Consider the following 72,089-nt stretch of genomic DNA (forward strand, 5'->3'; position numbering starts at 1 on the left):
CATAGACTTGAACTGGATAAGTTGACACCCACTGAAATCTCTCTGCAAATGGCCGACAAATCAACTGCTTTCCCTATCGGCATTTGCGAGGATGTGCCTGTTGTGGTTGCTAACACCACTATCTTAACAGACTTTGTTATCTTGGATATTCCCAAGGACGATGTCATGGCTGTCATCCTCGGAAGACCCTTTTTAAATACTGCAGGGGCTGTTATAGATTGCAACAAAGGCAATGTCACTTTCCATGTCAATGGTAATGAGCATACGGTGCACTTTCCGAAGAAACAATATCGAGTACATTGCATCAATGCTATCGAAAAAACTTCATCGATTCTTATTGGGAGCTTTGAATGCCCTATTCCTCGTGTCAAGATGAAGTATGATTTGCTTTTTGGGGAGATACACATCCCCATTGAGGTGACCTAGTGACTATTCGAAAATTCTCCGTTCTCTTTTGTGATTCAAGAAAGTTTTGTCGAGGGGATTTGATCAACCCCATTGACGGATTTCTTTCGATGACCATGAGATGGATGAATCGAGGAGTCACAAACCTCCGTTCCAAGCTTTCACTTTAGGTTGCTTAGAAGAAAATGATAGATTTAGTTTAGTTTTCCCTGTTTCTGTTTTAGCGTCCGGTAGAAAAGTACCCCGAAAATAAAAGTTCTCCGAACGCTGTGAAAATCTAGTATGATTTTTTCTGGAATATTTGAAAAATACTGGGACAAAGAGTTTGTTTGGGGGCCACAACAGTGGGCCACAAGCCCTAGGGGCGTGGGCACTCCCCCCGGCCGCGCCACCCAGGCTTGTGGGGCCCACAGGCACCCCCTCCACTCATTCTTGCTCCCATCCAGTTCTCCTACCTCCAGAAAAAATTGTTTCGCAGCTCAAACCCGTGTTCTTGCTCCTCTTGCTGGGATTTTCGATCTCTTTGCTCAAATCACCGTTCTCCGAACTGTTTTGGGGAAATTACTCCTTGGTAAGTGACTCCTCCATTGATCCAATTAGTTTTTGCTCTAGTGCCTTATACTCCGCGTATTTTTGTTGCCTTGGTGACCATGTTCTTGAGCTTTGTATGCTGATTCTAGCTGGTCCCAAGTAGTTTTGATGTGTAATATGGTCTCTAGGCACTAGTGGGAGTAGTTGCTACAAGTTTAGTTGAACCTTGTTCACCTTTCCTTTGGGTCACTGAAAATTTCAGAAAAAGGAAGATGTTCAAGAGAAACTATCATGGTGGTTCCTCAAGCAAGAGAGGTCCCCGTCTTGCGATTCGGGAGCGTGATCCTTACCAACCTAGAGATGCGCAGGTACAACCATGTGAATGGCCTTCTGATGAATTTATGATTGAGGCGGGTTTCAAAGATGAGTTTGATGCATTTGTTCACAACGTCGGACTCGAAGAATTCATCTCCGATAAATGTGAACAGTATGTTGCTCTCACTGCCGCTTTTGTTCGTAGATTCAAATTTTCAGCTGGTCGTGAGCCATCGGTGTTGTTCGATCTCTATGATAAATCGTATACCATGAACTTAGAGGATTTCAGTAGAATTTGCAAAATACCTACTTGGGGTAGCCTCACTGATCCTCCTAAATCTTCGGTTAGAGATTTTTGCGCTGGTATTACGGTTGGAGAAACTAGAGAAATTACGCAAGCTACCATGGGGAGTATTCATTTTTCCTGCCTTGCATTACTTTGCCCTCTTCATAGGCAGATGCATTAGTGGCAAGATTGAGCATTGTCACCTCTACGCACCAGACCTTACTATCCTTAAGAGCGCAGTGACGGGTGACAAAAGCTTCAACATGGGAGCTATTATAGCAAGGAGGCTGAATAAGAATGCTATTGATGGGGATTTCTTTGGTGGGATCTATGCCACTCGCATAGCAAATTTTCTCGGAGTACACATCCGCGAAGGAGATCCCCCGCTCCATACAACTTTCCTTGATCGCGTCGCTATGACACTCTACCAGTTCCTTGAGAGGGATGATGAATCCCTCCTATACCGATTGATATTTAACCGGCAGCGTGTTTTCCATATTACCCTTCCTGCTCCTGCTTTCTTTGACTTTCAGGTAAAACGGAGATATTACATAACTAGAGGAGAGGTAGAGTATTATGAGAGGGAGTCAAAGGCTGCTCGTCTCCGTGAGGCAGCTATTCAGGCAGTGGCTGCAGCGCTCCCGTATAACCCCGATTATGATTTTGGGTTTCGCCAGGACCGTCCTTGGGAGTAGACCAAGCTAGGCCAAAAGCCTAAGCTTGGGGGAGTACGTGTTTTCACCGACTTTACATTCTTGCTTATGCTTTCACTTTGTTAGCCGGTGTTCACACTTTGCCACGGTATCATCCATGCTAGTTTATTTTATTTTTCTCGTTTTCTTTTCGTGTGTCTGTCTAGTTTGAAAAAAAACAAAAATATTTTATTTTTCTTCTTTTGCTTGTTGGGAGCTTTCCCGTGTAGATAGTTTTCTTTTTCTTTGGGTCAAGGTAGAAGATATTGGTTACAATGTTTAGTGGCTCTTGCATGCATACATGTTTAGCTTTCATAGAGCCATATTACTTTGTCTTCTCCTTTGTGTTTGCCTGCAGATTCCAGCTTTAGTCCAATGCACGAGCACTCTTATTATTGTTCACATCATTCGGTCATGCAAGTGAAAGGCAATAATGATGATATATGATGAAGTGACTGAGCCTGGAAAAGCTGGTATGAACTCGGTCTATTTTTTTTGTAAATATGACTAGCTCATCATGCCTGATTCAACTTTGTTATGAGATAAACATGTTTGCAACGACAACTTAGATATTATAGTTTCTTATGCCATGCTTACTTAGCTAGGAGCTTATAATGGTTTGTCGTGGTTGCCAACATGAATGTTGAGATGACTATGATGTAGTATGATAGGATGGTATCCTCCTTTGAATGTTTCGAGTGGCTTGACTTGGTGCATGTTCACGCATGTAGTTGAAACAAAATCAACATAGCCTCTATGATGTTCATGTTCATGGTGATTTATGTCCTACTCATGCTTGCACTCAATGTTAGTTACTCTCAATGCATTTTGATGACTGTTATCGCTCTCTAGTTGGTCGCTTCCCAGTCTTTTGCTAGCCTTCACTTGTACTATGCGGGAATACTGCTTGTGCATCCACCTCCATAAACCCAAAGTTGTGCCATATGAGTCCACCATACCTACCTATGTGCGGTATCTTCCTGTCGTTCCAAGTAAATTTGCATTGCCACTCTCTAAACCTTCAAGAAATAATCTGTTTTGCATGCCCGAACCGCTCATGTGGCGACAGAGGGCTATTGGTATCTTCCATGCTAGGCGTGTTATCCTCGATATGTGTTTATTCACTATCATTCACGAGAAAGGGGCCGGTAATTGGAATTCCCAGTTCCATACTCAAATCGAAAAGATAATTGCAAACAAAACTCCCCCAAGATTGATGTTGGTTTGGACGGTACCCGAGGATTCGGCTAGCCGTGGAGTGTGATTGATTGGTGGTGGGGGAGTCAAAAATTTACTTTTCTGTTTGGGAACCGCCTATAGCATGTGTAGCGTGGAAGATGTTGAGAACTCTTAGTCATTGCATTGACAATGAAAGCATGCCACCCAAAATTATTATCTCTTTTTCAAAGCTTGAGCTTTGGCACCTATGCAAATCAATGCTTCCATCTCCGAAGGGCCTGTCTATTTATGTTCCTGTTGAGTCATCCTCCTCTTACAAAAGCACCAATTAGAGAGCACCTCTGTCATTTTTATGCTTTGCTTTTAACTGTGTTGAGTATGACTATGACTGGATCTTCTTTGCCATGAATTACAATGTTTAGTCAACCCTTGGTCTTTTAAGGTGCTCTGCATTTATGTTTTGCGGTCTCAGAAAGAGCTAGCGAGATACCATCTATTCGTACTGCTTCATGTTGTTTTGATTGAAGTGTTGACATTTGAGGCTTATTATTATTTGCTCGCTAGTTGATTATGCCATTGATAGGAGTTTACCGTGAGACCTAGATGTCATTTGCTTATGTGGTTTCCTTGTGATGTTGCTGAAATTCTGGTTATGAGTTAGACATAGTTGCAACAGCAAGATCAAACAGAGTTCATCAAAGTTTTTCTTTTGTCGCTCTCACTTTGTCAACTGAGTTGCTTGAGGACAAGCAAGGCTTTAAGCTTGGGGGAGTTGATACGTCTCCGTCGTATCTACTTTTCCAAACTCTTTTGCCCTTGTTTTGGACTCTAATTTGCATGATTTGAATGGAACTAACCCGGACTGACGCTGTTTTCAGCAGAATTGCCATGGTGTTGTTTTTGTGCTGAAATGAAAGTTCTCGGAACGTCCTGAAAATTTACGGAGATTTTTTCTGGAATAAAAGAAAAATACCTGCGCAAAGTTCCACGTGAGGGGCATGCCAGTGGGCCACAAGCCCCTGGGCCGCGGCCACCCCCAATGGCCCCGCCATGAGGGCTTGTGGGGCCCACATGGCACGACCGCCCCCGATCTCAGTCTTATATCTTCCGTTTCGCCTGGAAAAAAATCAGAGAGAAGGTTTCATCGCGTTTTGCGATACGTAGGCGCTGCCACATCCTGTTCTTCATCTGGAGGGCAGGTCTGGAGTCCGTTTCGGGCTCCGGAGAGGGGAAATCGTCGCCATCGTCATCATCAACCTTTCTCCATCGACAATTCCATAATGCTCTTCATCGTTCATGAGTAATCTCATCGTAGGCTTGCTGGACGGTGAAGAGTTGGATGAGATCTATCATGTAATCGAGTTAGTTTTTGACGGGGATTGATCCCTAGTATCCACTATGTTCTAGATTGATGTTGCTACTACTTGGATATGCTTAATGCTTGTCACTAGGGCCCGAGTGCCATGATTTCAGATCCGAACCTATTATGTTGTCGCCAATATATGTGTGTTTTAGATCCTATCTTGCAAGTTGTAGTCACCTACTATGTGTTATGACCCAGCAACCCCGGAGTGACAATAGCCGAAACCACTCCCGGAGATGACCATAGTATGAGGAGTTCATGTATTCACCGCGTGTTAATGCGTTGGTCCGATTCTTTATTAAAAGGAGAACCTTAATATCCCGTAGTTTCCATTAGGACCCCGCTGCCACGGGAGGGATGGACAATAGATGTCATGCAAGTTCTTTTCCCTAAGCACGTATGACTACATACGGAATACATGCCTACATTAGATTGATGAACGGGAGCTAGCCACATATCTCTCCGTGTTATAGCTGTTACATGATGAATCACATCTGTAATACTCATCCATCACCGATCCACTGCCTACGAGTCTTTTACTACTGGTTCTCGCTATGTTACTTTGCCTAGGCTTGTCCCTTGCTACAAGAGGGATTGGGCCACTTTGCTGCTGCTCTCACTTTGTTGTTGTTGCTACTGCTGTTACTTGTTACTTTGCTGCTGCTACTACTACTGCTCCTTGCTACTCCGCTGTTTCTTGTTGCAAGATTTTTTCGGCGCTAACATCCCGTCAACAAGGCCTTTTCTGGCGCCATTGCTGGGAATTGTCAAAGCTTTTTCTGGTGTCGTTGCTATCATACTACCTTGCTACTGATACTTTGCTTGCAGACACTAATCTTTCAGGTGTGGTTGAATTGACAACTCAACTGCTAATACTTGAGAATATCCTTTAGCTTCCCCTTGTGAGCGAATCAATAAATTTGGGTTGAATACTCTACCCTCGAAAACTGTTGCGATCCCATACGCTTGTGGGAGATCAAGTCTTATATTTGTTCATCGGAAGCGTGTGGGGCTTGTGAGGATGATGGCTCCACTTGAGTAGAGCATTGTCCTTCTCTTTCGGCCACAAGGGGTTCCTCAATGGGGAGTATTTGACCAATCCCCATTCTACTTATGGCTTGGGGAGGAATTTCATCACCTACATCGCAGAGACCACTTTGCTCCACTTGGGAGCCATTATTTTCATCAAACTCCACGTTACACGTCTCCTCAATGAGCCTGGTGGACTTGTTGAGGACACGGTAAGCATGAGAGTTTGTAACATAACCAACAAAGATGCCCTCTTGTGCTCTAGAATCAAATTTAGCTAAATGTGCACCTTTCTTGAGAATGAAACACTTACAACCGAATACCCGGAAGTACTTGAGATTGGGTTTGTTTCCGGTGAGAATCTCATATGGGGTCTTGTTCAAGCTTTGCGGATATAGAGCCGATTGGACGCATGACATGCTGTGTTGATGGCTTCAGCCCAAAAGTTATATGGAGATTTGAATTCTGCCATCATTGTTCTTGCAACATCCATCAATGTCCGGTTCTTCCTTTCCACCACACCATTTTGTTGAGGGGTATATGGTGTTGAATATTGATGTTTTATTCCCTCATCACCTAGAAACTCATCCAAGGTGTAGTTCTTGAACTCGGTGTCGTTGTCACTTCTAATCATCAAAATCTTTGCTTCATGTTGACGTTGAGCTTCATTACCAAAGTTGATGATAGTTTGTTGAGTCTCACTCTTCCTCTTGAAGAAATATACCTAGGTGTATCTTGAGTAGTCATCAACAATCACCAAGCAGTACTTTCTGCCCCCAAGACTATCAAATGATGGAGGACCAAAGAGATCCATATGAAGGAGCTCCAATGGCCTCTTAGTGTAAATGAGAGTCGTTAGACGATGAGCAGTTTCATGAATCTTTCCTTCAATGCACGCACTGCAAGCACGATCTCTGGCAAAACTCACACTCGTTAGTCCACGAATATGGTCCCCTTTGAGGAGACTTTGCAAAGATCTCATATTGACATGAGCTAGTCGACGATGCCAAAGCCAGCCCACATCAACTTTAGCCATTAGACAAGTCGCAGTCTTAGTGGGTCGCTTTGAAAAGTTCACCACATAGAGACCATTTTCGACATATCCAACATAGGCTACTTTAAGAGTCTTGCTCCATAAAAGACCACAATATCAAGATTAAATAATGTGGAAAACCCATAATTGCAAGTTGACGAACCGAAAGTAAATTGTAAGCAAGGGACTCAACAAGCATGACCTTCTCAATAGATAACTCTTGAGAGATGACCACCTTACCAAATCCCAATACCTTTGACGATGATGCATCGGCGAATTGGACATGAGTGGGCATAGATGGAGAAGGATGCACATCCACCACTAAGTCCTTGCTTCTGGTCATATGATTTGTTGCTCCAGTATCGAGCAACCATGACACCCCACCGGAAGCAAACTCCTGCAATAGATCAAGGCTTGGTTTTAGGTACCCATTTTTGAATGGGTCCTTTAATGTTAGAGACAAGGGTCTTAGGAACCCAAATAGCCCATTCAATGGACTCATAGTAAGAACCAACAAATCTGGCATAAACATGCCCATCACCAGCACGACATAAAACATAGGAAGGATTGAGTTTGTCGGCTAGTTGGTATGAATGGTTTTTGCCCTTCCTGACGCTACCATCGTCCACCTTGTTCCTGTTCACCTCCTGAGTCCCTTCGCCCTCTTTGACAAAGATGTCCATGAGGGTAGGGGATCGTTTGTTCCTGTTATTCCTTTTTCTTTTTGACTTGGATGTAAGTCCAAGTCCCTCCTTTCCTACCACACCCTTTTGATTGCTCAAGAGGTTGTTCAGGTTCTTCTCGCCTTGGATGCATGACACAAGGCCCTTCTCAAGTTTCTCCTTCAACTTGGCATTTTCCTCCACAAGATGTACATGCTCACAACAAGGGTTAGTTGTACAAGCATTATCAATTAAAACGAAAGGAGGACAAGTAGAGATTTCCTTGGTAAGCTTTGCTTGGAGTTGATCATGAGACTCTTTCAGGGAGAAATGAGCACCTTTCAAGCTCTTGTGAGCCTTGTCAAGTGTGTCAAACTCCACTTTGAGTCTGTCATGGCCAACCCCAAGAGCATCCTTTTCAGACTTAAGCATACGAGTAAGAACAGTAGCATGATCTAGTTTCTTTTGCACTTTAGCACAGTCATCGTTGTATGACTCCTCAAGAGCCAAACGAAGAGTGCACTCCTTTTCTAGTGCAATAGATAGTTCAGCAATCTCATCGGCATAGTCACGATTATGTCCTTGAAGCTCGGAGATGGTCTCCTCATGAGACTCGATGAGATCATTAGCCTCACCCAGTTGTTCCAAGAGAGCAACAAAGTGCTTCTTGGGTTCTCCCTTGTTCGTGCACAGAAATTTGTCAAGATCATGCTCATTAAGTTCCACAACATCACTATCATCAACACAATTCAACAATGAAGGAGCAGTAGTGATGTTGGTCTTAATGATGGGGGTTACCTGATCGATACCTTTGGCCATGAGGCACTTGGCGATGTGGTTCTCGTTGGTGGCGTTGAAGAGAGACACATTCTTGGGAGAAGGGGTGGCAATGGCGACAGTTGCAGTTGCCACCATATCGTCATCGTCATCATCATCAGAGGGGTACTCTTCAAGTGCCACCATACCCTTTGGATGGGGTTTCTTCACAAAGTTGTTCTTATTTGGGAATGACTTGGTTTTGTCTTTGCGAATGAGCTTGCCCCCGTTGTCTTCTCTCTTCTCATAGGGACATTCTGCCACGAAGTGACTCACATTACCACAGTTATAGCATATCCTCACTCGTTGCTTGGATTTTAACCCACTTGAGTTGTTCTTGGTGAAGTTGGGTCTTGAGTGTTGGGGAACGTCGCATGGGAAACAAAAATTTTCCTACGCGCACGAAGACCTATCATGGTGATGTCCATCTACGAGAGGGGATGAGTGATCTACGTACCCTTGTAGATCGTACAGCAGAAGCGTTAGAGAACGCGGTTGATGTAGTGGAACGTCCTCACGTCCCTCGATCCGCCCCGCGAACAATCCCGCGATCAGTCCCACGATCTAGTACCGAACGGACGGCACCTCCGCGTTCAGCACACGTGCAGCTCGACGATGATCTCGGCCTTCTTGATCCAGCAAGAGAGACGGAGAGGTAGAAGAGTTCTCCGGCAGCGTGACGGCGCTCCGGAGGTTGGTGATGATCTCGTCTCAGCAGGGCTCCGCCCGAGCTCCGCAGAAACGCGATCTAGAGGAAAAACTATGGAGGTATGTGGTCGGGCTGCCATGGCAAAAGTTGTCTCAAATCAGCCCTAATACCTTAGTATATATAGGAGGGAGGGGGAGGGAAGAGGCAGCCTCAAACCCTCAAGGTTTGGCCGAAATTGGAGGTGGAGGAGTCCTACTCCAATCCTACTTGGAGTAGGATTCCACCTTCCCACTTGGAAACTCTTTCCACCTTGTGTTTTTTCCTTCTCAAACCTTATGGGCCTTAGTGGGAACTTATTCCAGCCCACTAGGGGCTGGTTTATCTCTTCCCATAGCCCATGAGACCCCTTGGGGCGTGACACCCCTCCCGATGGTCCCCGGCACCCCTCCCGGCACTCCCGGTACACTACCGATGAGCCCGAAACTTCTCCGGTAATGCACGAAAACCTTCCGGTAACCAAATGGGGTCATCCTATATATCAATCTTCGTTTCCGGACCATTCCGGAAACCCTCGTGACGTCCGTGATCTCATCCGGGACTCCGAACAACATTCGGTAACCAACCATATAACTCAAATACGCATAAAACAACGTCGAACCTTAAGTGTGCAGACCCTGCGGGTTCGAGAACTATGTAGACATGACCCGAGAGACTCCTCGGTCAATATCCAATAGCGGGACCTGGATGCCCATATTGGATCCTACATATTCTACGAAGATCTTATCGTCTGAACCTCAGTGCCAAGGATTCGCATAATCCCGTATGTCATTCCCTTTGTCCTTCGGTATGTTACTTGCCCGAGATTCGATCGTCAGTATCCGCATACCTATTTCAATCTTGTTTACCGGCAAGTCTCTTTACTCGTTCCGTAATACAAGATCCCGCAACTTACACTAAGTTACATTGCTTGCAAGGCTTGTGTGTGATGTTGTATTACCGAGTGGGCCCCGAGATACCTCTCCGTCACACGGAGTGACAAATCCCAGTCTTGATCCATACTAACTCAACTAACACCTTCGGAGATACCTGTAGAGCATCTTTATAGTCACCCAGTTACGTTGCGACGTTTGATACACACAAAGCATTCCTCCGGTGTCAGTGAGTTATATGATCTCATGGTCATAGGAATAAATACTTGACACGCAGAAAACAGTAGCAACAAAATGACACGATCAACATGCTACGTCTATTAGTTTGGGTCTAGTCCATCACGTGATTCTCCCAATGACGTGATCCAGTTATCAAGCAACAACACCTTGTTCATAATCAGAAGACACTGACTATCATCGATCAACTGGCTAGCCAACTAGAGGCATATTAGGGATGGTGTTTTGTCTATGTATCCACACATGTAAATGAGTCTTCATTCAATACAATTATAGCATGGATAATAAACTATTATCTTGATACAGGAATTATAATAATAACTATACATTTATTATTGCCTCTAGGGCATAATTCCAACAGTCTCCCACTTGCACTAGAGTCAATAATCTAGCCCTCACATCACCATGTGAATTACATTGTAATAAATCTAACACCCATACAGTTCTGGTGTCGATCATGTTTTGGCCGTGGAAGAGGTTTAGTCAGCGGGTCTGCTACATTCAGATCCGTGTGCACCTTGCATATATTTACGTCCTCCTCCTCGACGTAGTCGCGGATGAGGTTGAAGCGTCGTTTGATGTGTCTGGTCTTCTTGTGAAACCTTGGTTCCTTTGCTAAGGCAATGGCACCAGTGTCGTCACAGAACAAGGTTATTGGATCCAGTGCACTTGGCACCACTCCAAGATCCGTCATGAACTGCTTCATCCAGACACCTTCCTTAGCCGCCTCCGAGGCAGCCATGTACTCTGCTTCACATGTAGAATCTGCTACGACGCTTTGCTTGGAACTGCACCAGCTTACTACACCCCCATTAAGAATAAATACGTATCCGGTTTGTGACTTAGAGTCGTCCGGATCTGTGTCAAAGCTTGCATCGACGTAACCTTTTACGGCGAGCTCTTCGTCACCTCCATACACGAGAAACATCTCCTTAGTCCTTTTCAGGTACTTCAGGATATTCTTGACCGCCGTCCAGTGATCCACTCCTGGATTACTCTGGAACCTGCCTGCCATACTTATGGCCAGGCTAACATCCGGTCTAGTGCACAGCATCGCATACATGATAGAACCTATGGCTGAAGCATAGGGGACGGAGCGCATATGCTCTCTATCTTCATCAGTTGCTGGGCACTGAGTCTTACTCAATCTCGTACCTTGTAACACCGGCAAGAACCCTTTCTTGGACTGTTCCATTTTGAACCTCTTCAAAACTTTATCAAGGTATGTGCTTTGTGAAAGTCCTATCAGGCGTTTTGATCTATCCCTATAGATCTTAATGCCTAGAATGTAAGCAGCTTCTCCTAGGTCCTTCATAGAGAAACTTTTATTCAAGTAACCTTTTATGCTCTCCAAAAGCTCTACGTTGTTTCCAATCAGTAATATGTCATCCACATATAATATTAGAAACGCCACAGAGCTCCCACTCACTTTCTTGTAAATACAAGATTCTCCAACCACTTATATAAACCCAAATGCTTTGATCACCTCATCAAAGCGTTTGTTCCAACTCCGAGATGCTTGCACCAGTCCATAAATGGATCGCTGGAGTTTGCACACTTTGTCAGCATTTTTAGGATCGACAAAACCTTCGGGTTGCATCATATACAACTCTTCCTTAAGGAAACCGTTAAGGAACGCCGTTTTGACATCCATCTGCCAGATTTCATAATCGAAAAATGCAGCTATTGCTAACATGATTCTGACGGACTTAAGCATCGCTACAGGAGAGAAAGTCTCATCATAGTCAATTCCTGGAACTTGTGAAAAACCCTTTGCCACAAGTCGAGCTTTATAAACGGTCACATTACCGTCAGCGTCCGTCTTCTTCTTAAAGATCCATTTGTTCTGAATAGCCTTGCGGCCCTCAGGCAGTATCTCCAAAGTCCATACTTTGTTCTCATACATGGATCCTATCTCGGATTTCATGGCTTCTAGCCATTTGTTGGAATCTGGGCCCACCATCGCTTCTTCATAATTTGCAGGTTCATTGTTGTCTAACAACATTATTGATAAGACGGGATTACCGTACCACTCTGGAGCAGCGCGTGATCTCGTCGACCTGCGTGGTTCAACAGAAACTTGAACTGGAGTTTCATGATCATCATCATTAACTTCCTCCTCAACCGGCGTCGCAACGACAGAGGTTTCCCCTTGCCCTGCGCCACCATCCAGAGGGATGAGAGGTTCGACAACCTCGTCAAGTTCTATCTTCCTCCCACTCAATTCTCTCGAGAGAAACTCCTTCTCGAGAAAAGTTCCGTTCTTAGCAACAAACACTTTGCCCTCGGATTTGAGATAGAAGGTGTACCCAACTGTCTCTTTTGGGTAACCTATGAAGACGCACTTTTCCGCTTTGGGTTCCAGCTTTTCAGGCTGAAGCTTTTTGACATAAGCATCACATCCCCAAACTTTAAGAAACGACAACTTTGGCCTTTTGCCATACCACAGTTCGTATGGTGTCGTCTCAACGGATTTCGATGGTGCCCTATTTAAAGTGAATGCAGCTGTTTCTAATGCATAACCCCAAAATGATAACGGCAAATCAGTAAGAGACATCATAGATCGCACCATTTCTAATAAAGTACGATTACGACGTTCGGACACACCATTACGCTGTGGTGTTCCGGGCGGTGTTAACTGCGAAACAATTCCACATTGTCTTAAGTGAGTACCAAACTCGAAACTCAGATATTCACCCCCACGATCAAACCGTAGGAACTTGATCTTCTTGTTACGATGATTTTCCACTTCACTCTGAAATTGCTTGAACTTTTCAAATGTTTCAGACTTGTGCTTCATCAAGTAGACATAACCATATCTACTTAGATCGTCAGTGAAGGTGAGAAAATAACGATATCCGCCGCGTGCCTCCACGCTCATTGGACCACACACATCGGTATGTATGATTTCCAACAAGTCACTTGCACGCTCCATTGTTCCGGAGAACGGAGTCTTAGTCATCTTGCCCATGAGGCATGGTTCGCACGTGTCAAGTGAATCAAAGTCAAGTGACTCCAAAAGTCCATCAGCATGGAGTTTCTTCATGCGCTTTACACCAATATGACCCAAGCGGCAGTGCCACAAAAATATGGTGCTATCATTGTTTACTCTAACTCTTTTGGTCTCAATGTTATGTATATGCGTATCTCTATCAAGATTCAATATGAACAATCCTCTCACATTCGGTGCATGACCATAAAAGATGTTACTCATAGTAATAGAACAACCATTATTCTCAGACTTAAAAGAGTAACCGTCTCGCAATAAACAAGATCCAGATATAATGTTCATGCTCAACGCAGGCACTAAATAACAATGATTTAAGTTCATCACTAATCCCGATGGTAGTTGAAGTGACACTGTGCCGACGGCGATTGCATCAACCTTGGAACCGTTTCCTACGCGCATCGTCACTTCGTCTTTCGCCAGCCTTCGTCTATTCCGCAGTTCCTGCTTTGAGTTGCAAATGTGAGCAACAGAACCGGTATCGAATACCCAGGCACTACTACGAGAGCTGGTTAAGTACACATCAATAACATGTATATCAAATATACCTGATTTTTCTTTGCCCGCCTTCTTATCTGCCAGATACTTGGGGCAATTGCGCTTCCAGTGACCCATACCCTTGCAATAGAAGCACTCTGTTTCAGGCTTAGGTCCAGCCTTGGGTTTCTTCGGCGGATTGGCAACAGGCTTGCCGCTCTTCTTCGAATTGCCCTTCTTGCCTTTGCCGTTTCTCTTGAAACTAGTGGTCTTGCTCACCATCAACACTTGATGTTCTTTACGGAGTTCAGACTCTGCGACTTTCAGCATCGCAAACAACTCGCCGGGAGACTTGTTCATCCCTTGCATGTTGTAGTTCAACACAAAGCCTTTATAGCTTGGCGGCAGTGATTGAAGGATTCTGTCAGTGATAGCTTCTTGCGGGAGTTCAATCCCCAGTTCAGCTAGACGGTTTGAGTACCCAGACATTTTGAGCACATGTTCACTGACAGACGAGTTTTCCTCCATCTTGCAAGCATAGAATTTATCGGAGGTCTCATACCTCTCGATCCGGGCGTTCTTCTGAAAGATGAACTTCAACTCCTGGAACATCTCAAATGCTCCATGACGCTCAAAGCGACGTTGAAGTCCCGGTTCTAAGCCATACAAGACTGCACATTGAACTATTGAGTAGTCCTCCTTACGCGCTAACCAAGCGTTCTTAACATCCTGATCAGCCGTAGTGGGTGGTTCATCTCCTAGCGCAGCATTAAGGACATAATCCTTCTTTCCAGCTTGTAAGATTAGCTTAAGATTACGAGCCCAGTCTACAAAGTTGCTTCCATCATCTTTCAACTTAGCTTTCTCTAGGAACGTATTAAAATTGAGGATGACACTTGCGTGAGCCATGATCTACAACACAAATATATTCAAAGTGGACTTAGACTATGTTCAAGATAATTAGAGTTCAACTTAATCAAATTAGATGCTAAACTCCCACTCAAAAAGTACATCTCTCTAGTCATTTGAGTGGTTCATGATCCACCTACACTATCCCAAGTCCGATCATCACGTGAGTCGGGAGTAGTTTCAGTGGTAAGCATCCCTATGCTAATCATATCATCTATATGATTCATGATCGACCTTTCGGTCTCATGTGTTCCGAGGCCATGTCTGCACATGCTAGGCTCGTCAAGCTTAACCCGAGTGTTCCGCGTGCGCAACTGTTTTGCACCCGTTGTATGTGAACGTTGAGTCTATCACACCCGATCATCACGTGGTGTCTCGAAACGACGAACTGTAGCAACGGTGCACAGTCGGGGAGAACACAATTTCGTCTTGAAATTTTAGTGAGAGATCACCTCATAATGCTACCGTCGTTCTAAGCAAAATAAGGTGCATAAAAGGATTAACATCACATGCAATTCATAAGTGACATGATATGGCCATCATCACGTGCTTCTTGATCTCCATCACCAAAGCACCGGCACGATCTTCTTGTCACCGGCGCCACACCATGATCATCCATCAACGTGTCGCCATCGGGGTTGTCGTGCTACTTATGCTATCACTACTAAAGCTACATCCTAGCAAAATAGTAAACGCATCTGCAAGCACATATGTTAGTATAAAGACAACCCTATGGCTCCTGCCGGTTGCCGTACCATCGACGTGCAAGTCGATATTTCTATTACAACATGATCATCTCATACATCCAATATATCACATCACATCATTGGCCATATCACATCACTATCATACCCTGCAAAAACAAGTTAGACGTCCTCTAATTTTGTTGTTGCAAGTTTTACGTGGTGACCAAGGGTATCTAGTAGGATCGCATCTTACTTACGCAAACACCACAACGGAGATGTATGAGTTGCTATTTAACCTCATCCAAGGACCTCCTCGGTCAAATCCGATTCAACTAAAGTTGGAGAAACCGTCACTTGCCAGTCATCTTTGAGCAAAGGGGGTTACTCGTAACGATGAAACCAGTCTCTCGTAAGCGTACGAGTAATGTCGGTCCAAGCCGCTTCAATCCAACAATGCCGCGGAATCAAGAAAAGACTAAGGAGGGCAGCAAAACGCACATCACCGCCCACAAAACCTTTTGTGTTCTACTCGAGAAGACATCTACGCATGAACCTAGCTCATGATGCCACTGTTGGGGAACGTCGCATGGGAAACAAAAATTTTCCTACGTGCACGAAGACCTATCATGGTGATGTCCATCTACGAGAGGGGATGAGTGATCTACGTACCCTTGTAGATCGTACAGCAGAAGCGTTAGAGAACGCGGTTGATGTAGTGGAACGTCCTCACGTCCCTCGATCCGCCCCGCGAACAATCCCGCGATCAGTCCCACGATCTAGTACCGAACGGACGGCACCTCCGCGTTCAGCACACGTGCAGCTCGACGATGATCTCGGCCTTCTTGATCCAGCAAGAGAGACGGAGAGGTAGAAGAGTTCTCCGGCAGCGTGACGGCGCTCCGGAGGTTGGTGATGATCTCGTCTCAGCAGGGCTCCGCCCGAGCTCCGCAGAAACGCGATCTAGAGGAAAAACTATGGAGGTATGTGGTCGGGCTGCCGTGGCAAAAGTTGTCTCAAATCAGCCCTAATACCTTAGTATATATAGGAGGGAGGGGGAGGGAAGAGGCAGCCTCAAACCCTCAAGGTTTGGCCGAAATTGGAGGTGGAGGAGTCCTACTCCAATCCTACTTGGAGTAGGATTCCACCTTCCCACTTGGAAACTCTTTCCACCTTGTGTTTTTTCCTTCTCAAACCTTATGGGCCTTAGTGGGAACTTATTCCAGCCCACTAGGGGCTGGTTTATCTCTTCCCATAGCCCATGAGACCCCTTGGGGCGTGACACCCCTCCCGATGGTCCCCGGCACCCCTCCCGGCACTCCCGGTACACTACCGATGAGCCCGAAACTTTTCCGGTAATGCACGAAAGCCTTCCGGTAACCAAATGGGGTCATCCTATATATCAATCTTCGTTTCCGGATCATTCCGGAAACCCTCGTGACGTCCGTGATCTCATCCGGGACTCCGAACAACATTCGGTAACCAACCATATAACTCAAATACGCATAAAACAACGTCGAACCTTAAGTGTGCAGACCCTGCGGGTTCGAGAACTATGTAGACATGACCCGAGAGACTCCTCGGTCAATATCCAATAGCGGGACCTGGATGCCCATATTGGATCCTACATATTCTACGAAGATCTTATCGTTTGAACCTAAGTGCCAAGGATTCGTATAATCCCGTATGTCATTCCCTTTGTCCTTCGGTATGTTACTTGCCCGAGATTCGATCGTCAGTATCCGCATACCTATTTCAATCTCGTTTACCGGCAAGTCTCTTTACTCGTTCCGTAATACAAGATCCCGCAACTTACACTAAGTTACATTGCTTGCAAGGCTTGTGTGTGATGTTGTATTACCGAGTGGGCCCCGAGATACCTCTCCGTCACACGGAGTGACAAATCCCAGTCTTGATCCATACTAACTCAACTAACACCTTCGGAGATACCTGTAGAGCATCTTTATAGTCACCCAGTTACGTTGCGACGTTTGATACACACAAAGCATTCCTCCGGTGTCAGTGAGTTATATGATCTCATGGTCATAGGAATAAATACTTGACACGCAGAAAACAGTAGCAACAAAATGACACGATCAACATGCTACGTCTATTAGTTTGGGTCTAGTCCATCACGTGATTCTCCCAATGACGTGATCCAGTTATCAAGCAACAACACCTTGTTCATAATCAGAAGACACTGACTATCATCGATCAACTGGCTAGCCAACTAGAGGCATGCTAGGGATGGTGTTTTGTCTATGTATCCACACATGTAAATGAGTCTTCATTCAATACAATTATAGCATGGATAATAAACTATTATCTTGATACAGGAATTATAATAATAACTATACATTTATTATTGCCTCTAGGGCATAACTCCAACATTTAGTTCCTCTTGTTGCCCCAGAATTGCCTTGACGCAAGAGTCATGTGCTCGTGATAAGCATACTTAGTGTCTTCAGGGCAGCTCTCCTCTTCATCATCCTCTTCTTCTTCTTCAGAAGCAGCTTTTGCCTTTAAAGCAAGGTTGGGTGAAGCTGTATTTGAGCGAACTCGAGCAAGTGCATTGTCAGTTGTCTCGTTCATGATTGACATTGCAATGAATTCATCCAACACCTCACTGGAAGACAAGGAGTGGGAATCTGGTCGTTGGCGAATGACTGATGACATGGCTTTGTTGAAAGGCATGATGGCCTTGAGAAACTTGCGCTTGACCCATGTATCATCCACATCCTTGCTCCCATGATCCTTGAGAGCCACAACAATAGCAGTCACCCTTCGATAGAGATCACGAGGGTCCTCATCTTACTTCATCACAAACTCATCGGCCTTATCAAGTATCACTTCATAGTTGGACCGTTGAATGCTTGACCTTCCCTTGTACAACACCATAATGTGCTCCCAACAGTCCTTAGCCAGAGTGAAGGGGCAAAGTGAGGAAGATCTTCAGGAGGTACTGCGGACTGGAGAATAAACAATGCGGAGTGATTATATTGATTGTCCGCTTCTTCTCTTGGAGTGAGGTTGCTTGGGTCATGGGGATAGTAGCCTTGCTCGATGATTCTCCATAAATTTGTTGAGTTGTGATTCAAATGAGACTTAATAGAAAATACCCAGTTAGCAAAATCACCCTTTACAAGCTTAGGAGGAGGACCAACAGGGTTAAGACGCGGTGTGGGAACAGGTCCTCCATAGACCATGGGAGGTGGAACTAAGGCATAAGTTCCAGTCCCATCATTTTTGAGAGGAGGGGAAGGTTGCATACCTTTAGCCGTTTCCTTAGAGGAATTGGCCTCTGAATCAGTGTTGGCAGGTTTAACCACCAACTCCGGTTCGGGATAACCTTTAATTCCCTCAATTAACTCTTTAAGCATGGTCTTGACTTCGTTCGTCAAGGACGTCTTGAGGGCGGCCATAGCCGTATTCAAGTCGTCCCTTGTGACCGAAGTAAAGTCCATGGCCTCGGGTTGCTCGTGGGAACTCCCTCATCATCTTCCATACTCTTCGGGTGGTGAAACCCTTAATAAAGAGACGTGGCTCTGATACCAATTGAAAGGATCGATATGGTTGACTAGAGGGGGGTGAATAGGCAACGACCACTTTTTAATTAATCTTAGCAAGTTAGGGTTAGCAACATAGAGGTTCTCTAAAATGATAACAAGGAAGTGAACCTATATGATGCTACCAACTATAAGTACTAAGGCAAGCAAGAGATGGACAATAACAAAAGCATACACAATGTAAAGGTTAGAGATAACCGCAAGTGGAACCAATGAAGACGAGGATGTGTTACCGAAGTTCCTTCCCTTTGACAGGAAGTACGTCTCCGTTGGAGCGGTGTGGAGGCACAATGCTCCCCAATAAGCCACTAGGGCCACCGTATTCTCCTCATGCCCTCGCACAATGCAATGTACTGTGATTCCACTATAGGTGCCCTTGAAGGCGGCGACCGAACCTTTACAAACAAGGTTGGGGCAAACTCCACACAAAGCTTGGAGGCTTCCAACAAGACCACGGAGCTTCACCACAACGGAATGTGGCTCCGAGGTGACCTCAACCGTCTAGGGTGCTCAAATACCCAAGAGTAACAAGATCCGCAAGGGATTAGTGGGGGGAATCAATTTTCTCTTGGTGTAAGTGTAGATCTAGGATTTCTCTACCAATCCCTAGGAAATCAACAAGTTTGATTGGTTAGGGAGAGAGATCGGGCACTTTTGAGTTTAGGGAGCAACAATGGAGCTTGGGAGGGTAAAAGGTAGGGTTCTAGAGCAAGAAGAACCCTTTATATAGTGGGGGGGGGGAAATCCAACCGTTTTCCCACTCACAGCCCGAGCCCAGCGGTACTACCGCTCGCTGTAGCGATACTACCGCTAGCACTCCAGCGGTACTACCGCTGGCTGCAGCGGTACTACCGTTGAGCCCATGGTAGTGCAGAGGCACTACCGGACCAACCATCGTCAAGAAAGTCTTCCCAAAAAGTCCGACGAAGTACAGCCGCTAGGAAGGCGGTACTAAGTTCCTCGAGCGGTACTACCGCTGACCAGGGGAGGTGCTACCGCCAGCACAGTGGTACTACCGACAGCCCTAGCGGTACTACCGCTAGGCCCAACGGTACTACCGCTAGGAGACCTTTTTGCAAGAAAAGATAAACCAGAGACGGGGACAGCTCCAAAGTTGCAGGGAAAAGGGGATGGAGATAAAGTGTGTGCGTGCAAAATTGATTCCACCCAAACCTTTCCACTACGGATCCCCTCTTAATAGTACGACGTTCCTACGACTCAACGACCAAGAGAATCGTAGAGGACATCGTGCTTCTGTTCCACGGAGGGTGCCGAATCGTCTTGTGCCGTTGACATGTATTATCTGAAAGCTTAATGCACACGATTAGTCCTTTACGGTACTGTCATCAATCACCAAAATTACTTAGGCATAAATATGCCCTAACAGGTGGGGGATTTCCTTGGAGTGGGGGATTCTTTGTCAAAAGATCAAATGTGGGAAGTCATGACTTGCTGTGTTGTCTTGCACAACATGATCATTGAGAGCGAGTAGTAGGAGCCAGTGTTTGACACCGAACCATATTATAGGCAAGGTCCTCTTACCCAAGTTGATTACGAGCTACCAGCAACCTGGACTGCCTTCTTCAATTTGCGTCAGGAGATCCGAGACCCACAGGTGCATCAACAATTGCACCACGATTTGGTGGAGCACCTATGGAGACTCAAGGGCAACCCCTAGTTTAATTTTTGATTTGTATTGGCTTGTTAAACTATTTTTTGATTTGTATTGATTTCTGTGATGAACTACGTGATAATAAATAAATGTAGTTGTTCAATTTGTACTGAAAAATACAAAATGGGCCAAAAGTGGACGAAATTTGCGTCGAAACTAGGCCGAAAGCGGCGGTTGGGAAGCCGAGCCCCCCCCCCCCCCCCCGGGTCATTTTTAGTGCCGGCCGATCCCCAGACGGTGCTATTTCGGGCCACCGTGGGGCTCAACGGCTGAAGATGCTCTAAGCCCCAACAAGACCGACGCATGAGAGAGCTTCATTTCGCTGGAGGTTAGTAGCTTAGAAGAAGTCATATTTCATATTTTGCACGCTACAGAATAACGTTAGGAGGCTGCATATACGGCAGTCGCCTGAAAATACACCAAAACACAATTGATTTGGACGAGCCTGGAATCCAATAGACTTTATCCTTTTCGTAAACCGCCAGCTCTACCTCGGGTGATCCGTCCCCCCACCTAGCCCAACCGGCGGCCTCTACCCCCCGGCACCGTGAATCTTCATCCTTGCCGCCACATCGTCTCCACCGTCACTTCCAACTCGGTCCAAACTCACCTCTCCATCTCGATATAAATCCAAAAATCATTAAAAAAATTACAAATATAAAACCAACTAATAGCATTTCATGGAATTGGAGTGAGTGTGATACAGCAGACGCCCTCTAAAAGGAAAAGAGCAGCACCGAGCCATCCGGTCGCACCACGCTGTCCCCGTCCCTTGCGCTCAGCGCAGCGGGAGTGGCCAGAGAGAGCCACCGGCCAGCGCACGCCGGCCCAAACCTCACATCACCGCCGTCCACCCCCTCGCACGGACGGCCGAGATCGCTCCCCCGCCCCCACAAACCAAACCCCGCACGTCCTCTCGTCGTCCTCCCTCCACTTGCCCCCGCCCCCGCCCCCGCGCATCGTCCACTCGTTGCTTCGTCTTCTTCCTCCCTCGCCCCAGATTAAATCCGGCTATTTAAATCGAATCCCCCAACGAACTCCCACTTTTCCCCAGCAGCAGCGGCGTCAGCGGAGCAGAGAGCGAGCGAGAGAGGAGCCAACCCTAGCGAGCGAGCGATGGGATAGGTGGGGGATTCCCGGCGGGCCATGGAGTGGGACAGCGACTCGGACGGCAGCGGGGAGGAGGACGAGGAGGAGGAGGGGGTCGGGCCGTGGGGCGCGGATGGGTGCCGGGGCGGCGGCGGGTTCTCGCTGGCGATCGAGGGGGTGCTCGGCGGCGCCTGCGGCCTCGTCGTGTCCGACGCGCTCGAGCCCGACTTCCCCATCATCTACGTCAACCGCGGCTTCGAGGACGCCACCGGCTACCACGCCGAGGAGGTGCTCGGGAGGAACTGGTGAGTGACCCCCCTCTCTACCTCTCGGCCCGCCGATTTTGCCTTCTGCGGGTGGTTACGCGCTCTGCGCGCGGCGAATTCGAGCTTTGGACGGCCGTGGCGCGGGCGGTGTTGGTTAGTGCTTTTGTGGGGGATCTGAGTTGCGTGCTGCTTATTATAATATACTAGTTATTATCCGATTGGAACTGATTTAGTGGAACATAGAACAGGAAACCACTAGTTCAGTTGGTTTGCAATCAAATTTAGTTAGGCGGATACTAGTATATCTATTCTGTTTGGTGATTCATCACCATCTGTGTCAAATCAGGGAGATGGTTATTGAGAGAGATGAGCTCACCGTTTGTTTGTGCTACAATTGGGCCAGTAGAACACTTACTTTTCAGTGTTTTATATTAGATGGATTTCGACCAAGGAGATGCATACATCTAGCTCCACACTGAGAACATACATCTTGCTCCCCACTGGCACTGAGAACAGTAAAGAAGCCATATCATACTTAAGAGTCGGAGTATTACTTACGGCTTGGTTGTGCTGTGGGTTCGAGCTTTGGCAACGTGCCATGCGTGCGTGGGTGTTGTTGGTTTATATTTTGTGGGGGATCTGAGTACATGCCGCTTATACCAGTTACTGGATTGAAAGTGATTTGGTGGAACAAAGAGCAGGAACTAGCAGTTCAATTTTTGATTGCAAAATTAGTTAGGTGTATACTAGTATCTATATTCTGTTTGGTGCTAATATCACAATCAGTGTCAAATCAGGGAGGTGGTTAACGAGAGACACAAGCTCACCGTTTGTTTGTGCTACAATTGGGCCCATAGAACACTTACTTTTCAGTGCTTAATATTAGATGGATTTGAGAACATACATCTTGGCCATCTAGGCATCTAGTTCCCCACTGAGAACAGTTAAGGAAGACCATATCGAAGTTAGGAGTCAGAGTATATCAGTTACGGTTTTGGCATGCGGCAAATTCAAGCTTTGGCGACGCTCCATGGGTGTGTATGTGGTATTGGTTTATGTTTTGTGGGGGATATGAGTACATGCTGCTAATACTAGTTACTGGATTAAAATGTATTTAGTGGAACAAAGAGCAGGAACTAGTAGGTTCAATATTAGTTGGCAAAATTAGTTAGCATATACTAGTATCTGTATTCTGTTTGGTGCTGATATCACCATCAATGTCAAATGAGGCAGATGGTTAGTGAGAGATACCAGCTCACCGTTTGTTTGTGCTGCAATTGGGCCCATAGAACACTTACTTTTCAGTGCTTTATATTAGATGGATTTAAGAACATACATCTAGGCCATATTGTAGTTAGGAGTCAGAGTATATTAGTTACGGTTTGGGCGTGTGGCAAATCCAAGATTTGGCGACGCGCCATGGGTGCGTGGGTGGTGTTGGTTTATGTTTTTTTAGAAAGGAAGTTGGTTTATGTTTTGTGGGGATCTTAGTACATGCTGCTAATAGTAGTTACTGGATTAAAAGTGATTTAATGGAACAAAAAAAGGAGCTAGTAGTTCAATTTTGGTTTGCAAAATTGGTCAGCGTATAGTAGTAACTATATTCTGTTTGGTGCTGGTATCACCATCAGTGTCAAATGAAGCAGATGGTTAGTGAGAGACACGAGCTCACCGTTTGTTTGTGCTGCACTGCAATTGGGCCCGTTAACACTTACTTCTCAGTGATTTATATTAGATGAATTTCATTGAAAGAGATACACACATCTAGCTCTGCTCTGAGTCTCCAGGAACATGCATCTAGCTCCCCACAGAGAACACTAAAGGAGGCCATATCGAAGTTAGGAGTCCAAAGTATTTCAGTCCAGTTAAGGGCTTTGTTGACACAAAAAAAACATCAACTAGAATCATGCTGTTAAATCTTAATTACTTAAAACAGCACTGTAAGAACATCAGAAAGAGACCAGACTAACAATTGTAGTGATATGTGGTTGGTTAGCTGTCTATCTGCTCATCTCCTCCAACAACAAAAATAACTAGTTAGTTAGTGTATGGTTGCACATGCACTTCTACAATGAGTTATCTTTGTCTTAAGGTGTTGCGCTGCTGTTGATTATTCATTGGAAATTGATTTAGGATAGAACCTGCCTGCTTTTTATTAGGGTGTAACCCTATTTGAGGTGAAATAGTGTGAAATAACTAGAATGTTTGTGGTTTTTATAAAGTAACTCTTGTTTTTTTAACACTACCTTTAATCTTATTTGCACGTTCTCTAATAGTACTTTCCTGGTTGGTGACCTATTTTGAAAAAAAAGTTAATTCAATCAGTTTTTGTTTTGTTTTGCTAGAAGTGTGGTCTAAGATTAAAAATTTAGCTAGTCAGCTGTCTTAGGTTTGAAATCTTATGCTATGTGGAGAAGCAGTAAGGAGGATCACCGATTTAGCATCAGGTCTAATTATTATTTAACAAAACCGTGCAGAAAGGAAAACGATCAGTTTGTGGTTGATCATGTTTGAGAGATGTGACTATATGTTAATGAAACGGTGTTCACTTGACAAAACATCATAATGTTCTCAAAAATAATTTTCTTGTTAGAATAAATTGAAATAATGAAATGTCAATGTAAATGCCAGAACAGTAACTAGTACGAGTATTTGGTTAAAGGCTCTCTTTCTGATTTACAAGAGTTTTTTTAGAAGTTATGTGTGTGCGCGTGCAACGAGGGGGGATTGGATGAACATCAGATGTTTTAGAGGAAGGTGTAAACAGAATGCATTAGATCGTTCAGCGCTGTACACTGTTCTACTACAACAGCTGTTTAGAAGTTGTCTGGATACACATATGCACTCCTATGTTGTTTATGAAAGATAATAATGGGAGCTTTTGGTAGAGGTGGCTGAACTAATGGTGGTCTTCAGTATATGGGGGCTAAAGTAGTTAATGCAACTCAATTTTTGGGTCTTGAATAGTGAAGTTGTGAGGAGCTCCTGAACATAACTTATTTTGCTGATGTTATTACTTATCATGCCATCATGGACAGAAATAAAAGAAATACGTAGAGTTGAGCTAACAACACCAAGATACATTTCATCTTTGCTGATGTAATATATTTGGTCAATTTCTGAATGTTTGATTTCGATTTTGAGCTATCATGCAACTTAGTCGAACACGTTACATTCGTCATTTTACTTTGCCGAACTTACCTCTCCTATTGACAATTGTTTACTTTTTTTTTTTGCAGCCGTTTTTTGCAATGCAGAGGACCATTTGCTCAGAGGAGACATCCCCTTGTTGATGCTATAGTAGTTACTGAGATTCAGAGATGCTTAGAGGAAGGAACTGAGTTCCAGGGTGATCTGCTGAATTTTAGGAAAGATGGTTCCCCGTTTATGACGAGTCTGCAACTAAAGCCCATATATGGAGATGATGAAACAATAACCCATTATATGGGCATTCAGTTCTTCAACGATTGTAATGTTGAGTTGGGGCCTTTGCCTGGCTCTATGGCAAAGGAAGCTGTGAGATCGCTATGGATTGCACCAGATAACACACTCCGACCAACTCCAACAGGGAAGGGTAACTTTTGCTCTGAGTATTCTCATCTCTTCCAACTGAGTGATGAGGTATTGTGCCAGAAGATCCTATCAAGATTGTCACCGAGGGATATAGCATCTGTAAACTCCGTATGTAAACGTTTGTATCATATGACAAAGAATGATCACCTTTGGAGAATGGTTTGTCAGAATGCATGGGGCAACGATGCAACTCGGGCTCTTGAGAATGTGGCTGGCACAAAAAGTTTGGCATGGGGACGGCTAGCAAGGGAGTTGACTACACTGGAAGCCGTCACCTGGAAGAAATTGACGATCGGGGGTACAGTGGAGCCATCTCGCTGCAACTTCAGTGCTTGTGCTGTAGGAAACCGGGTTGTCCTTTTCGGTGGGGAAGGCGTTAACGCACAGCCGATGAATGATACATTTGTGCTGGATTTGAGTGCGACCAAGCCAGAGTGGAGGCACGTCAATGTGGGGTTGGCTCCTCCTGGCCGCTGGGGCCATACCCTGTCATGCCTAAGTGGATCGCTGTTGGTTCTGTTTGGTGGATGTGGCGGCCAGGGGTTGCTCAATGATGTGTTTATTTTGGATTTGGATGCAAAACATCCTACATGGCGTGAGATTTTTGGCCTTACACCACCAGTTCCACGGTCATGGCATAGCTCTTGCACGATGGATGGATCGAAGCTGGTGGTTTCTGGTGGCTGTGCCGACTCTGGTGTGCTTCTCAGCGACACTCATCTCTTAGATGTAACAATGGAAAGGCCTGTTTGGAGGGAGATACCTGCACCTTGGACTCCACCTTCTAGGTTGGGCCACTCACTCTCTGTCTACGATGGCCGGAAAATCCTGATGTTTGGTGGTCTTGCCAAAAGCGGCCCTTTGCGACTCAGGTCTGGCGATGTATTCACAATGGACTTGAGTGATGCTGTACCGTCATGGCGGTGCATCACCGGTAGCGGAATGCCAGGAGCCTGCAACCCCGCTGGAGTTGGTCCGCCTCCTCGCCTTGATCATGTTGCCGTGAGCCTACCCGGAGGGAGAATTATGATATTTGGTGGCTCTGTAGCAGGTCTTCATTCCGCCTCACAGCTTTACCTCCTGGATCCGACCGAAGAGAAACCTACCTGGAGAATACTGAACGTTCCAGGGCGCCCTCCAAGGTTTGCCTGGGGACACAGTACCTGTGTCATGGAAGGATCAAAGGCAATAGTTCTTGGAGGACAAACCGGAGAGGAGTGGACGCTGACTGAAATTCATGAACTCTCTCTGGCGAGCTCATTAGTTTGAGACCGGACAGTCTCCAGCAAGCTTACAGGTTCCTCAAAGCTATGCAAACGGAATTGGTAAGCAAACTGGGATGTTCTCATGGCAGGTTAGTCTCAAGTAGATGAAAGCTGGCTACTCTCGCAACGCCTCAGAGTCGCCTCGTTTAGTCTATATGAAGTAGGAATGCATTCTCCCCGCCCGCTGCCGTTTGTTTGGTCTACTACAAGGTAACTAACTATCATCCATAACCCCTCAATGTGTGTTGTTCTCGTCAGATGTTTCCAGCACTCTGATAAGAGGAACAAAAGGGACTGGCGATGCTTGGAGTGTCCCATCCGATCCAACACCCTGCGATGCGTGCCTCTGCCGATGATGTTGTAACTGCTCTGAAATTTCGACCGCCAGATATGGTTATGTTAAGCTTTTGCGTTGTGTATGCCTTGTATGTTCTCCGCGGGCCGCGCCGTGACTCACTCACATTGTTCGTTTGCTGCCTTCTGCTGACAGAAACCTTTTGGGTTTATACCTTTTGTAAGTTGTAACTCTGATTGTAGCCAAAAAAGTACCAGGATTGCTTGTATGAAAACAATAGGGAGTTTTTGCTTCCCCGCGACATTTGTTGTAGAATGTGGTAGTACCATAACTCACAGAGATTTTTCTACGGAATAAACAATGATGGTGATAGCTAAGTTGATGCATATTCGTGATGCCATTTTGGGATCTGGTTTCTAGGGAGAACGGAAACCACCACCAGCTCTAACAAACTCCAGTTTGCAGCCCCTGATTGGATGCCAGTTGCTAGCGCGAACAGTTAGGCGCCCCGCTACTTGCGCAACTAGCGTCGAATTGTGCCTAGTTTGCTGAAAATAACAGTTCTCCCAGTGCCGCAACCATGACGGGTATACTATCTAAACCTAAGGTTCCGTGGCCGTAGCCGATGATCAAGCCGTGCAAGCAAGTTAACGACGGAGCGTCAGCAGTTGCATCTCCAAAGAAAGCGCCAATACAAACAGGATATCGAAGGCATCTTCAACCCGTCCGCGGCCCAACGGACGTCCAAGTCAACCCGGCGGAATCATGCGGCAAAGCGGTTGATGGAAGCAACCATTGTTCAGGATCAGGATGGGAATCAGCAGGTCCGTCCCCGCAGGCAAATCCCGGTCATATAGATAGTTGTACAACAAGTGGCATTCGTTTAGACACATCCCGGGCACGGAAGCTCTTCTTTGGCAGCACAAGGGAAGCACACACATCACACAACCAAAAAACACCTACAAAAACCTTCTTTTTCACAGACAAAAGGCACCGTAATATCCAATGGAACAGTTTATATCACAACAATTATCGCGCGGCGGTGTTCTTCGATGACACGCAGGCAGGTTCCCGCGGAACGGAACCGACCGGGACCCGCCACTGCTATAAGGCATAGTACAAGCTGAATATCTACTTGAAGAACCTGGAATGGATGATGGCTAGTGCCTGTAGCCGATGAACAATGCAGGATTCTGCTTCCAAAGCACAGCACACAACTTTCTTTTCTACAGGAAAGAGAAAATCCATTTCCAAGGCCTTCCCAGACAATTATCGCGCACGGAGGATCCCCGTGACGGCGGCTGTTTTTTGACATACAGCGGTTCCGCGGACGGGAACCGAGACCGACATTGCTATAACAAGGTAGTAGTAAAAGCTAAGTATTTACATGAAGAGCCTAAAAATTGTAGAGACCTGCTGCTGCTGATGATGAACAGTGAGGAGGGGAGGCCTGCTGCTATCTTGTATGCACACTGAACACGGGCTTGGATAGCAGAGAGAAGGGGGGAAAGAATGAAACACCAGGCGGAGGTGGAATGCTTCTGAATTTCTGGTTGTTGCTGCATTGTGATCCTAGGGGTGCGCGCGTCGGCGGACATACCTGGGATCCCTGGATTCATCAAAAATGAAGTATTAGAGCGCCCCGAAGTGAAACATGAGCAGCTAGAATTTTATATAAGTTTCAAGCAATATAACTGTTTTTACAGTGTAAATGCGGTCGTGCTGAATTTCAAAGGATGAAGACATTGTTCAGGACACTAAATTTTAGTGGTTAAAGTGGCACCTTATTGATCCTTGAAAAGAAAAATATGCCACTCCCTCCGTAAACTAATGGCCAGAGTGGTAGTATCTCTTAGCCACAAGCCAATGCCAGAAAGTAGCCCTTGCAAAAAAAATGCAGCAAACAGGGGAAGCAAAGTATATGCACACACCTGTAATGACTGGCCATTCTCCTGGACGCTGCGACACTAGGCATAGCCCCTGTAACAAGGTATTCATCATCTATTCCATCAAATCTGATTTCCCTTATGTCAACAGCTCTGGCCGGAACGTCGATGCTGAAGCTTTCCTGACCAGACCTGTTGCTGGCCCTCCTTCCACCACTTCTCCTTTCCCTTGTCCTTGCTCTTCTTCGGCCTCTCGAAGACCCGAACGACTTGCAGAAAATACAGGACGTCCACCAGTTTCCCCTGACCCTGTGGAGAACTTCATAGTCATCTCCAGCGTCATCGTCCCCATACTCGATGACATAATCTCCCAGAACTATGCTGTTAGGCACCTGCGCGTGTATCGTGCTCAAGACATCGATGATATCGGACGACTGCTGGAAATTCTCCCAGTCGACCCGGCGAGCGGGATCGATCTCCGAAGGGCGGGAGTTTGGGTGCTTCTGCTGGGTGTGCTTCTGAAGCTCATGGAAGTTGCCGACGTACGAACAGCAGCTCTCTTCGCAGCATCTTTTCTTCTGGTTAAGGTGCTGCCGCGCCTCCCCGATGACAGCCCAACCGATGACATCGCCTCTACACAACGGGCAAGCCGGGTGGCTGTTTGTGTTTGACGAGATGAAATGGATGCTGTCACGGGGAGCGATGTTAACGGCGGAGACCTTCACGTTCACCGGCTGCCCATGAGCACTCTTAAACCGCTCGAGGCAGTTCGAACGGGACTTGTCGGTGTCGCACACGAACGGCCGGCAACCCTTCTCATAAGATGTGCACCTCAGCAAGACCGCGTTGTGCGGGAAATCGAGGCAGATCGGGCATGTAACGTCCTCCGTCCAGCTCCTGTCGAGCTGTATGTCGAGATCGAAAGAGCTGGGCTTCACCACCTTCTTCATCACCAGATTTCCTGAACCCATGCTGAATGAATTTGTTGGGTGCACGCCTACCAAATGTATCTTTTCATGACAGCCTGCATGTCATAAAGCAGCATGTCAACTTAGTCTCTTGCTCCCATAAGCAATAAAAGCAGCAAGACTCTGCATCTCCATCACTACAGAAATATCATCATAAGCCTAAGAAGAGACCACAAGATGGTACAACAGCAACTTTCCAGATCAGCCTAGTTAACTAGATACGGATCCAATTAATTTCCCTCGCATCTATCATCTCCCTTGACCGAGTAATGAGCAACCTAAAGCTATCAGGTACCCCAGCCTAGTTCATGACAAACATCACATCATTTGTCAAGAAAGAAAGTTATGGATCATAATGATTTTGCTTTGTCACATAACATCTCATACCATGTGCTTGAGCAATAGTAGTAGTACCATTTAGGAAATCAGGAATTTACCATGGCCATCAATTATAATTCAAATGTGCAAGAGAAGAAAAAGCAAGCCATCTTTACTTGCGTGGTGCAACTGCAAAGTCTACCTATGAAAACATTCCACCTCAAATGCCAAAACATTCAAAGAGACTGACCACAACCAACCATTCAGCAGAAGACAAAAATAAACAGTTACAGAAATTGGGGGGGGGGGGGGGGGGGGAAGAATCCTGAAACAACATGGAAGCAAGCATCACATGGTAAAACTGATTTTTCTTTTCTTTTTTACAAAGACCACATGTAGCGTGGTAAACTAATCAACAGACATATATAAAAGAAAAACTGGAGCAGATTCCGCACAAGGAAACTAATCAAAATCTATGCGGCAGCTTAACCGAAAGCCAGCAACTTAGCTCTGTTATTAACACGCACAAAGAAAAAAGAGTAATTAAGAAGACCCATCAACCCAAAAATCAGTTCTGCTAAACTCTGACTAATTGAACGAGCACCAAAAGGAGGGAAACAAGAAATAACTCACACACAGACAAGTTGAACCAAATAAAATTTGCTGGCTGGCAGGAAAAAAATTCCGTACAAAGATCACAGAACCGCGCGGATCCATACCAAATCTTCAAAATTAACACGAGGAGGAGAAGGAATGAAGAGGGGATAGGGGGGAGAGAGAGACGCACCGCCGACGAGGTCGCGCCGTGCCGAGCAGCAAGCCCGACGGGCAGAGAGCCAGAGACGGGATCGCCGCCGCCGCCTCCTTCTTCCCTCCCTCCCAACCTCTCTCTCTCTCTCTCTCTCTCTCTCTCTCTCTCTGACTGCAACCTTTCTCCTTGTGACTCTCTCTTGTGGAGCGGAATGGAGGAGACGAGCGCCTTTCTATTCTCTCGGATTCGCGGCACCACCGGTCCACCACCACCACCACCACCGGGGCACCACTAGCCGACTACTACTAGTACCCCCGCAAGCATAAAAATTCCAACTTTTCCCTGCCTCCGCGAGGAAATCGATTTTTATTTTACGGGATGGGATGGCTCGGTGGGAGGGACGACGGAGAGAGAAAGTCCGCGGTCCAACGGGGTAGAGGGAGAGAGAGAAAGTAGGGTGATGCACACGACTCCAAAGCAACAAATGTCTCTCTCTCTTTCTCTCTCTAAACTACGCCGTCATCATCGAGCTCAACTCGCTGCCCTTTTCAACGCCTCGCTTTATTTTTATTTTTTCCCTCTTTATTAGGAAATGACGAAAACACCCCTAGGACCATTCTGTTAACAGCCCTCTTACTCCCTCTGTACACTAATATAAAAATGTTTACATTACTAAAGTAGTGTTCTAAATGCTTTTGTATTAGTTTATGGAGAGAGTATCATTTATGCTGACGCTGTTTTCTTCTTCTTCCTTTTGATACTGCAAGATTTATTTAAGCAAATTCTTTCGGAATTATCACACGTGAAAAGAAACTACTCCTCCGTTCACAAATACAAGATGTTTCAAACATTTTAATAGGCGCTGCAAACAAACCGAAATGAATGAGCAAACACGCTAAAACATATCTATATACATCTGATTTAAAAAGAGATAGCACATCTTATATTTGTAACAAATGGAGTAGTGTCCTACTACGGGGACTCCCTCATAGAAATAATAATAATACAACGGGGATGGATGCATCAGAATTCAGAAATCTGACGCGTGAAACGGAGGGGAAGTCGATATTTAACTAGCCTCGTGGCTTACATTTTCGGTTTATTAAAAGGACAGAGACCAAGGGGATTGTCTTCCCCTGATCTGACCTTGCGTGAGCGATCACATGTTCTACAATTTAAATACCCTTCTCTAAACGTACGTACATGTGGCATAGGTGTGGTTAACTTTTTAAATTGTAAATTAAACGCCGATATGATGGGCTGTATGAAAAGCAAAATGTTTGCCGGACTTGTCCTGCAAAAATATATTGACAAGATGTACAAGCTCCCTTTCTGTAGAGAAGGCCCTCGCATAATACCAACCTCTTTTTTGCCAACAAAATATGTATTCTAATGTGTTGCAAAAAGAAATATGATTATTACAAACTTCTGTCAAACACTAATACAATGTTATACTATATATTTTACAATATATACTCCTTAGGTGCATCTGTTTGAGCATCAACTAATTTCGGACAGAACAAATAATACACATTTTGTCATGATGGTCTAGCAACAAATATGTGTCTCTATGTGTCGAAATGGAAGAGCGAGTTTTGTGATTTTCTTTTTGCTAGCATGTCGCCAGACAAGGACCATCTTTTGATTTGGTTTCTGGGAGGGAGAGGGCAGGGACATACTTTCACATTCACCATAATTCCAGTCTTGATATTATACATGTCGATGCATTAAGTGAGAATTTCATGAGATTTCACGGACTTATGCACAAGGGGGTGTATCCACATACAAGTTAAAGTTGTAGTGTCAAATGAATTGACACCACATTGTTCCAAAACACCTTTATTTACCTTCTATATTATAAAGAAATGCAAAAAAAAAAAAAACTACTAAGAACGTAAATAAAATGACACATGACGAGACCTTAGGTTTGGAGCCGCCAAATATAAATAAAATGATATCATGACGAGACCATAGGTTTGGCACCGCCACTACGTACCTCTCCCTTTCTATTATGCATATACCATAATTTGTATAAAAAGATATTGTAATTCGCGTTTGAGCCCGGCCTTATCCACACTGGATGAACTATAAATTTAAAAAGGTAAATATATTAAAAAATCTTATTATTTTTTTATATCGAAGATGCTCCGGTGCACAAGGAATGTGCAAATTTTCATGGTCTTTGGACATTTGAGGAGTTCTAGAGAAAAAACACAAAATCAGACGTGAAAAGTGTGTTTTTTCAAAACTTCTTCATAGTCAAATTTTATTTTCTTTGCCACATCCTTCTTGAAAATGTGCAAACACCATGAATTTTTGTACTGCATCACACATTCTAGTAACTTTTATGCCAAAAAAGTTTTTTAATCATTTTTGCTATTTTAAATGAATCTACTGCGAACCGCTGCACTCCGAAAAGGCACACTATCTTTGTTGGTAAAGTCTTCCCATATCGGATTTGGTTTTGTCGTCCTTTGAGCGGCGGAGTGCTGACAGTGTGGTGATATGGTGCTTGGCCTTGAGTTTTTCGTGCTTCTTCGAATGCCTGTCAGCCCCCTCTTGCGTAGGTTATGTCGAACCTCTTTGGAGCGTGATAGGATGACACAAAATAGATGTTGACGTTTCGTTGTATCCTATTATGCGTCAGTTGTGTTTCGTGGTGCGTTACTGATTCATTTCCTTGTTTTTTTTACTTGGGGGGGGGGGCTATGTCTTTTCCTTTTTATTACTACCGAGAGGAGGGATGTCTTTTGTCTTTTGTTCATTTTTCATCTATTTTTCTCTAAGTATCTACAAATAGTCATCGCTCATGTGTGGTGTCCTTGGAAAAAAACCGCAAAAGGCAAAAGTCATTTATATCATTATTGTCGAATCCCTCGTCGGAGGCATTTTTGGGGTCCCTCCCGCCTCCCTCCTTGCCTATCACTTTGGGCGAAAGTCCTTGCTCCCCTTGTGGATGACGGAGACGCTGATTCGTCGCTCGCCTTCCTGGAGGCGTCACTGGGGCCGCGGTTGCAAGGTGCGTGCTTTACTTCTTAGTTGAGGGCAGAGTTTTCTTGGTTGCTTGATCCATGACTTTTTCACTTCTACTGTCGATCTTCGTCATGCAGTGGTGCTTTCAGTTTGCGTGTTGTTTGTGTGGTTCGTTCGTGGCTGGCAGCGATGATGAGGACATGACTACCTTTGATATTATCACAATCATTGCATATGCGTATTTATTTAAGGTGATTTCTGATAAAAATCATGTAATAATTTATTTATGTTATCCAAAACAAAAATACTTCACCTGTTTTTTATTTTATGCCTAAATACAGAATGGCCGAACACTTGTATGAATCACGTGTGACGACAAGGGAAGAGGAAATGGTTGGATGCTATTCAAGAGGTCCTCTTATGTCAAAGGAAATAATTAGTTGCTGTTCAAGAACTCTCATGTCACTTTTAGCCCAAAAGAAGATAGAGTCCAAGTCTTTCACGTTCTGGACTCAGATTCAGACTGCACAGACATACCTGTACCAAAACGCCTTCAACTTTTTCATCCGGACTCCGAATTATGTGATTCTTTTTGGGCTGCAAAGTAGATTTTACTGGATTTCAGGCCCAATTGGAATCACCCTCAAAATCGTCCGGAGCGTGGAGATACCGACCAAACAAAATGACGTTGCACCAGAATCCCAGTCAAACAACAAGTCTAAAGGTGTTGCACTACCTCCATAGGCCTTGTACGACCTAGGGTTAGTTTTAGGCTGCCTTGGGATGTCCTTCCACCTCCTTGGCCGCCACCCCTTGTTCCTATATAAGTAGATCAGCCTAGTAGCTTTTTGGTTGGGATTTGTTTAATTAAAAGTTAGACATTGCAACTTTGTGTATTTTATTTGTGTCCAACGACCAGACTAAGACCACTTTTGGATCCCCACACTTATCAATCATATATATTCGCAATATTCAGATTGCAATATCACATTCTTGCTTGTTCTTCGATTGCTTGCAAGAATAGACCTTCGTGGTTAGGTTGATCGTGCTCCGGCGTGGTCAATAATCTCTTGGAGTTGGTTTAGCGATTGCTAAGGCGCAACCTCGTGCACGTTTGTAGTCGGATCGTTGAAGTCGTCTTTACCAAATCGATAGCCACCATCTCATCGAAAGATCGGGACCCTCACCTATATCAAGCGAGGCCACAGAAGGCTGGCAGAGGTGGTTCGGCAATCTGGTTCCTTTTCCCTAGACAACTTTGGCGGAAATGCTCATGCGGGCTCTAGGGTGAGCATCTTGACTTCCGACGGTACGAGGTCCTTCGAGCCAAGGTGAGAGAATTGTGGTCCTCTTCGGAGGCAGAACCAGATGGCTTGTTTGGGCAAGCCTTGGTCTTCGGGAGTAGGCGAGAATCCGTTTGCTAATGATGATGTTGTCTCGTGCCAATTTCCCCCATTCAATGGTGTAGATACAATCTAGATGTTTGACCTTGGAGCTTCAGGCTGGGTTTCTCCTTTTCTATTGTTTTCATGTAACTCTGGTAGGTTCTTGTTGTATTAGCACCTTGTGTCCTTGTCATTTTTCTTCTTTAGTTCTTTTGTACTTCTAGCCAGTTGATGGTTTTATTAATTTAAAGTCAGGCAACGTTTAAGCCTTCTTTCAAACTCGGCCTCTGCCTTTTCCCTAAAAAAAATAATACCATCTTCGCTCGACATTACATAGCTTCATATATGAGGGGCAAATCCAGTAACGGGTCCATGTGTGCCATGGCATCTCCTCAGAAAATGCAAAAAATAATGTATACCATATTTATTTAATACCACTCCCTCCGTATCTAAGTATAAGGATTTTAAGAGATTTCTATACGAACCACATACTGATGTATATACACGTATTTTAGAATGTAGGTTCATTCATTTTATTCTGTATATAGTTCATATTAATTTTTTGTGAATGGCTTATATTTAAAAACAGAGGGAGTAGTTGTCTAGAACATAAAATCTAGTTTTGACCTATTTGTTGGAACTGTAATGATATTTAGACCAAATTATATGATTTGTACGGGGGATTTTGAAAAAATTGAACATACATTTTAAAGTTATGTTGTTCACACATATACACATAAACCGTTGCACCTTTTTCCTGGGATCCTAGATCCGCCACTTATATAGGCCCTTCGCAAAAGTTGGTGCAGCTGCTTTGGGTAACCTCAAGTCACTAACCTCAGCTTTTTCTTTTCCCTCCCAAGTTGTATGCTGTAAAGGGAAAGCATAGTGAAAAGAGAAAAAAAGAAGAGTGACTATGCGTGGAAAGAATCAAATCCATGTCAAGCTCGCTCGACCAAAAGTCGTGCTAAAACGAGCACTCCCTGAAGCTGAATCTTTTAAATATCACCCTAAGAACAAACAGGAAAAAAAAGGAGAACAATCACACCGAGTATTTGGAGCGCTCACGCATTCTGTTTCCTTTTTTCCTTTCTGGAAATCATGGTCGGTTTTTCGGTTTCTTGGACCTAGATCTCCCTTTCCAAAAATCACGGTTGATTTTTTGATTTCTTGGACCTAGATATCTCTTTCCAAAAATCACGGTTGGTTTTTCGATTTCTGATATCCTAGTTCTTCTTCAGCTTGCTTCAGTCAGCTTTAATTAGCCATCCTATAATGTCAGCAGAAGTGGACCCAAAGGAATGTTCCATCCCTGAAGTTCTGTAAGTAGTGCTCTAATACAGCTATGTACAATAGTATAATTGATAATCTACAGTTATTCGTGTGTAGTATCAGATCTCTTAGCATCTAGACCTGGACTAGACAAATCCGGTCCTTTTATACGTCCGAGGACGCGTACTGGCCGCCTGCGGGCGCATCCGAACGACCCTTCATATTTCACTTTTCGCATCCATATATCTCAAAACTCGACTCTCAAATTCAAACAAAATCATGCACGTCGATCACATAAGTCATTGTCGCACGTAAATAACAAATGTTGATACCGAACAAAACAGTATTTACATAAAATTTATTTTAAGTGCACAATCAAACATCATCTCTTTGGTTTTCATCGTGGGTCCACATATGCTCGGCAAGATCATTGAGTAGCTACGTGTGCACCCGATGATTTTGAAGATTCTAATGCATCTGTAGAAAGTTCCTAAGTTGAGCTGCATCTTGATCTTTTTGAATTTTAACTTGTTCTTTAGGTGCTTCAAAATCATTGGTTTGGGCTACACCCTTACCCTCATCCTCGACAATCATATGTGCAAAATAGTACAACATGTCATGAGCTGCCACAAAGTTTTTGATTCCCACATCATTGCAGTCCCCCGACCCCCCCGCCCAACGAGCTTGAAGCACACCAAATACCCTCTCCACGTCATTCCTAGCCGCTTCCTGCATTGTTGCAAAGTGGCTTTCCTTTTTGCCATGAGGTTCAGATATGGTCTTCACAATCGCCGCCCACTTAGGGTAGATGCCATCGTCAAGATAATATCCCACATTGTAGTTGTTAGGAATATGCAACTTGTATTCCCATGAGGCCATAGGCCGATATATATACATGTACAAGTTATGGACTATATGCAGGAAAACCCCTTATATATTGGGATAAATACAAAAGGGTACATGAGTTGTATTATAACTCTAACACCCCCCCTGAAACTCATGGTGGATGAACAACACTGAATTTGGAGAGATAAAAACCATGTTGTGCTCTAGTCTGAGCCTTCGTCAGGAAATCCGCCAACTGTAACTCGGAAGGCACATACTGAAGAGCAACAACCTGATCCTGCACAGCAGCGCGCACATAGAAAGCATCAACACCAATATGCTTGGTGAGCTCATGCTTCACAGGATCGCGCGCAATGCTAATAGCACATGTACTACCAGATAAGAGCAGAGTCGGTGTAGTGACAGAAACACCAAAATCCTGAAGTAACCACCGTAACCAAGTCACCTCTGCCGTCAAAAGAGCCATTGCTCGCAACTCAACCTCTGCACTCGAACGGGAAACTGCAATCTGTTTCTTCGTCTTCCAGGCAATGAGAGAACCACCAAGAAAAACACAGTAAGCAGAAAGTGAACGGCGATCTGAAGGATCACTAGCCCACGTAGCATCCGAATAGGCCTGAAGCTGTAAAGAACTGGAGCGAGGAAAGAATAAACGGTGAGAGATTGTGCCCCGAAGATATCGAAGAACACGGAGGAGATGACTATAGTGAACCGATGTGGGAGTAGAGACAAACTGACTCAGAATATGAACCGGATAAGAAATATCCGGACGAGTGACAGCTAGATAAACAAGACTGCCAACAAGATGACGATAGAGCGTCGGGTCAGGCAGGGGATCACCATCAGTAGCAGAGAGGTGAACATTGAGCTCCATAGGAGTCTCAACAATGCGCTCATCAGTAAGAGCAGCACGAGCAAGAAGATCCTGGATATACTTTTCCTGGGATATAAAAAAGCCATCAGAGGTAGAAGAGACTTCAATCCCAAGAAAATAGCGAAGAGGTCCAAGATCAGACATAAGGAACTGCTCACTAAGACGAGCCTTGACAAAGGCAATATACTCAGGGTCATCCCCAGTGATGACCATGTCATCAACATAAAGAAGAAGAAGAGTCCGACCATGAGGAGAAAGGTGAATAAACAATGCTGGATCATGAACACTGGGTGAAAAACCAGCGGCAGTCACCACAGATGCAAAACGCTCAAACCAGGCTCGGGGGGCTTGCTTAAGGCCATAGAGAGAGCGACGAAGACGGCATACCATGCCATCAGGAACAGAATACCCAGGTGGAGGCTGCATGTACACCTCCTCACGCAGCTCACCATTAAGAAAAGCATTCTTAACATCAAGCTGAGAGATAGACCAGTGACGTGTAGAGGCCACGGCAAGAAGTGTACGAACAGTGGTCATATGAGCCACAGGAGCAAAAGTCTCGTCATAATCACGACCATGCTCCTGCTGAAAACCACGAGCCACAAGACGAGCTTTGTGACGCTCAAGAGAACCATCGGAGCGAGTCTTTACCTTGTAGACCCACTTACAAGTGATGGGACGGACTCCAGGAGGAAGGGAAACAAGATCCCACGTACCTGTGCGTTCAAGAGCAGCAATCTCCTCAGCCATCGCAAACTGCCATTCAGGATGAACAATAGCCTGATGATAAGTAGTCGGCTCAAGAACAGCAGCTCCAGCGGTGGAAAATCTTAAGCGATCAACAGGCGGACGAGGACGAGAACGCAAGCCATAAGTAGGCTGAGACGAGGATGACAGCACATCCAGAGAGGCATCCACAGAACGTGAACGACGAGTGTAACACTGAGGAAAAGATGGAACAATGGAAGGAGGAATCGCTAAAGTAGAATCGGAGAGTGGCGACGAAGAAGTCACCGGAGATGAAGGTGTAGAGTCCGGTGACATGCTAGACGAGGAGACCGTGGAAGATGGTGGCGACAAATCGACTGGAGGTGGAGAAGCAGAGGGAGCGCAATGAGTAGGCAAATGCTCGACGAGTGTGATAGGCGTGTCAAGAAAAGTGAGAAAAGAGATATCCTCCACTGAAAAAGTCGAGGAAGATGGGCGTGGGTAGAAGGGACGAGACTCATCAAAAGTCACATCCGAGAGATACGTATCCGACGACCGATAGGATCCCAACAACGATAGCCCTTATGCTCATCACTATAGCCTAAGAAGACACACTCAACAGACTGAGCGGTCAGTTTGGTGCGTTCGCGGGGGGCAAGAAGAACATAGCAAACACAACCAAACAAGCGAAGCGTCGAATAATCGGGAGACCGATCAAAAAGACGCTCGAAGGGAACACCACCCTGTAGAGCAGCGGAAGGCTGGAAATTGATGAGATAGGTGGAGGTGGAGACGGCCTCAGCCCAAAAATGAGGCGGGAGAGAGGCAGCAATCATCAATGCACGAGCCGTCTCAAGAAGATGACGATGCTTGCGCTCAGCCACGCCATTCTGAGCATGAGCACCAGGACAAGAGAATTGAGAGAGAGTCCCTTGCTCAGCAAGAACACCACGCAACATCTTAGAGATATACTCGCCAGCGGAGTCAGCACGAAACACACGAATGGGAGAAGAGAACTGAGTATGAACCATGGCAGCAAAACGCTTATAAATGGACAACACCTCACTACGAGAAGTCATGAAATAAAGCCATGTGTAACGAGAGAAGTCATCGATGAAAATAATATAGTATTTATGACCCCCTTTCGAAGCGAAGGGAGCCGGACCCCATACATCGGAATGGACTAAATCAAAAGGACGCTTAGACACTGACTCACTATGTGGATATGGTAACTGAATCTGCTTGCCAAGACGACAACCCTGACACTCTAAGGAGGCATCTCCTGAGACAGACCCCAGAAGACCTCGACGAACTAACGACGACAAACGAGAACCACACAGATGACCAAGTCGATGATGGCACTGTTGGAAAGAACCAGTAGCCGAGGCGACCAAAGTGGAAGAACTGGCGATAGAATGGGCAGCGGAAGGAACATGAAGCCAGTCCAACTCCCAAAGACCCTCAGAATCACGGCGGCGAGGACCAACCCCAACCAGAGTGTGCGTGCGACGCTCATGGACAGAACAAGAGTCAAGATCAAGGATGACACGACAACCAGAATCAGCAAGTTGAGCAGCGGAAAACCAATTCATGGTAAGTCGAGGAACATGGGCAACATCGGGAACAGAATAAGAAGGAGTGGTAAGAGTGCCTCTACTAACGACAGGAAGGGGAGTACCATCAGCGGTGAGGACATGAACAGGAGAATCAAGCGAACGAAGAGAGGACAGGGTGGAAGAATTAGAAGTCATATGAAAGGAAGCTCCAGAGTCCAGAACCCATGGGGATGTACCTGACTGTGTAGAAGGTGGTTGCTCAGTGCGGGAAGCCTCAGTCACAGAACCAGCAGTACCCGTTGAGGAAGAACCTGAAGCAGCGAGCAGACGCTTAAGTCTCAGAATATCCTGCTCAGTGAAAGCGATGGCTGAAGCTGTCGAGGTAGGTGACGAAGTCGCTGTAGATGATGACCGCGCCTTGCGCAAGTGTTTCTTCTTCGTGTAGCAGTGGGGCTCAATGTGACCATCATTGTTGCAGTAGTTACAATGTGGACGGGGGCGACCTGAGCCGCCAGAAGGAGTGGGCAGGAGCGGCGGAGCACTCGAGCGAGAAGGGGTCGGTGCAGCAGGTGGCGTAGAAAAAGTCCGAGCAGCGAGCACCGAGGGAACCTCCAGCAAACCAGCACCACGTAAGCGAGTCTCCTCAGCACGAATCTCAGAAAGCGCCTCCATGAGAGAAATACGGCCACGAGCAAACAACTGAGCACGCCGGGGCTCAAACTCCTTACGGAGCCGAGACAGGAACTCGTAGACGTGATGAAACTCCAAGTCGGCCTGTACAGCCTGGCAACAGGGGCAAGTACGACAACCAGCACTGTGGAGAGAATCAAGCTGGCGCCAGATAGCAGAACTCTGTGCATAGAAGTCATCAACAGTAGAGTCACCCTGATGAAGAGCATGCTCCTGACGGACCACAGAGAGGTATAAGGCATCACCAGAGGGCTCATAGCGCTGACGAAGGCGGGTCCACATCTCAAATACAGTAGGAAGGCCCAGAAACTCAGAAGCAAACTGAGGCAGAACACTAGCAGTGAGAACAGCGGCAGCACGAGCATCATCATCAAGCCACTGGGTGTAAACGGACAGAGCATCATGATACACCTGAAGAGCCGCCTCATAAGCCAAGAACTTCTCATCATAAGCACTCACAGCGGCCTCATCAGCAAGCTGAGTCGCATCCTTTGCGGCCTGAGAAGCATCCGCAGGAAGAGCCAGTGGGATCGGCGGAGTGGGAGCCACGGGAGGAACCGGACATGGCGGACAACAGACCTCGCCAGAAAGAAAACCCCATAGGTGGATGCCACGCTGTGAATGTGCATGAAGCCAATGAACTAGGTGTAGTTAGTGCCATCAAAGATCACTGGACATCGAGGAACAGCAACATAGCCGGATGCAGCAGACAATTTTTTTGAGATCACGTCGAGGCAGGAGAATCAGGTGAAATCCGACGAATTCAGCAGCGGGGGGGGGGGGGGGGGCGACGAGATCGGGAGCTGGTGGTGACGAGAGCTAGCAGGCAGTAGCTTTATAGATCACGTCCAGGTGTTGTGAGCCGCTGGTGGTGATGGGAGCTAGCAGGCAGTAGCTTTATAGATCTCGTCCAGGTGCTGTAGTTCGATTCCGGAGCGGGATTGGATCCAGCGGCGCCTGGACAGCCTGGTGCGATTCTGGATCAGGAACAAAATCAGCAGAATGGTTAACCGAACTGGATCAGGATCGGGAGCCTTGTGGTTGACGTCGCGGGACAGGGAGCGGCGGAACTGGATCAGAATCGGTAGCCTGGTGGTTGACATCGCGGGAACAGAGAGCAAGTCGCGACAGGTGGAGTCGCGCGGGTGGAGTCCGAATCGGGAAGTCGTCGCTGGGATCGGGTGCCACTGGATCCGATCGGGATCAGATCGAGAGCCGCCTGGTAACGGGGCCACGGGAGCCGCTGGGATCGGGGCTGACGGGGCCTTCGATGCCAAATCCAACAGCGACTTCTTCATCGCCTGGGAACGGGGCCACGGGAGCCGGTGTCGCCGCTGGGATCGGGGCTGGCGGGACCTTCGATGCCAGATCCAACAGTAGCTTCGACGGGAGGAGTCGGGGCTGCTGGGATCGGGGCTGGCTGGGGCTGCGAGAACCAGCAGCTTCGACCGGACGAGGGAGGAGGAGATCGAGGACCAGCTTCGATCGGGACAGAGACGGATCAATCGCACGAGTTGCAGCGTGCAGAAAATTGACCTAGCTCTAATACCATGTTAGGAATATGCAACTTGTATTCCCATGAGGCCATAGGCCGATATATATACATGTACAGGTTATGGGCTATATGCAGGAAAACCCCTTATATATTGGGATAAATACAAAAGGGTACATGAGTTGTATTATAACTCTAACAGTAGTCTCGACCATTGACGGCAAAGCTTCCTGAACACTAGAGATCGTTGAAGCATGTTGATGTCGTTATGAGAATTAGGCATTCCAAAGAAAGCATGCCAAATCCATAAATCATGTGATGCCACCGCTTCTAGTATGACGGTGGCCTCTTTCGTGTGACCTTGATACATTAAACTCGTAAATCTTTGAGGCAATTCTTTCACTTCCATGCAATCAATTGATCCAAGCATTCATGGAAACCCTCTGGCCTCTCCAATATCCAACAAATTCTATGTGTCCTCGCATTTGATTCTCTCAGATACTTTGCTTCAAACACCTGCACCACATAGCGGGCAAACTTGACACTAGTCTTCAGGCATGTGCTCTCCCCATCGTGACCATCTCACCAATGGCATCTCCAGCAGTACCAACTGCATGCATTCTCAGAGCGGTCATGCACTTTTGCTTGGTGGAGAAAGAGAGTTGACCGCAACAATCCCTTGTGAGCTTGAAGTAGTCATCGTGTGCCTCCACTCCGTCCACAATGCGCAAAAACAATGGTTTTGGCATGCGAAAACAACAAAGAAACCATGGATCATCCGAGAAAGTTGGGTTCGGAGCAAAGTAGTCCTTCTGCAGTAGCTTTGCTCCAATACCCTATCCCGATTGATCACTCTTCTCCCTTTGGTTGAGCCATTGAAATTGTTAATATGCTCCACTTATTGGCCCATTCCCTCTTGCATGCTCAAGATCACGATCATGTCCACTTATTCATCCGAATTCGCGGAATCGATGTTGAATCATTTGATCAAACTCCGTCGGTCCATACCCCTCGTCGAACGAAGCATTGGAATCCATTGTTTTCCCTATTAAAATCAAAAAAAATCTAGTCAGTCAATGTGTCAAACACATCAAGCGCAAGGCGGAACCAGACAGTTGTCGGACGTATCACGGTGGCATCCGGGGTGGCAACGACGTCCCCCGCGGCAAGGACTGTAGACATAACTGCTCTGCCGGGGTCGGTGGGGCATATGCTAGGAACAATTGCGGATCATGGGCGGCGGCGGAGCTGCGAGATGGACGACGTGAATGAGGAAGAAGAGAGGAAAGAGCAAATGGATCTGTCAGTTTTGTGGGGTGGATTTTGTGCAATTTGCAGTGGGGTCGGGCTATCAGGTACGACGTGGCAGGCGCGCCCGGGCGCCCCATATCCTCCCCATATTTGGGTTAGATATGAAGGGTGCCAATCAGCCTGGATGTTTGAGGTCCATTTGAGCCGCCCGTCTGAATCAAAATTTCATGAGAGATCAGTGACCGGGCGGCCCGCCCGGGCGTATGAGGCGAGACTGAAGCGCCCGACTGTGGATGCTCTCACTTGCCTTGTATATTTTACTCATGGAGGATACTGTACCCCACTCACTTGCCTCGTTTAAGTCAGGGGACCTAGGTCCAGTTCTTTTGGTAGCATTTTTGGGCTTCTAGAATAAGCTGCCCCCTACCCAACATATTCTAGAAGCCCGACTAAAAATATATTTTTAGAAGCTTACTAGTTAAGTCTTAATTAGCAGGCTTCTAAAAAATAAATTTGGTTGGGCTTGTAAAATAAGATGGGTAGGAGGCAGATTATTTGAGCTTATTCTGAAAGCCAAGGAAATAATTGGCCCCTACTTCCATGTCCAACCGGTGGCCTCTCCCGTCTACAATTATTGTTGCTCTCGCACCTCCATCCCTCAATCCTAGCTCCCACGGGCAAATAGCTCATGTGCGACATCGTTGAGGGGCAATTGATGGATAACGACATCGTTGGCTGAAATGACTCACGTGCGACGTTTTTGAGAGCACAAATAGTCCAGGTGCGACATGTTGTTTAAACGCAACTGATGTATGATGTTAGGATTATGTGAGACCACAAAACATTGGACCCACCACCACTTATCCACGTGAGCGTGGGACATATCCAACTGACCGCGCTGGGCCCACCTCACCGCAGCTAGACCCACCTGTCAGCGCGGGACCCACCTCACCGCAGCTAGACCCACCACTTATCCATGTCAGCATGGGACCCACCTCACCGCAGCTATGCCAGAACCGCGCCCGTGCCCGGCTGCCCGCCCCCGTGCAATTTCTTTCCCCTTTCCCCTATCTTCCTCTTCTCCAGCGACGAAGCGCGACAATGAGAGAGAGATGTCTACCTCCTCCTCCGCCTCGCAGTCAAGATGGCAACGGGATGGAAAGGTTAGATTTCACTTATTTGGCAGCGATTTGCTCTAGTTTCTCCCCATTTTGGTTTTTGTAGTCGAATTTGGGATTTAGGGTTCGTGTTGCTTTTTCCAGGTCCTGAAGAAAAGTGACCATTTCGAGTGGATGGATGCGTATATTGAGAGGCTTCAGTTTGAGGGCTACATTGATTCGAATGGGGCGGCAACCTGGGAGCTGAATTTGGGCTTGCCGGCGAATGTTGTGGAGAATTGGGGGGACAGAGCTGTGACGACGACAGGAATTGCCCGGAATGCGTGCAATGCTGAAGCAGATCAAGAAACATCTCAAATAGATGGTCGATTCGCAGAAGCAAGCAAATACAAGGGCAGGAGGATTTTTATGGTTGTATCATTGCTCTGTTTTTTTACTTGTTGTTCATCCGTCGCTAGAAGGGCGTGGATAGAATTTGTAGTCAGCTTGAGGACATAGGGCGTGATCTGTGCACCATGCCAAGTTCGTGGATCGATTTGCTATGGCAATTTCTTCAGTCAACTTGTTGTTGTCAGTCTGAAGTCCAACACTTGTATACACTCTTAGTTATTCAGTTAACTGGCAAGCCGACCAAAATTCAGCTCATGTTAAAAAAAACTCAATGGGCTACCCAATAGATTGTTGGGCCGTGACAATGACGTTGAGTAAATGGGCCCCTGAGTAAATAACCCAAAAAAGCCCACAGGTGTAGGGGCACCCTTTTATATGACAACTCAATATATCCCTGCTTTTTTAACAATTAACTCGCAACCATGTAAAGAGACTAAGCCACGCAACCCTTTTAAACTGAACTTATGGCCCAATTACCACTTCCATGGGCTTTCGGGGCATATGCCTTAGGCCTTCTACAAAGAAGAAAAATATTGGCACGACTGTTTTTTTTGAACGTGAAATATTGGCAAATCATCCCGCGTCGCTTTTTTTCATTAGGTGTCACTCATTTATATACGCCAATGATTAGCGTGGAGTAACAACGAGCTGTAGAGATGTGGACATGTATAAGTACATACACGTGATAGAGGCGCATTTAAATATTTTTCTTTGCATGTGTTTACATAGGTTATGAATTTTGAAAGCACATCCATGCAGTTGCTCCATATTATTTTTCTTTGCATGTGTTTACATAGGTTATGTAAATATTTTTCTTTGCATGTGTTTACATATATAATGTGTTCATCATTCAGGAGACGCGGTGACGTCGTCATCCAGAAGGAAAAAGAAAACCCCAAAGGTACCGAATGGAATTCTACATATATAGTAGGTCGAACATAGATAGTAGGTGGACGCACAATACATAGACGTGTACCCATACATAGATATATATTAATATTAGGACGAACATAGTTTTCATGCATTACACGATAAGGGAAGTACAACGAAAATTTGTTTAGAAATGGGATAATTACCCCCTTTTGAGCTAATTTGAAACTCATGTGTGAAGACAAGTGGTTTTCGGTGTTGAACTTCAAACTTTCAAAAACCTCACAAAAGCTTCATTTTGGAGTGACTAAGAAGGATCGAGGCTTTGAAACTTGTTTAAATGTTTGTCAAACTTAGGTTTGACCAAGTTTGAAATGAGCATAAAAAATAAAATAAAAAATAAAAATATTGGAAAACCACTGCACATATTCTTACTTTGTCATATATTAACAACTCAAATTGATTTGTCTGTTTTATACATGGTGGACAAAAAGCCTGTTTAGAAATGGGGTATTTACCCCCTTTGGAGCTAATTTGAAACTCATGTGTGAAGACAAGTGGTTTTGGGTGTTGAACTTCAAACTTTCGAAAACCTCACAAAAGCTTAATTTTGGAGTGACTAAGAAGGATCCAGGTTTGGTTTGTCATTTTCAAGTTTGAAACTTGTTTAAATGTTTGTCAAACTTAGGTTTGACCAAGTTTGAAATGAGCATAAAAAATAAAAATAGAAAATTGGAAAACCAGAACACATGTTCTTACTTTGTCATATACTAACAACTCAAATTGATTGGCACCAGTTTTCTTTTTTTTTGATTTTTTTGAATTACTTATGCTCAACCCTAACCTCTGAAAACCGTACAACCTCGTTCATGATAGCCAAGTTTGTGGAGGTTTTTTCATGAAAAACTCCATAGTCGAGATTTCTTATTTTTCCTATGGAGTTAGTCACATAGACTGATGATTGGCACCAGTTTTCTATTTCTTAATTTTTTTGAATTACTTATGCTCAACCCTGACCTTTGAAAACCGTACAACCTCGTTCGTGATAGCCAAGTTTGTGAAGGTTTTTTCATGAAAACTCCATAGTCCAGATTTCTTATTTTTTCTATGGAGTTAGTCACATAGAATGATGATTGCCACAAGTTTTCTATTTTTTTTTGATTTTTTTGAATTATTTATGCTCAACCCTAACCTTTGAAAACCGTACAACCTCGTTCGTGATAGCCAAGTTTGTGAAGGTTTTTTCATGAAAAACTCCATAGTCCAGATTTTTTATTGTTCCTATGGAGTTAGTCACATAGAATGATGATTGCCACAAGTTTCCTATTTTTTTGATTTTTTGAATTACTTATGCTCAACCCTAACGTTTTAAAACTTCTAAAAACCCCCTCAAAACCCCCTCAAAACCCCATCAAAACCCCGCACCTGTCCGGACCATTGGATCGCCGTGAATGGACGGTCTGGATCAGGAAGTAGGGCTACGTCAGCGATCCGCGGGTTGCGCTTTCATTGGTCGGCCTAGCTCCACCGAAATGTTACGCTCCTCCACATCGATTAACTAAAGAATTGTTGCACTTTGTTAACTCAAGAATTGTTGCGCTACCAGAGAGTGCAGCGTTGCCGTGGCCAAGGTCGCAGACGACGGGGAGGGATCAAGGACATTGAAACGAAAGCATGTTTTGAAAACTTTGAAAATGAAACATTCAAAACCCCACCAAAGCATTGGAAATAGCATCACATCATTAAAACAACAAATTATTACAAATAGCATCACATCATTATTACAAATGTTGGTTCAACTTTCAAGTTTTGAATTCAAATGACAAGTCTTCACTTCAGAACACAATTGCCAATCACATCATTATTACAAATTTTGGATTCAAATAACAAGACTTCACATCAGAACACAATTGCCAAATCTATTTATTTTGCATCTTCTTACCACTCGATTTCTTCGAATTCTCAACTTCTACGGCGGACAACTTGTTGATGCTCCTGGTTTTCTTGCCACGACTAGTAGGCCTCCCCACGACACGGCCAAGCACCTCATCATGCTTCACCTGATGCACCTCCTCAACTTCAGCAACAATTTCACTTTGCACAGCAAGCTCCAGAACAGGTTCACTTTGCACAACAAGCTCCAGAACAGGTTCACTTTGCACAACAAGCTTCAGAACAGGTTCACTTTGCACAACAAGCTCCAGAATAGGTCCAGTTTGCAGAATTGGTTCATGTCCATCGAAAACAGGTTCACACTGCTCTGGTGCATCGAAAACAGGTTCACACTTCTCCGGTGCATCGAAAACAGGTTCAGTTTGCTCTACTGCGTCCAGAACATGTTCAGTTTGCTCCGGTGCATCCAAAATAGGTTCAGTTACTGGATTAAACCTTCTCTTCTTTGTACATCCATTGAGTCTTGCCTTTTTCACTGGCCAACACTGTTCAACAACAAGAGGTGGCATTTTTTTTGCACGCTTTCTCTCGAAAAATAAATCATATCACATGGTTAGAGACTGAAAAAAGCATAAACAACAAGAAACAACATAAGGAGTAACATTAACATACTTTGGTCTTTCCGGAGTGTAACGACATTTTGGTGAACCAATTCTATGCCCAAGTTCCTCACACAACTTGTATCTATTTTTGTTACCTTCTTGAGCCCTTTTTGGCTTCACATCCTTATATTTTTTTCCTATCTTTCTACTCCCACAGTTCTCAAACCATTCTTTGAATCTACTCTGTTTGGGCCTTCCAGCCTTTCTTCTAGTGATGGGTGGACACATGAAAAATTCAAAGTCCACCTCAGGCCAATGTGATTGGTCTGTCAGTGCTGGAATATGAGTAGCATATGCATCCCTGAATCTCTGTACTGAGTAATAGTCATGCAAGTATGGGTGCATATTTAACTTGGGTCTAGATGATAAAAAGAGTATGGCGTGCTCACATGGTTTCCCAGTGTGTTGCCATTCTTGGCAAGTGCATTCATGCAAATCAGTGTTGACAACATGCCTCTTGCTAGTCTTTGTATCTCTAACTTCAGCACCCCATAATGAAGATTTCTCAACAGCTAGATGTGAAAGCTTTCGACTCATGTTGACCACCTGTTGTACCACTGCTGGTAGCTTATCCCCTTGTAAAAGCTCACCAATTCTTCTTCTCAACTCCCACATACGCATGATCATGATCCTGATTTGGTCCACCATGTCATGCACAAGCAAATCTTTGAACCCCTTCACCTTGTTGTTGAAACTTTCTGCCAAGTTATTGTTGATATGATCACACTTGATGGCAGTATTTAAACCTGACCTATACCATAAAAGAGAATGGTATGTGTTCAACCATGTAGAAAAATCATTCTCACCACATGCTGTCATTATCTTACCAAGGTGATAGGAATAGGTCTATGTGGTGTAGGATCTTGCGGCTGGCCACATGCGCCCAAATTCTTCCCCTCTGAATTTTTTGATCAAATTCATCCACATATGGCCAAAGCACTCCCTCTACTCAGCATGGGGGAAAACAATCTTGACTGCATTTTCTAGCCCTTTGCATGCATTTGTGTGGATGGCCAAAGGTGATACTGGCCCTATGCATATTTTCAGCTGCATCATGAACCATGTCCATGATGCCTCTGTCTCTGATTGGAACATTCCAATCGCAACAAGAAACATCCAGTTGTGTCCATCTAGAGCATTGCATGCTGCCAACTGACCATTCCACTTTGCAGTCAAAAAAGATGAGTCTATGCTCAAATATGAACGGCACCCCGCTTTAAATCCATCGATGCAAGGATTTAGACACATAAAAAAACTTGCTGAAATAAACCTTGCCATCCTCTTTTACCTCAGTATCTATCTCCACCACACTTCCAGGTGACCTCTTCTCCACCTTTTCCTTAAAGTTATACAACATCCTAAATGTATTTGCCCAATCACCGTATAATGCTTTCATTACCCTTTGTTTTGCCTTCCACACTGTGGTATATTTCAGCACAATAGGGTATTGCTTTTCCAAGTCAACTTTAAGTCTCTTTGCTGTAGTGTTTGGTGTCTTGGCTAAAATAGGAGTAATCTTTTCTGTAATCCAAAGCTGTGATGTCATCCTTGAAACTGTCTATGAACTGGTAATACAAGTATGCTGGTTTGGGATTTGATTTACCCTGATTATACTTCCATCAGGTTGTCGTCTAGCAGATATGTACCACTTACAACGATTGGCACCTCCATCATAACCTTGGCACCTAGCATAAAATTTCTTTCGATCAGTCCACAAAGTTTGGCCTCAAACTCATCATTCACAGCATAGGTCTTGAAACACATCCTAAACTCATCCATGTTTGGCCACAACTTCCCCACTGCAATAACATGGTTCTCTTAATCATACAAATTTACCAGCTCATTGTCATCTGCATCATCCACATCATCTGCACCCATTTCCATCATATGCTGGAGGATATCAGCATCATCTTGAGGGTTTGAATTTCGGGGGTTAGCACCAGCAGGCACACTAGTGTCATCTTTCTCCTTATCTCTTTCATCAATTGGAATGCCAAATAATTTGGCCATCTTAATGTCAGTTATAGGTGCAATGACCAAATGTGTACTTCCTCTAAATCTACATCATTCCAATCGATAGAAACAATTGTTCCAGCACCATTGTGGCCCTCTTCTTCATCAACATCATCCCTTCTTTCTTCACCTATTACTGTCAGTTCAGAAATCATCGGCAACAACATCTGCCTTTGTGCAACCCACTCAACATCTGCCATTTGTGGAGCCATTTTTGATTGCACATAACCAACTTTGGAATCAGATTTTAGATCAATTAACTCTCCATAAAAAGTTGCAGCTTTGCTTGTCCAACCTTCTTGTCGATCAATTTCACCTACCATATCTTCCCCATCCTCGATTCTCACATAACAACCCTTCCAATTGTCGAACTGTAGGAGTGATACCTCTTGATCTGGACCCCAAACAATACTCTCCCCAATTCTCTCCACCAAATTCTGCACGGCCTTCTCCTCCATGCTCCGCAACTCTTGAGGATCAATATCTCTACAATCGACATCCCACCGAACAAATGTATCTCTATGAATGTCTTGGACGCTTGTTGAGGCATAATTTATGCCTAAGTAATTTTGGTGATTGATGACAGTACCGTACATGACTAATCGTGTGTGTCAAGGTTTCAGGCAACATTCGTCAACGGCACAAGACGACACGACTCCTCTCTTCGGGAACGGAAGCACGGCGCTATCCTAGATTCTCTTCATTTGAGTCATAGGAAAGCCGTACTATTAAGAGGGGATCCGTAGTGGAAAGGTTTGGGTGGAATCTATCTTTGCACACGCACACCTCTATTTTCATCCTTTCCTTTATCCTTGGAGCGGCCCTCGCCGGTGTGTTCTTTGCGTCTCGGCAAAATGGTCCCCAGCGGTAGTACCGCTGGACTGCCAGCGGTAGTACCGCTGCAGCCAGCGGTAGTACCGCTGGCTGGCGGTAGTACCGCCCCTGGTCAGCGGTAGTACCGCTGGCTGGCGGTAGTACCGCCCCTGGTCAGCGGTAGTACCGCTCCAGGTGCCCTGTTCCACCTACCTAGCGGTAGTTCGTGGACGGACCCTTTTGCGAAGACTTTCTCGGCGGTAGTAGTGTTTTTGCACTACCAAGGGCCAGCGGTAGTACCGCTGGTTCCAGCGGTAGTACCGGTGGAAGCCCCAGCGGTAGTACCGCTGGTGCTAGCGGTAGTACCGCTGGAAGCCCCAGCGGTAGTACCGCTGCATCCAGCGGTAGTACCGCCAGGCAGCGGTAGTACCGCTCCTTCCCAGCGGTAGCACCGCTGGATCTCGGGCAGAAAGTGGGAAAACGGTCTGAATTTTCCCCCCACTATATAAAGGGTTCTTCTAGCTGAGGAACTCTATCTCTCACCTCTCTAAGCTCCATTGTTGCTCCACAAGCTTAAAAGTGCCCGATCTCTCTCCCTAGCCAATCAAACTTGTTGATTCTTTAGGGATTGGTTGAGAAGGCCTAGATCCACACTTCCACCGAGAGAAAAGTTGATTCCCCCACCTATCCCTTGCGGATCTTGTTACTCTTGGGTGTTTGAGCATCCTAGACGGTTGAGGTCACCTCGAAGCCATATTCCATTGTGGTGAAGCTTCGTGGTCTTGTTGGGAGCCTCCAAGCTTTGTGTGGAGTTGCCCCAACCTTGTTTGTAAAGGTTCGGTCGCCGCCTTCAAGGGCACCTATAGTGGAATCACGGTACCTTGCATCGTGCGAGGGCGTGAGGAGAATACGGTGGCCTTAGTGGCTTTTTGGGGAGCATTGTGCCTCCACACCGCTCCAACGGAGACGTACTTCCTGTCAAAGGGAAGGAACTTCGGTAACACATCCTCGTCTCCATCGGTTCCACTTGTGGTTATCTCTAACCTTTACTTTGTATTTGCTTTTCCTTGTTACAATATCTTACTTGTCTTAATAGGTCTTGTTGATAGCTTCTATAGGGGTCACCTCTTTGTCATATTATTTGTGAACCCGTATAGTGTTTACCTTAACTTGTTAAGATTAATTAAAAAGTGGTCGTTGTCTATTCACCCCCCCTCTAGCCAACCATATCGATCCATTCAACGCTGCCATCAACTAGCTTGGCTTTACAAGGAAAGAATTCTATTGTAATTGCGAAGGTAGGCGCAGAATCTCCCCTGCCCCTGTTTGTCAATGGCGGGAAGGGGGAAGCGGTAGTGGAGTGAGGTACTTCAGGGGACGATGCACAAATGAAGTTCAAGAACAACTAAAGAAGGGGGTTGGGTGCATTACCGATTAGAACTATTCTCTCCTCCCTCCATCTAATTCAATCCGTCCACGACACACGAATCTACATTCCAAATCGGCGGGGAAAACAGAGTGTGAGGCAACAAATCCTTGCAAAATTGTGGGGAATGGAGCTAGGTTGCGAAATTACTCACCAGAGATAGCTCCTCCACGCCGAGAAAGGCTATCCACTGCCCCCCAGAAAAAAATCGTTGCCGTCGTCGGAGAAGAGGCACAGGGCGGCGGGAGCCGTCGAGCAGGGGAGAATCAAGCGGAAGGGGTCAACACGCGGGCGGCGTAGCAACTAAAGTAGGTCCCACCTGGCGGACCACATAACCCCTGTCCTAAACGGGTTGTTGCTACCTCTTGAGCTTGCATTGGTTTTTCCCTTGAAGAGGAAAGGGTGATGCAGCACAATATCAGTAAGTATTTCCCTCAGTTTGAGAACCAAGGTATCAATCCAGTAGGAGTATCAAGGCAAGTCTCCAAAGTACGTGCGCAAAAACAACAAACTAGCACCCAACGCAACAAAGGGGTTGTCAATCCCTTCATGATTGATTGCAAGGTGAGATCTGAAGGCAGAAAGTGCAACAAAGTAAAAGTGTAAGGCTGAAAATATGATGTGAAGTAGAACCGGGGGCCATAGTGTTCACTAGAGGATTCTCTCATGATAGCAAGTATTACGGTGGATGAACGAATTACTGTCGAGCAATTGATAGAACCGCGCAAAGTCATGATGATATCTAAGGAAATGATCATACATATAGGCATCACGTCCGAGACAAGTAGACCGATACTTTCTGCATCTACTACTATTACTCCACACATCGACCGATATCCAGCATGCATCTAGTGTATTAAGTTCATGACAAACGGAGTAACGCCTTAAGCAAGATGACATGATGTAGAGGGATAAATTCATGCAATAGATATAAACCCCCATCTTTTTACCCTTGATGGCAACAACACGATGCGTGCCTCGCTACCCCTTCTATCACTGGGTGAGGTCACCACACGGTATGAACCCAAAAACAAGCACTTCTCCCATTGCAAGAATTATAGATCAAGTTGGACAAACGAAACCCACAACTCGAAGAGAATTACAAGGATACGAAATCATGCATATAAGAGATCAGAGGAGACTCAAATAACATTCATAGATAATCTGATCATAAATCCACAATTCATCGGATCTTGACAAACACACCGCAAAAGAAGATTACATCGGATAATCTCCATGAAGATCATGGAGAACTTTGTATTGAAGATCCAAGAGAGAGAAGAAGCCATCTAGCTACTAGCTATGGACCCAAAGGTCTGTGGTGAACTACTCACGCATCATCGGAGAGGCAATGGTGTTGATGAAGAAGCCATCCGTGTCCGAATCCCCCCTCCGGCAGGGCACCAGAACGTGCCCCAGATGGTATCTTGCGGAGATAGAAGCTTGCCGCGACGGAAAATTATTTTCGTGGCTCCTTTTCATGGTTTCAGATTTTTAGGGAATTTATAGGCGGAAGAACTAGGGCAGGGGAGCCACAGGGGGCCCACAAGCCTGCTAGGCCCGCCCCCCTAGGCCAGGCCTGGGTGGCTTGTGACCTCCTCCGAGGTCCCATGCCTTTGTTCTCAAGTCTCCTGCGTGTCTTCTGTTATGGAAAAAATCATTCCACAGGTTTTATTCCGTTTGGACTCCGTTCAATATTCTCCTCTGAAAAAGGTCAAAAACACGGAAAAAACAGGAACTGGCACTTGGCACCGAGTTAATAGGTTAGTCCCAAAAAAGATATAAAATAGCATATTCATGCATACAAAACATCCAAAGATGACAAGATGATAGCATGGAACCATAAAAAGTTATAGATACGTTGGAGACGTATCAAGCATCCCCAAGCTTAAGTCCTGCCCGTCCTCGAGTAGGGAAGTGATAAAGACTGAATTTTTGATGTGGAATGTTACCTAACATATTTGTCCTTTGTAACTTCTTTCTTGTGGCATGAATGTTCAGATCCGTAAGATTCAAAACAATAGTTTGCTATTTACGTGAAAACAGTAATACTTCAAGCAAACTAGCAAGGTAATCATGAACTTTCGAAATAACAAGGCCAAAGAAAGTTATACCTACAAAATCATATAGTCTGGCTATGCTCCATCATCCCCACACAATGAATTTAAATCATGCACAACCCCTGTATTGGCCAAGTAATTGTTTTTGCACTCTTACTTTCTCAAACTTTTTCAACTCTCACGCAATACATGAGCGTGAGCCATGGATATATCACTATAGGTGGTATAGAGTGTGGTGGAGGTTGTGAGGCAAAAAGGAGGAGATGGTCACATTGACTCGGCGTATCAATGGGCTATGGAGATGCCCATCAATAGATATCAATGTGAATGAGTAGGGATTACCATGCAACGGATGCACGAGAGCTATAAGTATGTGAAAGCTCAAAAGAAGAACTAGTGGGTGTGCATCCAACTTGCTTGCTCACGAAGACCTAGGGCAATTTTGAGGAAGCCCATCACTGGAATATACAAGCCAAGTTATATAACGAAAATTCCCACTAGTATATGGAAGTGTCAAACCAAGAGACTCTCTATCATGAAGAACATGGTGCTATTTCGAAGCACAAGTGTGGAAAAAGATAGTAGCATTGTCCCTTCTCTCTTTTTTCTCTTATTTTTTTTGTTTGGGCTCTTTGGCCTCTTTTTTCTCTTTTTTTGGTGGGCATCTTTTGGCCTCTTTTTTTTTACTCACATGGGGCAATGATCTAATAATGATGATCATCGCACTTTTATTTACTCACAACTCAATATTTAGAACAATGATGACTCTATAGGAAATGCCTCCGACAGTGTACCGGGATGTGCAACGATATAGCTTAGCGTATGACATTGAAACATCTCGCTAGCTATCTTACGATCATGCAATGGCAATATGAAAGTGACGACATATGTCATGAGACGGAACGGTGGGAGTTGCATGGCAATATATCTCGGAATGGCTATGAAAATGCCATAATAGGTAGGTATGGTGGCTGTTTTGAGGAAGGTACATGGTGGGTTTGTGCATCGGCGAAAGTTGCGCGGCACTAGAGAGGCTAGCAATGGTGGAAGGTGAAAGTGCATCTATACTATGGACTCACATTAGTCATGAAGAACTAATATACTTATTGCGAAAGTTTTATTAGTAATCGAAACAAAGTGCTAAACACATACTCCTAGGGGAAGGGTTGGTAGGTGTTAACCATCGCGCGATCTCGACCGCCACACAAAGGACGACAATCAATAAATCGATTATGCTCCGACTTCCTAACATAGCGGTTCACCATACGTGCATGCTACGGGAATCACTAACTTCAACACAAGTATTTCTAGATTCACGTCACCCGGCTAACATATCTCTAATTTTACCAAATCCATGTCTCAAAACTTATTGAGAGGAATCAAACTTCTCTTTATAGTTAATGCACAAGAATATGGAAGTTTTTAGTATATCCTCTTTGGATGTCTATCATCTTTTGGACTACCTTCATAGCACAAGCCAAATACCAAGTTACTCAGGGAGAGCACTCTCAAAAACATATAAGTGAAGATCGAGTGTTCTTATTTCTCCAAAATATGACACCACCATGCTCTAAAAAGATCTAAGTGAAGCACTAGAGAAAAGTTATCTAGCTCAAAAGATATAAGTGAAGCACATGCGAGCTAAATTGCCTAACTCAAAAGATATAGGCGAAGCTCAAAGAGTATTCTAGCAAAATCACGATGAGTGCATGTCTCTCTCAAAAAGGTGTGCAGCAAGGATGATTGTGACACGAAAAAAAGAAAAGACTCCTATAATACACGACGCTCCAAGCAAAACACATATCATGTGGTGAATAAAAATATAGCTCCAAGTAACGTTACCGATGGATTGAGGATGAAAGAGGGGATGCCTTCCTGGGGCATCCCCAAGCTTAGGCTTTTTGGTGTCCTTTAATTTGGCTTGGGATGCCTTGGGCATCCCCAAGATTGATCTCTTTCCACTCTTTATCCCATTGTCCATGAGAACATCACCCAAAACTTGAAAACTTCACAACACAAAACTTAAACAGAAACTCGTGATATCATTAGCATAAGAAAACAAGCTACCAACTCTTTAGGTACTGTAGAAAACATGATTTCTATTTATATTGGTGTTAGATTACTGTATTCTCACTTTACCATGGCTAGTACCCCTGATACTATCCATAGTTTCATCAAAATAAGCAATCAATACAACAAAAACAGAATCTGTCAAAAACAGACCAGTTTGTAGCAATATGTATACTTGTATACCTATGGTATCTCAAAAATTCTGAAAAATTACGACAATTTGGTAAATTGGAATATCAACCAGCATAAAAAAGAATCAACTCAAAAGTTGTTTCTTGAAATTAATGAAAAATAATTTCGTGAGCGCAAAGTTTCTTTCTTTTTCAGCAAGATCAAACAACCAACACCAAAACTGATCATAAAGGTTTTGCTCGGCACAAACACAAAAAGAAACACAAAAAACACAATCATAACAGAATTATGATGGTGTGGACGCAACAACACAGAAAGCAAAAAAGCAAAGATAAATTCATTGGGTTGCCTCCCAACATGCGCTATTGTTTAACGCCCTTAGCTAGGCATAAGGCGATAGAATCACATATCGTCGTCTTTGGTGCTCAAACCATAAGTAGCCCTCATCATGGATTAATAAGGCAATCTTATTTTCTTTCTAGGAAAATGTTCCATGCCCTTCTTTAATGGAAATTGAAATCTAATATTCCCTTCCTTCATATCGATGACAACACCGATAGTCCTTAGGAAAGGTCTACCAAGAATGATAGGACATGTCGGATTGCAATCAATATCAAGCACAATGAAATCCACGGGGACATAGTTCCTATTTGCAATAATAAGAACATCATTGATCCTTCCCATGGGTTTATTAACAGTAGAATCCGCAAGATGCAAATTAAGAGATCACTCATCAATCTCATTGAAGCCTAGAACATCACATAAAGACTTTGGAATAGCAGAAACACTAGCACCCAAATCACACAAAGCATTGCATTCATAGTTTTTGATCTTGATTTTGATAGTAGGTTCCCACTCATCATGAAGTTTTCTAGGGATAGAAACTTCCAACTCAAGTTTCTCTTCAAGAGATTTCATCATAGCATCGACGATATGATCGGTAAAGGCCTTGTTTTGGCTATAAGCGTGTGGAGAGTTTAGCATGGATTGCATCAAGGAAATACATTCAATCAAAGAGCAACTATCATAATTGAATTCCTTGAAATCCAAAATAATAGTTTCATTACTACTCAAAGTTTTGATATCCTCTACTCCACTTTCAATGCTTTTAGCATAAATATAGATAGACTCCGAATCATTGGGGCATTTCTCAACCAAAGTGGATTCATATCCAGCCCCATCATCATTAGGTTTGACACTAGAAAACAAGGATTCAATGGGAGTCACACCAAGCACTTTAAGATCTTCGTGATTCTCATCACGAGAACACGCCTTTTTAAGCCATTCATGTCTAGCACAAATTTGGGTGGTTCTTTCTTTACTCTCATTCATGAAAACATGCATAGCTTTCAAAGTTTCATCCATATTGATCTTGGGAGGAGCACCTCTCAATTTCAAAGCATCAATATCAAGAGACATTCTATCAACGCTCCTAGCCAAATCATCAATTTTGAGTAGTTTTTCTTCTATGGATGCATTGAAAATCTTTTTCGAGTTGATGAACTCTTTAATATTACTCTCTAGATCAGAGGGTAATTTATTGTAATTTCCATGAGCATTGTTGTAGGAATTGCCGAAGTTATTAGAGGGATTACTAGGAAAAGGCCTAGGAATATAGTTTCCTCTAAAAGCATTGTTATTGCCAAAATTATTCCTACCAACAAAATTAACGTACAAGCTCTCATTGCTACTCTCAATCAAGGAAGACAAGGGCATATCATTTGGATCTAAAGGAGCACCTTTACTAGTAAACAATTTCATTAACTCATCCATCTTAGAACTCAACGAGTTAATTTCTTCTACAGCGTGCACTTTTTTACTAGTAGGTGACCTTTCATTGTGCCATTGAGAATAGTTTGTCATGATATTGTCTAGGAGTTTTGTGGCTTCTCCTAATGTGATTTCCATGAAATTTCCACCGGAGGCGGAGTCAAGGATATTTCTAGAAGAAAAATTCAAACCAGCATAGAAGATTTGTATAATCATCCAAAGACTCAAGCCATGAGCGGGACAATTTCTAATCATCAATTTCATTCTCTCCCAAGATTGTGCAATATATTCATGATCTAGTTGCTTAAAATTCATGATATCATTACGGAGAGAGATAATCTTAGCCGGTGGAAAATACTTGGATATATAAGCATCTTTGCACTTGTTCCAAGAATCAATACTATTTTTGGGCAAAGATGAAAACCAAGTTTTTGCTCGATCTCGCAATGAGAACGAAAATAGCTTCAATTTAATCACATCATTATCGACATCTTTCTTCTTTTGCATATCACATATCTCAATGAAGGTATTAAGATGGGATGCGGCATCTTCACAAGGAAGGCCGGAAAATTGCTCTTTCATAACAAGATTCAGCAAAGTAGCATTGATTTCATATGATTCCGCACTAGTGGCGGGAGCAATCGGAGTACTAATAAAATCATTACTATTAGTATTAGAGAAGTCACAAAGTTTGGTGTTTTCAGTCATGGTGACTTCAGCAAGCAGACAAGCACACAAGCGAACAGAAAGCAAGCGAAAGAAAAGGGCGAACGAAAAAGGCAAATATTTTTCTAATTTTTGTTTTTCAGAAGTGGGGGAGAGGAAAACGAGAGGCAAAAAAGGTAAATGCAAGAGATGAGTTTGCGACAGTTACTTGGATAAGCTTCACTTAGAATAGTCCCCGGTGCCAGAAATTGACACGTTGGAGGAAGACTATTCTTGACTTGATACTCCCCGGCAACGGCGCCAGAAATCCTTCTTGCTACCTCTTGAGCTTGCGTTGGTTTTTCCCTTGAAGAGGAAAGGGTGATGCAGCACAGTAGCAGTAAGTATTTCCCTCAGTTTGAGAACCAAGGTATCAATCCAGTAGGAGTATCAAGGCACGTCTCCAAAGTACGTGCGCAAAAACAGCAAACTTGCACCCAATGCTACAAAGGGGTTGTCAATCTCTTCACGATTGATTGCAAGGTGAGATATGAAGGCGGAAAGTGCAACAAAGTAAAAATGTATGGCTGAAAATATGATGTGAAGTAGACCGGGCCATAGTGTTCACTAGAGGCTTCTCTCATGATAGCAAGTATTACGGTGGGTGAACGAATTACTATCGAGCAATTGATAGAACCGCGCAAAGTCATGATGATATCTAAGGCAATGATCATACATATAGGCATCACATCCGAGACAAGTAGACCGATACTTTCTGCATCTACTACTATTACTCCACACATCGACCGCTATCCAGCATGCATCTAGTGTATTAAGTTCATGACAAACGGAGTAACGCCTTAAGCAAGATGACATGATGTAGAGGGATAAATTCATGCAATAGATATAAACCCCATCTTTTTACCCTTGATGGCAACAACACGATGCGTGCCTCGCTACCCCTTCTGTCACTGGGTGAGGTCACCGCACGGTATGAACCCAAAACCAAGCACTTCTCCCATTGCAAGAATTATAGATCAAGTTGGCCAAACGAAACCCACAACTCGAAGAGAATTACAAGGATACAAAATCATGCATATAAGAGATCAGAGGAGAGTCAAATAACATTCATAGATAATCTAATCATAAATCCACAATTCATCGGATCTCGACAAACACACCGCAAAAGAAGATTACATCGGATAGATCTCCATGAAGACCATGGAGAACTTTGTATTGAAGATCGAAGAGAGAGAAGAAGCCATCTAGCTACTTGCTATGGACCCGAAGGTCTATGGTGAACTACTCACGCATCATCGGAGAGGCAATGGTGTTGATGAAGAAGCCCTCCATGTCTGAATCCCCCCTCCTGCAGGGCACCAGAACGTGCCCCAGATGGGATCTTACGGAGACAGAAGCTTGCAGCGGCAAAAAAGTATTTTCGTGGCTCCTTTTCGTGGTTTCAGATTTTTAGGGAATTTATAGGCGGAAGAACTAGGGCAGGGGAGCCACACGGGCCCCACAAGCCTGCTAGGCCCGCCCCCCTAGGCCGGGCCTGGGTGGCTTGTGACCTCCTCCGAGGTCCCCTGCCTTGGTTCTCAAGTCTCCTGCGTGTCTTCTGTTATGAAAAAAATCATTCTACAGGGTTTATTCCGTTTGGACTCCGTTCAATATTCTTCTGTGAAAAAGGTCAAAAACACGGAAAAATAGGAACTGGCACTTGTCACTGAGTTAATAAGTTAGTCCCAAAAAGATGTAAAATAGCATATTCATGCATACAAAACATCCAAAGATGACAAGATAATAGCATGGAACCATAAAAAATTATAGATACGTTGGAGACGTATCACCTGTCCTAACCTAACCTCGTCGTCCGTTAACAGCCAGACGACCGTTTTATCACTTATTCCTGTCTGAGCTATTGCCACTCGTTAAAACGTCGCACATGAGCCATTTCAGCCAACGATGTCATTGTCCATCCAATTCACCTAAAAGATGTCGCACATGAGCTATTTGCCCAGCTCCCACACCACTATTGTATCCCTCCGAGGGCATGTCTAAACCAAACTCTTAAATATCCTCCAGGCATTTAGAGAGAGTCGTGTGGGTGTAGTTTGTCATTCAACATTGTCCTGCGTCGGTCCACGAACTAGTTCAGATGTCCGTTTTTGGGGGGGGGGGGGTCAGAAAACCATCCACATAAGAGTCTGACAACCCCGGTGCATGCAAAACCCCGCGTGGCTCTGCATCTCCATCCTTCTCTCTTTGTTTGTATCTGCTTTCTCTCACGTCGACGCCAATGCTCTACCACCTGGTCACCCGTCAAGCCATTCTCGGAATTCCGTGATCTGCGTGATATGCACCACTACACGCGACCTCCATGCTGCTTGTCTCCTATCACTAGTATAGACTTCTCATGTGACCGTCGTGTAGTTACCATCCGCCCCTAGACGGGTTATGTCATCAAGTGTTTAGTAAAATGCACGTGCTAATTTTTGTCCCTTCTTTGAAGCAGTGGATTCAGACATGAAGACAACTCAAGGAAGATTTCATTAAGCATCTATGGTATATTAAAAGGGACAACTAGAACATATGTTCTAGTTGAATTCAAGTTTGAAATACGTTAAAAACTTTCTTGGATTGTAATATCTAAATTAGAACTATTGTCGCATTTAAACATTTTCATCCATCTACGATTTTCTACGCTTTATTTTAAGCTCGCGGACTTAAAAAAGAAGAGGCGGGCGTTTTAGAGACAAGGTTACATGGTCGGCTACTGCATCATTGTTCGTGGATAGATACGGTATCCATTTTGATGTCAGCATTGGAAATATAATTATGTATTCCCTTCGTCACGGTTTAGAAGGCGCGCATGAGTGATATCTGGGACCAAGATGAATCGTGATTGGCTCTAATTTTCTTTGCAAGTGCTCACACAATAACCTCCCGACGCCTAATTATTTGAGAAGATAATGTGGAGTAACTCATACAACCACTAAATAAGGAGTCCTCATGCATGGATCCTTTCCATCCCGCGTGCACATCGAGTGTTCTCACTATGCATGCATCCTACTAATACTCCTAATTAACTAAGCAGTAAATGTCTCACGCCTTAACCCTCTTCTATTCTAAAAATGCATGTAAACGGAACCGCGCCTGGGTGATAATCTGTCGGAAGAAGAGGTGCTTGCTTCCATCACCCAATTACCTAGGACAAGGCCCCCGGCCCCGACGGGTTCACTGGTCCCTTTTTCAAGTCTTGTTGGGAAATTATCAATGTGGGCACGATGAATGCGATCCAATCCTTTTTAAATCTGCAAGCGGCCAATCAGCATTGGCTCAACTCAACGAATATAGTGTTGCTCCCTAAGAAAGATGGTGCGGAAGATATTTTAGATTTTCGCCCTATCAGTTGGTTCACTCTTTTGCAAAAATCATCGCAAAGATCTTGGCAAACCGGCTGGCCCCATTCATGAATAACTTGGTGTCCAGAGTGCTTTTATCAAGACTAGAAGCATTCACGACAACTTCATGTTTGTTAGAGGCTTCACCAAGCGCTTAAACCAGAATAAAACGCCGGCCCTCCTGCTCAAGCTAGATATCAAGAAAGCTTTCAACTTTGTACGCTGGGACTACATGCTAGACCTCCTACAACGCCGCGGCTTTCCTGCCAAATTTCAAAACTGTATTGTCGCCTTGTGGACCTCCTCCTCCTCGGGGGTGCTGCTTAATGGCGTTCCTGGCGATCCAGTTAAGCTCGGGAAAGGCTTTTGACAGGAAGACCCGCTCTCCCTCTTGCTCCTCGTCATCGCTATCAACCCGCTTCAGCAATTGCTAGCCAAAGCAACTAATCAGGGGCTTCTACACCGGCTAAGGGGTCGTACCACAACCTTACGCACTTCCTTATATGCGTATGACGCCGCCATTTTTGTCGCACCCATCAAGGAGGATATTGACCAGCTGTCGACCATTTTGGCCTCCTTTGGTGAGGTCACGGGGTTGGTTGCAAATCCACTTAAAAGCATAGTTGCCCCCATTCATTGCCACGACCATGACCTTACCACCATCCTCCAGAGTTTCTCTGCGACGAGGGTTGGATTCCCTATTCGGTATCTTGGACTTCCTCTATCCACCCATCGCCTCAAGAAGTCTGACTGTCAATTCCTGGTGGACAAGGTGGCGTCCAAGCTACCACCCTAGCAAGGAAAAAACGTAAACACGGCCGGCCACTGTGCTTTGGTCAAATCGGTTTTGACATCGCTGGTGATCTACTACATTACTGCACTACAGATTCCCAAGAGCATAAAAAAATATTACCAAGATTCAACGATCTTTTCTGTGGGCGGGGACTGAGCAGGTCTCAGGCGGCAAATGTAAGGTCAACTGGAAGACAGTCTGCCGCCCCACCAACCTTGGCGGTCTAGGCATTCTTGACCTCGACAAGTTCTCCGGGGCGCTCAGGCTTCGTCGGCTTTGGTTTGCATGGGTGGACCCACAAAGAGCATGGGTCGGTCTCGAAACCCCTTGTGACGACAAAGATAAGGAACTCTTTTATGTTGCAACGACAACTACCATTGGTGATGGTTTGACGGCAAGCTTCTGGCACTCTCCATGGCTAAATGGGCAAAAGCCTAAGGATATCGCGTTGGGCATCTTCGCTCTTTCGAGGCACACAAGTTGTACGGTGGCAAAGGCGTTCAACAACAATGACTGGATACGATAGATCAATCTGCAGGGCGGTGTTTCGGTGCTCATTATTCAACAATTCTACACCTTGTGGGGCATGTGTCTCCAGGTACAGCTGACACCGGGAGTCAAAGATGGCATACGATGGAAATTCACGGCTGATGGAGGCTACTTCGCAGCCTCCGCTTATAGAATGCAGTTCGTTGGGTTGATCAAATCTGAGATGCCCATGATGGTCTGCAAGAATTGGGCGCCACCCAAGATCAAAATTTTCTCTTGGCTGGTTCTTCAGGACAAAGTCTGGACGACGGACCGATTGATTTGTAGAGGATGGCCAAACTATGTCACTTGTGAGCTTTGCAAGAGAGAGCCGAAAACGGCAGCTCACCTGATGTTCAATTATCACTTCAGTACTAGGGTTTGGAACTTGATCTACGAGTGGCTTGGATAGCAATCACCGACTACTACTTGGCAAGGCTTACACACGGTCAAACAGTGGTGGCATGCGGACAAAGGACAACCAAGATACTCCAGAGTGACGATAAACACAGTACAAATGGTGAGGGAAGAGGCTAAGATTTGGGTTATAGCCGGGGTTAGATTGTTGGGTAACATATTACCGGGAGAGTGAGTCGATGTTTGGGACTGTGTGGTCCTGTAACATTTTATCGAACCTTGTTAATCTCCTTCTTATTTAATGTGATGAGGCAAAACTTTTGCCTGTGTTGTTTCAATTTCACATGCATCTAATATTATTCATTTCATATTATGAATGCTGATTTTTTCTATAAAATTGATCGAACTTTAGATGTTTGATTTCAGCAAAATTTTATATGCAGGGTAAAAAGATAAGAAGAAAGGAGTACTTGTTTTCTTTAGGGAAGGGAGTTAGTACATGTTTAAGAAGAAAAATGATACCAACACCATTTTGCACGTTTAACTGCAGGTTCCCGTTCAATGGTCAACGTATGGTAACCATTTTCCCATATCACGTGACGCGCATGCACGGCGGCTATTGACCCGTGCATCGCATGACATCATCCCGTGCATGCGTTGCATGCATGCACCACAAGGTCAACGACGGGGAAGGCCGCCAAGAGTGCGCCACTTCTATTTCTCCAGTTTACCTTTTTCTTTTGTGTGGTTGTGATTCCTTTGCTTGGATATAAGTCAAAAGGCTTTTATTCTCCAATATTTCTTAAGAGTACATGCCGTCTATTTATCATGCCATGTTAGTACAAATGATACAAAAATAATGAAAAATACATCAATGTCACAAACACTACAGTGAGCCAAAGAAACGAAGGCGAATCAAATTTGTCGTAGTATGCAGTTGGAAAATCGTCATGCTAAGGCCTCACATGGCTAGCGCATCAGAATTACAACCATCGTCGATGAAGTGAAGTATTGATCGAAAGAATCCAACTTATAGACATATAAACGAAGAGGAGCAAAGATCGGATGCAAGCAAATCAACTGAAGATCAACATCGACTGAATCCTACAAGATCTAACAGAAACACACCTCCACACGCCCTTTCATGAAAGTTCAAAAAATGCTAGGTGTTAATTATGCGTTAGGTTGCTTAATTGCTCTTTAGTATTGTAGTGTGAATAAATAAATAAACTAGATGGGCTGGCTTAGCCCTTTAAACCACATTGTTCATCTTCGTATTCTCCTACTAAAGCTCTCGTGTGTGCACAGAGCCTAGGTTTCCTCCTTACGCCGCATCTCCCCCTCGTCCTCTTTCCCTTTGCATGATGTTACCTCTCTCCCTCTTTCTTTGTCCCTCCCTTGATATCTTGCCGAAGAAGCTCGACCCCTCGTCGAAATCAATCGTTTTGTCATTGGAGTGGTTGAATCCCCGCCGGTAGGGATGAATCATTTCCGGGAAGGTGAAATCCTCGTCGAGGAGATTGATTTCTCGCCTGAGAAATGTGGTCCCTCGACGGTCGCTTTTTCGAGCACCTAGGGCAAAGCGAGGCATTATGCCAACGCCCAGCGCTTAAGCATGCATAGTCGAGCGCCTAATAGCATTGTTTTGTACCATGCGCTAGACGCATCATCGAAACGGGGCTAGGCGAGGGCATCTTTATTCAAACTTCAGGGAATCACCACCGTCTCGTCTTCGTGAGTTCAAAATAAATCCTATACTAACTCACAAAAACACATAAAAACGAAGCAAGATCCCTCCCATCGGTAAGGACCAAGGTCCACCGCATCTCCATGGACCTAGAGCCACCGGAGACAAGGCGGACCAGAGGCGATGCTTACGGAAGGTGGAGGAACCTTAAGTTCTTTTAACAATTTTTTTGTTTTGAGAAATCTTAACAGAAATAGATATAGTATTGTTCTCTCTTTGTCCCAGTTTCTTCATGTTTTTGGACATTAGGCAATAAAACTAATTATTTGAACTTGTATAATGTTCTCTTAGTTTGTTCGCTTTTGTTTGTTTTGTACAACATGGATGTTCTTTTTTAAACATAATACAGACACAAACATTCATATATACATACATACACTTACATATCTTTATGAATGCACACACTTACACCGTACCACTATGAGCATCTGCGGGAGATTGAGCCGGTACATTATCATCTTGAGATTGATGATATCGTCATAACGTTTTTGTAGTCGACGAAAACTTATACTCTTACTAAACATACGTCGTCAAAGGGCTTGAAATGTCAATTCTAGGACTTAATGTGATGAACTCGGATTTGAAGGGACATATTTTGATCTCAAGAGTTGGATCTGATCATCCTCCAACCCCACACGTATACTTTGGCTTTATGCATACAGAGGTCCTTTCGTCCGCAACCTTCAACGTTGAATCTCATTTTCTTCATTTTACAGTTGAAACAGTTAAAGCAATTCCAACGCGCCCACGCAAACTGCCCTTGCGTGTCCGCTTGGTCAAAAAGGACATAAATCACGGTCCAACATGCCCACACAATGGACGAGCGTTTGCTTTTTGTCCACAATTGACCCATTTCAAACACAAATTTGAACCAGGTTTGCGTGAGCATGGACACGAAGCGGACGCTCGCGATGCCCGCCCTTATCCCCCTGGACCGTCAGTCGGTGGCACATTGGCCATTCCCCTCTCTTTCATTGATAGCCATCGCACCCCTGCTGCCATCCCTCGCCGCCACCGCCCAGTCCCGGTGTCTAGCCACCGCCCGCACACCCAACGTCTTTGCTCATGTTGTTGGACGGTTTTCTCCACCGTTCTTGCCGGTGTTGGTGGACGGTTTTTGCCTCCACCAAAGCACTTGTACGTCCACGCCACCACCTCTCCTCCTCCGCCGGCAGCAACACTCCAATCACGTCCACCTCGCTCGCCGGTCGCTTTTAAGGTTGCCTCCATGCCCACATGCATGATGTCTGGTCTGATGAGGCCCGCGGCTCTTCACCAACCGGCTTCTTCGACCACGCCCGTGAGGTTCGACGTTTCGCACGCAAGGTACTAATATTTAGTGGCGATGAGTACTGTTTCAAAAGTTCAATGTGAGGAGACTGTGGTTGCTGCTTTGGTCGTCCATGACCATACTAGTAGGCAGCGGCCGATTTTCATGGACTTGGTCCCGGGACATATTCTGGTGTTGAATTGCAACAGAGAGAGTGGCCATTTCCTACCCTGGAAGGACTACTTCGTGTCCAATGACTCACTCTTCAAACATAAGATATTTCGATGTTGCTTTTGGATGGCTAGACACGTGTTTAATCATATATGCGATGGGATGGTGGCGTACGATCAATATTTCAAGGGCAAGGATGATGCTCTGGAAAAGGTTGGCTTCTCCTTTTATCACAAATGCAATGCAGCTATCTGTATGCTTGCATACGGAATACCGGGTGATCTTATTGATGACTATGTTCGCATGAGCGAGTACATGTGCCTAGAATCCATGTATAGGTTCTGCAAGGCCATGGTAGCAGTGTTTAGTCCGGAGTAGTTGAGAGAGCCAATTGCTGCAAATACAACCCGGTTGTTGGCGATCAATGTCGAAAGGGGTTTTCTTGAGGTGCTTGGTAGCATCGATTGTAATCACTGGGAGTGGAAGAATTGTCCTACTACTTGGCAGGGGCAATATAGGGGCCATGTGAAATCTTGCACTGTCATACTTGAGGTCGTGGCTTCACAAGAACTCTAGATTTGGCACTCTTTCTTCGACATGGTCGGCTCTCACTATGACATCAACGTGTTGGAAATATGAGCAATTTATCATATGATTTTATTAGCATAAATAGTAGATAAAACATGACTATCATAGCAAATATAAGACAAGTCATGCAATTCGACAAAGAGTATGTGAATAGCATGTGAAGTAGCGAATATGAACATAACATATCTAGAGCAGAAGCTAGAACAACAAATTATGGCATAATCTCTAACAGAAAGAAGACGAACACGTACACAGCTGTAGAAGTAGGATTACAGTTGGTGTTGACGTCGTCTCCGGCCATGTTGTCGAAGAGGTTGTTGATGTCGGGAAAGAAGTTTTCGTTCGGAAAGTGGTCGTCAGCATCCTGATGAAGAAGTGAGTAGTCGCGCAGAGCGCTCCCCCAAAACCTTATCATCCTTCTCCCGTAGAAGACTTGAAGTGGGGGGGGGGGTTCGGAGTCCTACAGTGCCGACCTGCGGTACACGCTGCAAGACGAGATGTGAAAAAACCTAGCAGCAACCCAGAGTTGAGAACTCGATGGTGTGAGGAAGATGATGTTCTGATGTGTCCCATTGGAGAGGAGATACCGCTCTTTTATAAGCATAGGAGAAGGTGGCAAATAGGCTGCAATGGTAGGTGAAGCAAAAGAGCGAGACGAAACGAACAAGCAACATACGAAGGGTGCAGCGTCCGTATTCAAACTCCACTACAACACAACTTTTCAGCTCATGAGTGACCTTTCGTATAGCAATCGTCCATGGAAAACATTTATACAATGGCGCGCTCATTCCAGCAACCCGCAGCGTGTCGTGATAAGGCGTGGCATGGCGAGGTGAGCGGCGGAGGAGTAGCGCGCATGAATGTCCCTCTTGTTCTCATCCTCATACATGTGGAGAAACAACCTCCCTTATAAGAAGGTCTAACTCCTACTAGGTATGCAGTATGGGACTAATCTTTAGTCCCACCTCTTTCCTTGCATGAATCGTCTAAGTGAGCCTCTAGAATTTGTTAGGAATTCTGAAAATGCTATTGGGTTGGCCATAAATAGACTAAATTACAACAACCCTCACCAAATCTAAGAGGCACATGAAATTTGACTTCCCCTAGAAAACACTATTTATATGTCGATACTGTAGTGGAGACTTTTAAGTTAAACTTCCATCGAGAGCTCTATTCTACACTAGTAAGCAACTTGAACAGTGGACTAGGCCTTGAACTGTAAGTTTTCTACGAATCTAGCTTCACACAAAGCCTTGACTAATACTGGGCTACTGTGGGATTTCCCCACGGGTGGAGCTTATGCGTCATACCCAGTGGGACTTGACATGGTATCATAATTTCAACCACACAGCATGTTCTAAAAAGTTGAGAGGGGTAAGAAAAAAACTGGATGCACGCCGTGTACAAACTGGACAATCTCTTTCGAAGTATCACGGTTTCGCACGAAAACTCATCTATTACAAATGGATTTAATTTTTTAACATATTTTAACTCTAGACTTTTTGTGCGTTAAATATGCACCATTCAAAGCCACATCATCAATTTTCAACCCTTTTCTAACTTCATTTGCTATTTTTCATGCATTTAATGATTATTTTTGCGCTAAATGACCTTGAAATTGAAAGTCACTACAAATGAGCTCTGAAAATGTTGAAACTTGATATGGTATCATAATTTCACCCACAAAGCATGTGCTAAAAAGTTGAGAGGGTTAGAGCATAAACTGGATGCACTTCGTGTACAAACTGGACAATCACTTTCGAAGTATGAGAGTTTCTGACGAAAACTCATCTATTACTAAGGGATTTCATTTTTTTAAGACTCTCATGAACCTTTCAAAAGGAAACATATCGTGTAAAAATACAGGACTCAGAATTGCAATTTGCGTGCATTATATAATTAAGTATATAAAATACCATTACAAAACATCATGAATAGAGAAGTGACCAAATTAATACAAGTTCATCATCACATTAAAACCTAAGTACAGTAGTGATCAAATGTTAGTACTAAAAAAGTAAATACATAAAGTTCATACATATAGTTCTCATAGAACAACATACAACACCATAGAGCATCTAATTAAAACTAACATATAACTAGGTAAAACATTTAAATGCAACAACAAATACAATCAAAATCACAGCTAAGGTAACAATTGATCCAATAGCATAATGATACCACGCCTCATTATCAATGTCATATTTTCTAATCTTTCTAATCTTCAAGCGTGTTGCATTCATCTGGATCTTGTGTAGATCGACGACATCGGCAACATGCAACTCCAATTTCATCTTCTCTTCTACAAGTATTTTCAATTTTTCTTTCAAAAAATTATTTTCTTTTTCAACTAGATTTAACCTCTCGACAAGAGGGTCGACTAGAATTTCCGGTTCACATACCTTCTAGATAAGGATATCTATGTCAAGTTGGTTGCATTGGCATAATTGTCATAAACACTAAATAAAAGAAATAGTTATATAAGATAATATACCACATCTGAATCATAGACCGGACGAGAGCCGATGAGGGCGGATACCAAAACCATGGCACTATGTAATAACAAACAATAATAAAAGTAAGAAAATTATACAATTAGCTACATAAATCACACCAGTCAGAATTGTTTCTCTAAAAAAAGATAATTAAGAACAAGAGGCTCACCATGGTGGTGTAGATGATGAGATCGGCACGGGCGATCGACGGGGGTGAGGACGACGGTCGCGGGGACGGGACGGCACCCTACATATGTGCAAACTAAAAAGTAAATTTGAGCTCAAATTCTGCATCTAAGTCAAATAAACTCACACATACACTCCACTAAAACCCACAAACCACACTACTTCTAGAGCATTTGAAATGAGCTAAACTAATAGTGAGAGATGAGGATGAAGTTGCTAACCTTTTTAGAACACTTGGACAGTTGGTGCACCGCCAAACCATGAAAAATCTTGGGGAAAATGGAGCTTGGATGTCGAGCTTGGATAGGAAAGAAAGCTTAAGTGTGCCTCGGACATTTAATCGAACACCTCATGTGCACAGGAGGTGAGAACAAAGTAGCACACACCTCCCACACGCTGGCCGGCCAAAAAACAGAGGAGTGAACAGGCATGGACGAGCATGTATATAGGCATTCTTTTAGTACTGGTTGGTGTTTAGAACCGGGACTGAAGACAGACCTTTAGTCCCGATTCCAGCCACGAACCGGGACTAAAGGGTCCTGGCACCGGTGTTGGGGCATAGTTTATGCCTAAGTAATTTTGGTGATTGATGACAGTACCGCAAAGGACTAACCGTGTGTGTTAAGATTTTAGATAACACACGTCAACGGCACAAGACGACTCACCCCCTCGCTCGTGGAACAGAAGCACGACGTTCTCTACGATTCTCTATATTTGAGTCATAGGAAAGCCGTACTATTAAGAGGGGAACCGTAGTGCAAAGGTTTGGGTGGAATCAATCTTGCACGCG

The 72,089-nt window shown here is 44.7% G+C and overlaps 2 protein-coding genes across 2 annotated transcripts; one reads left to right on the forward strand and one right to left on the reverse strand.

Moving 5' to 3' along the window:
- The first annotated feature begins 21,368 nt into the window (after positions 1-21,368).
- LOC123406339 (putative adagio-like protein 2) lies at positions 21,369-27,314 on the forward strand. Its single transcript, XM_045099836.1, has 2 exons — positions 21,369-21,834; positions 25,035-27,314. The coding sequence occupies exons 1-2, from the start codon at positions 21,587-21,589 to the stop codon at positions 26,635-26,637; spliced, it is 1,851 nt and encodes a 616-aa protein (XP_044955771.1). The 5' UTR covers positions 21,369-21,586; the 3' UTR covers positions 26,638-27,314.
- Positions 27,315-28,155: 841 nt separating this feature from the next.
- LOC123403193 lies at positions 28,156-31,364 on the reverse strand. The gene is made up of 3 exons (XM_045097145.1): positions 30,888-31,364; positions 28,860-29,838; positions 28,156-28,537 (listed from the first exon to the last, which is right to left on the reverse strand). The coding sequence occupies exons 2-3, from the start codon at positions 29,783-29,785 to the stop codon at positions 28,501-28,503; spliced, it is 963 nt and encodes a 320-aa protein (XP_044953080.1). The 5' UTR covers positions 29,786-29,838; positions 30,888-31,364; the 3' UTR covers positions 28,156-28,500.
- Positions 31,365-72,089: the final 40,725 nt, after the last annotated feature.

Source organism: Hordeum vulgare, chromosome 6H (assembly GCF_904849725.1).
Source record: "Hordeum vulgare subsp. vulgare chromosome 6H, MorexV3_pseudomolecules_assembly, whole genome shotgun sequence".
Lineage (NCBI taxonomy): Eukaryota > Viridiplantae > Streptophyta > Magnoliopsida > Poales > Poaceae > Hordeum > Hordeum vulgare.

What these genes read in the sequence shown, in the direction of transcription:
- LOC123406339 (XM_045099836.1), top strand. Translation starts at nt 21,587, where the DNA reads ATGGAGTGGGACAGCGACTCGGACGGCAGCGGGGAGGAGGACGAGGAG. An exon ending in GAGGTGCTCGGGAGGAACTG is followed by an intron (nt 21,835 to 25,034) that starts GTGAGTGACCCC and finishes TTTTTTTTGCAG; the next exon opens with CCGTTTTTTGCAATGCAGAG.
- LOC123403193 (XM_045097145.1), bottom strand. Translation starts at nt 29,785, where the DNA reads ATGGGTTCAGGAAATCTGGTGATGAAGAAGGTGGTGAAGCCCAGCTCT. An exon ending in AGAATGGCCAGTCATTACAG is followed by an intron (nt 28,538 to 28,859) that starts GTGTGTGCATAT and finishes TGATGAATCCAG; the next exon opens with GGATCCCAGGTATGTCCGCC.